The sequence below is a fragment of the Urocampus carinirostris genome, chromosome 6, assembly GCF_059441175.1.
Source record: "Urocampus carinirostris isolate Australia breed hairy pipefish chromosome 6, RoL_Ucar_1.0, whole genome shotgun sequence".
Taxonomy (NCBI): Eukaryota; Metazoa; Chordata; class Actinopteri; order Syngnathiformes; family Syngnathidae; genus Urocampus; species Urocampus carinirostris.
The window spans coordinates 27,609,534-27,667,890 of record NC_142354.1 but is presented as its reverse complement, the minus strand read 5'-3'; the positions used below and the strand labels follow the sequence as shown (position 1 = coordinate 27,667,890).

General features: G+C 40.4%; 4 protein-coding genes across 4 annotated transcripts in view; 1 reads left to right on the top strand and 3 right to left on the bottom strand.

The window, feature by feature from the left end:
- LOC148364458 (bile acid-CoA:amino acid N-acyltransferase-like) overlaps positions 1-13,503 on the bottom strand; it is a 14,188-nt gene extending 685 nt beyond the window's left edge. The window contains exons 1-10 of the mRNA XM_088337353.1: positions 13,392-13,503; positions 9,537-9,743; positions 7,700-7,799; positions 6,368-6,558; positions 4,934-5,106; positions 3,778-3,894; positions 969-1,054; positions 784-874; positions 635-715; positions 428-563 (exon numbers count right to left, since the gene is read on the bottom strand). Coding sequence (XP_088193479.1) covers positions 428-563; positions 635-715; positions 784-874; positions 969-1,054; positions 3,778-3,894; positions 4,934-5,106; positions 6,368-6,558; positions 7,700-7,799; positions 9,537-9,743; positions 13,392-13,503 — 1,294 coding nt within the window. The remainder of the gene's footprint in view (positions 1-427; positions 564-634; positions 716-783; positions 875-968; positions 1,055-3,777; positions 3,895-4,933; positions 5,107-6,367; positions 6,559-7,699; positions 7,800-9,536; positions 9,744-13,391) is intronic.
- A 7,093-nt stretch (positions 13,504-20,596) lies between these two features.
- On the bottom strand, positions 20,597-30,520 carry LOC148364457 (bile acid-CoA:amino acid N-acyltransferase-like). The gene is made up of 11 exons (XM_088337352.1): positions 30,409-30,520; positions 28,673-28,879; positions 27,185-27,284; positions 25,845-26,035; positions 24,720-24,892; positions 23,428-23,544; positions 22,219-22,304; positions 22,033-22,123; positions 21,884-21,964; positions 21,677-21,812; positions 20,597-20,697 (listed from the first exon to the last, which is right to left on the bottom strand). Exons 1-11 carry the CDS (start codon positions 30,518-30,520, stop codon positions 20,597-20,599), a joined length of 1,395 nt encoding a protein of 464 aa, XP_088193478.1.
- Positions 30,521-34,194: 3,674 nt separating this feature from the next.
- LOC148364456 (peroxisomal succinyl-coenzyme A thioesterase-like) lies at positions 34,195-46,791 on the bottom strand. The gene is made up of 11 exons (XM_088337205.1): positions 46,471-46,791; positions 45,506-45,712; positions 45,197-45,296; positions 43,317-43,507; positions 41,644-41,816; positions 39,003-39,119; positions 38,549-38,634; positions 37,416-37,509; positions 37,266-37,346; positions 34,663-34,798; positions 34,195-34,586 (listed from the first exon to the last, which is right to left on the bottom strand). Exons 1-11 carry the CDS (start codon positions 46,568-46,570, stop codon positions 34,486-34,488), a joined length of 1,386 nt encoding a protein of 461 aa, XP_088193331.1. The 5' UTR covers positions 46,571-46,791; the 3' UTR covers positions 34,195-34,485.
- Positions 46,792-50,551: 3,760 nt separating this feature from the next.
- Positions 50,552-54,703, top strand: sys1 (SYS1 golgi trafficking protein). The gene is made up of 4 exons (XM_088338547.1): positions 50,552-50,684; positions 51,983-52,232; positions 52,327-52,394; positions 54,208-54,703. Exons 2-4 carry the CDS (start codon positions 52,071-52,073, stop codon positions 54,446-54,448), a joined length of 471 nt encoding a protein of 156 aa, XP_088194673.1. The 5' UTR covers positions 50,552-50,684; positions 51,983-52,070; the 3' UTR covers positions 54,449-54,703.
- Positions 54,704-58,357: the final 3,654 nt, after the last annotated feature.

Below are 58,357 nucleotides of genomic sequence, written 5' to 3'. Positions count from 1 at the left end.
AGCCCATCACAGAGCAGGTGCATTAAAACAGAGACTTATTGTCTTACCGTTGCACTCTGTCATTGTTAGTCCTTTGAGGTCATCATTGGAACATTCAGGAGTCATCAGGAAACACCCGTAGTCAGATAGTTGAGATGAAATCTTTTTGCAATACTCACTTTTCAGTTTTTGATTGATGTAAATATCATTCAAATATTGAAAATTTAGTTCACCTGATTGCATCTCACAAGTTGTTGATTCTTAGAAAGTATTTTCAGTTTTTTTATCATTAAATTCGAAACCTGAAAAGTGGCAATACGACAAAAGGTTTTGTGGGGGGGGCAATTCTTTAGCTAGGCACTGTGAACCGTAGACCGTTTACAGAAATTTGTGACATTGCACACGAGGGTTCGATTGGAGAGATTCACATGATTGAACCAGATCTTACATATTTTTGATTTGGCTTTCCACAAATACTCTCTCATATGGGGTGTGTAAGGTTGATCAATAATGTGACCAGCGCCCGGGTATGACAAACGGGTGAGCAGATGTGATTTTCCAGCGGTTTTGAGTTCATCTTCAACCTAGACAGCACAGAATCTGAGTTGCATTAATTAGTGGAGCAAACTAAACAGCAAAGCTTATATGTTCGTACCATGTTTAGGTTCTCCATGCTGTGAACACATTGGTCATCTTCCCCACAGATGTACATCAATGGACACGCCAGGTTCTCAAACTACAAAGATGTCACACATCTTTTTCTGTTCTAGTCTTTGATACTCACCGATATGGTCTTCATCTCACCTTCAATTGCATTTCAGGGGAGAAGAGTTTGGGAAAAGATATCGCCTTAATACCATAATAGCCTGCCTCATCGCGAAAAATTGTATTGTCACTAAAGGGTGAAAAAAAGGTTCTTAGACAAACATATAAATAAAAAACAGTCCAAGATGCAACCAACTAAACACCCAACAATAATTTTCAAATACCTGTGCGATTTACTGGCCTTGGAAAATACGCCTGCAAGCTCCTTGTTGTTTCCAACTGGGCCATTGATGCAAACCAAACAGGACGGCTGCAGTTTTGGTTTAATACACAAAAAACATAGTTGACAACGTCCAAGGAAGAAGAAATTTAGAGGAGGCTTTCTATTTATCCGTTTGCATTAACGTGTGTTTTGTAATAAGTAGTTTACATGGCTGAATTCTATGCATTGTCCTTGATGTAACTAAGTCATTTTTGCATACATTCAAAGAAATTGAAGAAGGCCATGGGGGATTGGTGAGTTACGCCGGCTTTATAGTTTTCGGGTATCTTGTTTTAAACTACAAAAGTCAATTCCATTGAAGTTGGGAAAAAGTTTAAAATGTCAGTAAAATTAGAATAGAATGACTTGCAAACCTTTTCTAACCCATATTTAAATGAATACACCACAAAGACAAGATTATCCATGTTCAAACTCATAAACTTTATTTCCATAAGCAAATAATGATAAACTTAGAATTTTATAATTGCAACAAGTGCCAAAGTAGTTGGGAAAGGGGCTTCTTCACCATTGTGTTACATCACCTTTCCTTTTAATAACACTCAATAAACGTTTAGGAAGTGAGGAGACTAGTTGTTGAATCGTTGATAGTGGAATCCTTTCCCATTCTTGCTTTATGTACAGCTTCAGCTGTTCAACAGTCCGGGGTCTCCTTTGTCTTATTCTGCGCTTTATAATGCGCCACACATTTTCAATGGGAGACAGGTCAGGACTGCAGGCAGGCCAGTCAAGCACCCGCACCCTCTTACTACGAAGCCACGCTGTCGTGAGACGTGCAGTGTGTGGCTTGGCATTATCCTGCTGGAAGAAGCAAGGGCGCCCATGGTAAAGATTCTGTTTGGATGGCAACATACTTTGTTCCAAAACCTGAATGTACTTTTCTGCATTAATGGTGCCTTCACAGATGTGCAGGTTACCCATTCCTTGGCCACTCATGCACCCCCATACCATCACAGATGCTGGCTTTTGCACTTTGCGTGCATAACAGTCTGGGTGGTTCTGTTCTTCTTTGGACCGGAGGACACGACGTCCACAATTTCCAAACACAATTTGGAAAACTGACTCATCAGACCACAGAACACTTTTCCACTTTGTATCAGTCCATTTTAGATGGGCTCGGGCCCAGAGAACCCTGCGGCGTTTCTGGATGTTGTTGATGAATGGCTTACGCTTTGCAACATAAAGTTTTAACCCACACTTACGGATATAGCGTCGAACTGTATTGACTGACAGTGGTTTTCCAAAGTGTTCCTGAGCCCATGTGGTGATGTCCTTTACACATTGATGTCGGTTCTTAATGCAGTACCGCTTGAAGGCTCGGAGGTCACGGGCATTCAATAATGGTTTACGGCCATGCCGTTTACGCACAGTGATTTCTCCAGATTCCCTGAACCTTTTCACAATATTATGGACTGTAGATGATGATATCCCTAAATTCCTTGCAATTGTACTTTGAGGAATGTTGTTTTTAAACTGTTCAACAATTTGCTCACGCAGTTGTTCACAAAGAGGTGAACCTCGCCCCATCCTTGCATGTGAATGACTTAGCTTGTTCGGGTCTCCCTTTTTTATACCCAGTAACAACTCTCACCTGTTGCTAATTCATCTGTTCACCTGCAAATAGTTGGTTGATTTCCATTCATCCACTTTCTGAGTAGTTATTGACACCTGTCCCAACTATTTTGGCACGTGTTGCTGTCATCAAATTACAGAGTTGATGATTTTCTCCCAAAACAATAAAGTTTATGAGTGAAGACAATAAATATGTTGTCTTTGCTGTGCATTCATTTAAATATGGGTTGAAAAGAATTTGCAATTTACTTGGATCAATTTTTATTTGCAATTAACACACTTTCCCAACTTCATTGGAATTGAGTTTTGTATATCACAATGTTTCTTTGATGAGTATATTTTGAAATGGTCATCAGATCGTGGATCCCAAGAGTTTCAGCCTTCCAATGATATATGGCATAGCATATTTCAGTGACTGGTGACATCGTACGATAACGTATTTGTTTATCAAAAGTCCGGCTGCCCACCCGCAGGCCGTCAGAACTTAGGGTTAGTTAGGGTACCGCAAATCATTAAAACTCTAATGTTCCGTGTTTCTTTGCAAATAAGTCATGTTTAAATGTGGACACATGCGGCTTAAAGCCAGGTGCGGCTTATGTATGTACAAAATGTATTTACCTTTAAAAATGTCCTGTGTGCAGCACGGCGGCGCAGTGGTTAGCGCTTGTGCGGCACAGTTCATGTCATGGGAACCTGTCATGGGTTCAAATCCAGCTCCAGACTTTCTGTGCGGAGTTTGTATGTTCTCCCCGTGCTTGCGTGGGTTTCCTCCGGGCACTCCGGTTTCCTCCCACATTCCGAAAAACATGCATTTCAGGTGAATTGGCCGGTCCAAATTGTCCCTAGGTGTGAATGAGCGAATGAGTTGTCTGTCCCCGTGTGCCCTGCGATTGGCTGGCAACCAGTTCAGGGTGTCCCCTGCCCACTGCCCGAAGACGGATGGGATGGGCTCCAGTCCCCCCGCGACCCTAATGAGGATAAGCGGTACGGCTAATGAGATGAGATGAGATGAATGTCCTGTGTGCGGCTTATAGTCAGGTGCGCTCTATAATCTGAAGTTTACAGTACTTTAGACTTAAAGAAGACCTTTACCGATGATGGAGCATCTACCATGCCACATAAGGCAAGAGGGCATCATGTTAGATAGAATTCATGTTACTGTACTTATTTTTGTGACGTACATTTACATCAGACTGAAAGGCCAGTTGGAGGGCTAGGTAGACTCCATAAGAGATACTGATGATACCAATCCTGTCGCCATGGATCTGAGGGTGATCCCTGAGGATGTTGTATGCTTTCTGAAATGGAGATGAAAATATAGAATATGAACGATTAGATTGACGGTCAGATATTGGATGTATGGATAGATGAACAGCCTGACTGATGAATAGATGGATGGATGGCTGGATGGATGGATGAATGGATGAATAGACCGATGGACTATGTTAGGACAAATTGGTGGATTTGAATTCATACTGACAATGCACTCTTCACTAAGTCCACCATGGGCCAGGACCTAATTCAGACTGTTGAACAGCTGTATGCCAATGCCAACAGTGCAGTACTGATGGTACCATTGGAAAGTGCTTTCAAACTACAGTCGGTGTGAGACAAGGCTTCATTCTCTCTCCAACTTTATTCAACATCATCCTGAAGAGGATCACGACGGAAGCCTTGGACACAACGCCACTAAGCTCCGTTTTGCTGATGATATTTCTAGACTGGGAGGAGAAGAAGAGAAAGTCGGAGATCTGGTCAATCGCCAAACTCAAACATTTTGGAGTTGTCATATCAAAAGTGGGGTCAGAACTGGAAATCATGGCCAGGATAGTTTGAAATCATATTCACACCCCCCAGTCTTAATCCCATTTAGAGGGACAAGAACATAGCTGTGAAATCAAAGATTAGACTCATGCACACGTTTGTTACTTTCACCTTCCTGTACGCTTCAGAAAAATGAACTCATAAAGCAGGGCTGGAAAAGAAAATCCAGGCAATGGAAAAGAGATGCTACGGGTAACTTCGAGGCATCAGCCCATTTGACAAATGAAACGGTACGCAACACCATCAGAGGGCTCATTGCACCCTACGAAGAACTGTTGTCAACTGTGTGCAGGTGGAAACTTCAGTGGACAATCAGGACTGGCCAAGATAATTCTCCAGGGTACAGTCCAAGGTGGCAGGAGGAAAGGAAGACCGAAAAAGAACTGGGCTGACAACATCAAGGAATGGACTGGTGCAAACTTTGCCACGACCAAAAAAAATGTATTCTTATTCATTGACCTCTAACTGCCAAATATATACATTGATCAGTATGTTCCAAGGAGGTCATCTTGCCTTCATATATGGATCCAAAGCGCTAAAATCACGTTTCAGGCTCAGATCTTTGTGGCCCCTGTAGACCACACTAAAGCTTGCAATGCCCCTAGAAGCAAGTGAGGCTGCGCGCTGCTCCTTAAGTCCTCTGTTCATTCCCCATATTTCCAACGTGGCTGGGAACGTACCCCGGCCTGTTGAGCAAATGGGATAAAAATCTGAGAAATGACACTTACAAAATAAGTCTAAAATTCAAGTATGTTCCCAGAACTCTTTATATACTTAAATATATATATATATATATATATATATATATATATATATATATATATATATATATATATATATATATATATATATATATATATATATATATATATATATATATATATATATATATATATATATAGTTTTGTCCTCCCTGGCTTGTACTTGCTTCACCTCTCCCCTCCCGCTTCCCCTTCTCTTTTTCTACCTCTTTCTCTATCGCCATCTCTCTCCCTGTCATTCATACCCCTCTCTCTCCCGCTCTCATTTTTTTGAAGGTGGTTGTGATTCTGATATCTCTGTGGTTGTTTTGTATAAAGAATCTAAAAAACTCTATATGTATATAAACTTCCAAGTTTTTACTGTTGAAATTGAGCTTGGAAGAAGGTGATACTGGAAATTTTGGTTTCGATCTAAGCAAATACATTGAAATCATTGAATGATTTAACTCTTCACCCCTTGAGCTAGTTAAGAATTACACACACGAAACATTACGTCACTAAAAATTTTTTGGAATTAATAAATAACTGCATTGCAAATTCAAACAGTATAATAAATACATGTCTGTTACACATCCTTAAGAACAAAAGCAAGAGTCAAACCAAAAAAAGCAGCGACGTAACGAAAGTAGAAATACTGTATAAGAAAGTCACATAGAAAACTAAAATACCTTGCTTTGCACAATACAGTATCATGAAAATAAAGTGAGTTCTAAAAATAAATTGTGATTCTGTTGCAGCTCTTTGCCCTACGCAGGGTGAGCTTTATTTATACGTTGATGTAGACGTGTGGTATTGCCACAGCAGCAGACCACTTTACCATACAAAAGAAAGACAACTGACATTGCCTTTTTCTTGAGTTGCGATTGATGCTTGTTGCTGTATTTTTAGGTATTGGTAGGGATGTGTGCATTAGGCCCTCTCTCCTGCCTAGCTTGGAGGATGAAGCAGCAGGCCATGTAGGCAGTAGTGCTACAAGTGTGCTTCACAATCTCAGGCATTGGGTGAGAGAGAGAGGAGTTGTGCTATCTATTTAGAGAAGTGGCGCTATGAGGACATTGACGAAGGAACAAAGTAACAACCCTAGGACAACAGTATAAATCCAAACAATGTATTTACTTAGTATCGAAAATATCAATATATGGATGAGTACTACCGCCCTAACTAAAAACTTGGGAATTTAGCTCACCGGGTGGTAAGAATAGCGTTCCCACAACTCCGTTTTGGCGAATGTCAATACGTTGAACGCCCGGTGCCATGTACCAGCGCTCGGTAGTCGTAACTGCCAGCTCAGCACTTTCTCGCTCTCTTGGAGAAACGTGACCATCCAGCAAGGAAACGTCCACTGTGAGAGGAGTCTCGACGTTTTCCTTCAGAAACCTTTGCAAGAAACAATCACATCTTTTTCTACCAATCAATGGCAACAATGGTATTTATAGTCCAAAATGGAAGACTTTGGTGGAGGAATCGAGTGTGAAAGAAATTCCAGTACACGAGCAGTCCCAGGGGCTAATGTTCCTTTAGAGACCACTTGAGTCTACTCGACGTTCGTGACTGCTCACTGCCTGCATCAGCTCCTTTGAGTTTGTGCATGCAAACTTCAGGTTCAGAGAGGCCTTAACTTCCAGGAGTCATAGGGGGCACCACTTCATGTGGTGTGTCTTGGGCAAGTACGGCCCTGCGGTACAAGTCATTCTCCTGAATATTTTTTTTTTGGTAGGGGTTTGAGCCCACAGACGGAACAGAAAGTAGTACTGGTCTCCATGGTTACCAGTAGTAGGAGATGCTTCCTTAATCGGACTCAGATACAGCACATTTATCATCTGGTGGCCGTTGTTTTTTTTTTTAGGGTGGAAAGCGTCATCCTGCTTTTCAGAGACTTCAACATTGACAGTCAGCGGCATCTGATAATACTGATACTAGAAACTAAATCAGTGGGGGAAATCTATTTTGTTCCAAGATTTTGAGTTTCACTTTGTACAATACGCATTGCATCATTTTTTACTTTTGTACTTTTGTTGAAAAACAAACTTTGTGGCAATAACGTAACATCCTCTGCTCAAAGGCTCTCGCGTTTTGTGTAATTTTTGTATCTGTATAGACAAATTATTTACAGTATATATTTCAATTGATATTTAACTAAATCGCCGTCTTCTACCCCCTCCTCATCCACTCACTAACAAGTCACGTCATCCCAATTCCTACAGGCCAAAGAAGCAAGTCTCTGTGTCTCGGTCCTTACTATACCAAAAGCTATGATTTTTAAGTGAATGCAAACCAAATGCTCTCTCCTGCCACTAATAGGCAGTGTTGAGTTCGTATAGTTTAGTGAGTTGGTTCAGGTGCAAAACTGCATTCACTCATCTGTTGAATTAAACCAGGTAAGGTACGGAGAACATGTATGAGTTGACAAGTATGCGATTTCCGTCACTCTCCCTTGCAAACTTGCATGAGCGATTTAAGCATCCCTGAAACAAATTCAACTCGTATGAAGAGATACCAATGTATTTAGTTTACATGCCTTATTCCGCGCTTGTCCACAGCAGCGATTTGCATGGCCCAGAAGAGACCCATGGGCTCGCAACCCAAATATGAACCACCCACTGAATGATCCCTGCTCACTGCGGAAGGCACAAGAGAGAAGGAAAGACAAAGATGTTACAAGTATAATGGACAAATGTGTTCTCGAGTGTGGGCAAACTACACTTTTTTAAAATTCGGCTGTTAAACAATAATGGTAAAAATATGATCATGACATTGATACAGTAATTCCTCGTAGAATCCGCAAAGTAGAAAAATGTATTCATCAAATGTTCTATTATATATTGGAACCAAAGATCAAACCCCGTTTCCAGGCTCAAACATTTGTTTAAGAATGGGAATACGTGTGTCGTGTCCAGCATGATCGCTGTGGCGACCGCCTGGCCCCGCCCCCTGGGCACCGGCTGTAGTAGATCAGCTAATTTGCGTGTGTGCTACTTAAGGGTGGGTTGTGGGTATTGCGGGTGCTGGTTCATTTACATTTTCTGTTCTGTTTTGCTCTGTCCTGTTTTGTTTGAGTCGGAGGAGACCTGAGTTTGCACGTTTTGAGTAAAAGCTTGTTTTGTTAGTATTCCGAGTCTAAGTTCCTGTTTGCCTGTAAGCCTGTTTTTGTTTTGTTTTGTCCCTGAGAGTTGGACGACTTTTATTTTGCTAAATAAAAGTTCTGGTCGTCAACGTAAATGAGTTCTCCCTTCCCTTCCTCCTGCATCCGTTCTGGTCCGGTCTCTTGACAACGTGAAGGGAATGGTGTATATCCCCCCCTTCTCCTGCAAACATAGAAAAGTCCAGAAAATAATCTATACAACCATTAGAGACTGTTTCCCAAAAATATGCTTTTGAAGTGATTGGCTGGATTACCAACATCACGTACGCAGTGTCTCAGTCAGTGCTCATTTTGAACGTTTGTGAAATCGTTCATATAATCCACAAGCCTTTGAATTTCTCATTCAGATTTGGAAGAATACATTTTATGATCTTCAACATGAATACCATTTAATTAAATGTACCCAAAATACATACTTTCTGTGATATGTACATCTCAAAGTGTCACAGACCAGAAACGGACACAGGAGCCAATGGCACTCTTTTTTTTCTCAGTTTTTATTAACAAAGAGGGAGAGCAGGGCTTGCTTCCACGATCCGATGGTTGTCGGACAAGAGGAGCAGGAGATGCGGAAGGGGCGCTTCCGTGTCTAGCGAGGAGGGTTGAAAACAGGCGGGACTGGAGAGCATAGGCGGTGTCCATTTCGGAAACGAGGTCGGTAACAGGAGGCAGGCAGGTAACGGGGCAAAATAGATCGGATAACAGGCAGGCAGAACGGGGCAGAGTCAGGTCCGGATACAGGTTGGCAACGCGGATCATGCAGAGAAAAGCAGGGCAGGAACAGAGTCTGACGTAAGAGCTTACTGAGCTGGGGGCAACGGTTCGCATAACGATCTGACATCGACCTCGCGGAAGGAGTACATCAGCCAATCAGCGTTCCGGGCAGTTGGCGCCAATCAAGCAGTCGCAGGTGCTCTGAATCGGCAATTATGACACAAAGAATACCAATGTTTTTGAAACACTCTGCATAATAGAGTATTTAATAAATAAATAGACAAATCAATGAACAAAGAAATAAATGAATAAATACATGAATCAATAAATAAAGGCTTCTACTTTGCGGGTTTTGTCTGGTGCGTGACATTTTTCAAACGCAACCCCTGTGAAAAACGAGGGATTACTGTAATGGGATTCGTAAAAAGATCATAATAGAAACCAGTGCAAACGAATGCAATGTACAGTTAATTAACAATGCACATTCGGCGTGACTCACAGTCGACAGTGCCGTCTTCCCTTGCGTTGTAATGGCCAAACGCTTCCCACATATTACCATCCTCACTCTTCATTTTTGCACACAAAGTAACTGGATGGTGCGGGGACAGCAAGCTTGCTTTTACGTTGACCGGTTCGTCCATCATGCTGCGGGCTGGAGCAGCTGTCAGAACTGGAGCTGGACTGAAAACGGTCCTAAATGACATGCCTGATCGGGAAAAATATGTCACGTTAAAAGTTATTCCTCCCCACAATTATGCAAATACGTTGCATGATATTCCACCCGCCGGAAAGATCAAAAAATTTTGTCTCTAAGGTAACCCATCCGTCTTGTTTCTTGTGGAGCTGTGACGTCATTGAAGGAACACAACAATTTCAAAATGGTGAATCCTGGTAACACCACATGTGAGGCAGATGACTTCACAGCTCAAGAAGTCAAAGACAAGACAGGCTGTCTTCAAAATGCATTGTTTTGGAAAATAATTTACGCAAAAAACATTGACTGTTTCCATACATTTTGCACGTTTTAAAATTAGATAGATAGATAGATAGATAGATACTTTATTCATCCCCTAAGGGAAATTCACATTTCCAGCAGCATCCCTGAGCTGAGAACAATACAATAATAAAGCCAAAAGAATACAATATACAAATACCAGTGTGACGTGCAGAATACATATTGGAGTAAGATTCGGTAATATCCAATGTAGGTGGTGCGGTCTAATGTGGGCCTTTACTCTACCGGGTGGAGTTAAAGAGCCTCATGGCATGAGGAAGAAAAGATCTCTTCAGTCTGTCCGTAGCACAAGACAGTGACAGCAGTCTGTCGCTGAAACTGCTCTTCTGTCCGGAGATAATGCTGTGAAGCGGATGCGATGGATTGTCCATGATTGACCTTAGCTTTTTCAGTGTCTGTCTCTCAGCTACTGTTGTTAGGCTGTCCAGCTCTTTGCCCACAACAGAGCTCGCTTTCCTAGCCAGTTTATTGAGACGAGAGGCATCCTTGTTCTTGACGCTGCCTCCCCAACACGCTACCGCATAGAAGAGGGCGTTTGCCACTACTGTCTCATAGAATATTTTCAGGAGCTTTTTGCAGATGTTGAAGGAGGCCAGTCTTCTGAGGAAGTAAAGTTGGCTTTGCCCTTTCCTACATAGAGCTTCTGTGTTGGCAGTCCAGTCCAGTTTGTTGTCCAGCTGCACACCCAGGTATTTGTAGGTCTGGACAAATTCTACACATTCTCCCTTGATGGTTACAGGAACCGGGTGAGTTCTGGTTCTCCTGAAGTCCACCACCATCTCTCTGGTCTTGGTGGTGTTTAGGTGCAGGTGGTTTGCGTCGCTCCATCGGACAAAGTCCTGAATCAATTTCCTGTACTCCTCCTCCTGCCCATTTCTGATACATCCCACGATCGCAGTGTCATCGGCAAACTTTTGCACATGGCAGGACTCAGAGTTGTACTTAAAGTCCGATGTATATAGAATGAATAGGAACGGAGAGAGAACGGTCCCCTGCGGAGATCCTGTGCTGCTAAGCACAGTGTCCGATGTACAGCCCCCCTGTTTCACATACTGCGGTCTGCCTGTCAGGTAGTCAGTAATCCATTCTACAAGGTGTGTGCTAACTCCCATCTCTGTCACTTTCCTACTCAGTAGCAGAGGCTGTATGGTATTGAAGGCACTAGAGAAGTCCAAAAATCTAATCCTCACAGCCCCCTTCGCCCTATCCAGGTGAGAGAGGGATCGGTGTAACATGTATAATATAGCATCCTCCACTCCCACCTTCTCCTGGTAAGCAAATTGCAGTGGGTCGATGGCGTGACGGACCTGTAGCCTCAGGTGGTGCAGCAGCAGCCGCTCCATGGTCTTCATCACATGTGATGTCAGGGCGACTGGCCTGAAGTCATTGAGTTCCTCTGGTCTTGATTTCTTCGGGACTGGGATGATGCAGGATGTTTTCCACAGCTGAGGGACCCTCCCCTGTTCAAGGCTCAGGTTGAAGATGCGCTGTAGAGGGTCTCCCAGCTCAGACGCACAGGCTTTCAGCAGTCGGGGGGATATTCCATCCGGACCAGCTGCCTTGCTGGTTCGTAGCCTTCTCAGCTCTCCACATACCTGGGCTGCAGTTATTTTGAGTGGGGGGATGTCTTCCATGCCAGTGTCCAGAGGGGGTGGGGGAAGGACAGCAGCAGTACTCAGGGGTGAGGATGAGGCGGAGTGGTCAAATCTGTTGAAAAAGTTGTTCAACTGGTTGACTCGCCCCACATCTATATCCACAGCCGCACCCTGCTTGGTGCTGCAGCCAGTAATTGTTTTCATCCCTTCCCACACATCCTTCATGTTGTTGTTCTGCAGCTTTTTCTCCAACTTCCTCCTGTACTGCTCCTTCCCTTTCCGGAGCAATACCGCAAAAGAATAATTACTCTTTAAGTATTTTCTTGGCAAATGCCTAAACAAAAAAGCCATTAAGCCTTTCTCTTTATCCGCACAACACTTTTCAGCAACCTAAGTACGCTTGGAGCGCCATTTGCCAGACAAAAAATTTAAATAAAATGAACAGTGATTTATGTTGACGTGTGATTTGCGAATAAAATAAACCAAAAGAGCCGGATCCCCGTCAAAGGGTAGCCAGAACCCTTCAAAAGGCTCTCTGTCTCTCTCTCTCCCTCTCTCCTTCTCTCTTTCACCCTCTCTATTCCTCTCTCTTCCCCTCTCTATTTGTCTTAACTCATTCTCTTTCCCTTTTTCTCTCTCTCGCTTTTTCTTTCTCCCTCTCTTTCTCTCTGTCTCTCTCTCTCTCTCTCTCTCTTTCTCTCTCTCTCGATCTCTCTCTGTTTCTCTCTCTTTTTCTCTTCCTTTACCCCGTTACCTCCCTCCTCCTCTCTAATTCTCTCCCATTCCCTCTCTCTCGTTTTCTCTCCTCTCTTTCTCTTTCTCTCTTTCCCTCTCTCTGTTATTTCACTTGTGTTCTCCCTGGCTTGTACTTGCTTCACCTCTCCCCTCTCGCTTCCCCTTCTCTTTTTCTACCTCTTTCTCTCTCGCCATCTCTCTCCCTGTCATTCATACCCCTCTCTCTCCCGCTCTCATTTTTTTGAAGGTGGTTGTGATTCTGATATCTCTGTGGTTGTTTTGTATAAAGAGTCTAAAAACATTAAAGGGTATTAGGATATAGTAACATAATGCATTCAAAATAATTTATTTGGTCTGTAATGTTTCATTATATTTGGTAATATATCAATAAAAACAAAAATATCTGAAGAACCGTTTGGGAGCCGAAAGAATCGGCTCTTTTTAGTGAGCTGAGTTGAAAGAACAGGTTCTTCTTCTAAAAAACAACATTAAATATTTGGATTTGTGCCCTCTACTTAAAATTTTCTAAGTGTTTAAAAAACAATAAAAATCCAAAAAGATTTCATTCAGTCATAAAGTCATTCAGCTGTTGCGCAATAACCTTTTCAAGTAGTTTAGAAAGAAACGGTAGGTTTTATACAGGTCTAAAATTACATAGACTTTCAAGGACAAGGTTGGCGTTGCTTAAGCGTATCTTTGAGATAAATCGTGTTAACACTCTCATAGCAAATCTCTTTTGTCTTTTCATGAAAGAAGAACATTAAATAATGAGCTGAACAGGTAGAGCCATATGGGAAAACCTTTTGTGTAAGCACTGCTACTGTGTTACACAGGTATTTGGGTTATTTTTATCTGCAGCAGTAAATGGTTAATGTGCAAAACGCCACCGCATGTTACTAAAGTACCCTGAATGCAGCAATGCTAATGGTAAACTCAGAGAAAATCAACTCTACAACTTTTTTAACGAAAGATATCAAGACCATCATTTCGACAGTATGTTTTTTCTTACCAATTTTACTATGCAACCAGCTGTTTTTTCTTTGCAAGCCAACATGTGAAGTCAGCTGGTTTCCAATGAAATGCCGATTTGTTGCCATCCTCACCCAAGTTCCGGTCATCATTCTGGAAATTAACCGGTGACAAATCAAGCAAAAAAATTATTTGGAATGGCTCACCAAGCTTGGATTTGCAGGTTACTTGATGTGACTTTTAGGTTTGCTTTAGAGATTAGTGAAATTTCCCTTAAGATCCGATCCATTGTCTTGACGTCAGTAAAGAAGGTGTAATTCCAGTTTACAGGCTTGGAAATGTCAGTCACAGTTGGGTTTAAAGAGGTTAGATATTTTGTCATTAAAATAAAATTATCAAAGGTTCGCAGCTTGTGCAAAATGCTGCAGCGAAGGTTTTGACTAGGACAAAAAAGTTTGATCACATTCCTCCAATTTTGGCTAACCTGCACTGGGCTCTGTGTCAGTTCGAGATGTGATTATTAAGGTTATGTTGCTAACATACAGAAGTTTGTATGAACTGGCATCCTCTTATCATTCTGTTCCGCTCGGAAAATGCTGGTCTACTAGTGACTCAAAGAGCCAAGAAGAAGTCTGCAAGTTCAAGAGCATTCTCCATCCAGCCCCCTTGCTGCGGAATGCTCTGACCTCAGACATACATTCTGCAACCAAAGAAGATGTCTTTTAATCTAGGCCTAAAACAAACACCTACTCTATGTTGACGTTGACCTCATACTCTTGTTTACTTGTCCTTCGGGGAAAAGGCTGAGCCTGGATAGAATAGAATAGAATAGAATAGAATAGAATAGAATAGAATAGAATAGAATAGAATAGAATAGAATAGAATAGAATGGAATAGAATAGAATAGAATTTGACCACTTTTTGTACTGCAAGGCATGGTCTATCATTAGTTGAAATGTTGGATTCTTATCAAATGTCATGACTATTTTTGGTTCTGTTGTTGTCAGCTTTGAAAAAGATTTGTTTAAAAAAGGAAAGGAGAGCCATACTACTTTATTTTTTAATAAGAAATGAATACCACTGTGTCTTTTATTTCAAATTCAATTTCTCATGTTTTTGTAATATTAAGCTTTGGGTGTTACAAATTCCATGTTTCAGCAGAACTAAAGTTTGTTTCCATGTGAAAAGCTTAAACATTACATATCAGTTGTTGTTAATTTTTCAATAAATAATGACTTTGGCTCGTGACTTTACTTCTCTTAATTTTCACCCTCTCTGAATTTTAGTTTGACACCTTTCATCCAGAACCTGCTGCATTTCTCAAAATTTTGGGGCAGAAAGCTGTCAAAAGGACATTTTCTTATTACCCCATAATTAATGTTCATGACTGTGTATTGTCTGTTCATGGCCTTGCAACCTCGACTGCAGCCTGGTCATCCTGAAAGGGGGATTACTTAACTTTCCTAATGCTGAGGTTGTTGAGTTTATCCTTCCCCTTATTTAGGTTTCGGATGAGGGAATATTAAAATGGTGGTCTCTGCAGTCCCTTGAGACTTTTAATTATTAAGGGCTATAGCGAGGATGGTCAAACTACAGACCTGGTCTAAATCAGGCCTGCTAACAGATCTAATCGTGCCAACAAGACAAAGCTGAAAGACGCACAAGGGAACAATAGCCGCATCGTCAAACAATGACTGGCAGTCTCATCTATGTCCAGAGGGTGTCGCCAAAGTTAAGCACCACTCCCAAAGAGTTTTTTTCTTTTATTTGCTGACTACAATGACCTAATCGCTCTGGAGTAATATGCTCAAACTTTTTTGTCTTAGTCAAAAGTCTAGCTGCTGCATTCTGAACCAGCTGTAAACTTTTGATGCTAGACATTGGGAGACCAGAGAGCAATACATTACAGTAACCATTTTAAACATTTACAAACGATGAAAATTCAAGCACTTTTCAATCCTTGAAAACATAATATTACAATTCAAGCATTTTCATGGATATCAAGCACCCGTATGAACCCTGTAGTTAATGGCCAATTATTTGAGCTGTAGGAATATAGTTGAACCCCTGGGATACAGCGACCCCATTTTGCGCCATTTTCACTTTCCAGTGTGTAAGAGGTTTTTCAGCCCCTCCTTACATTTTTCCCAAAATACGATGCCAAAAAGAAATTGTTTTCCATGTTATTAAAATTCAATTTAACAGTGTCGACGCATACTCGTCTATTGTTCAACATCACATCAAATTTTGGTATAAGTAAAAAACGCATAAATTATAACCTCTGCCTCTAATTAGGACAGCATCGAACGAATCTTCGCAATATTACGGAGGTGGTAAAAAACTTTTCTAGTAATATTTTTCACGTGAGACTGAAACAACAGATTAGGATCAAATATAACACTTAGATTTTCGGCCGAGTCACTATGGGTGATATTACATTTGTCTAGGTTCAGGGTAGTGTTTGAAAACAACTCATGACAGTGAGCTGGACCAATAAAGGGTGCAATTGGGGGGTTTGGTCACCTAATGACTCCTAACACAGTAGTTGGGTCTAAAATGGCGGCACCCTGTTTGGCTGCGGCTGCATCGGCTCGCTACCGTTTAACTGTACGGGTCAAGTGTATCGACATTTCGTTCTGTGTGCATGTTTACAAAGAATGACAATAAAAGTAAATTCTATTCTATTCCATTCTTCTATTTAACTGCTGTGCAGCGACCTTTTCAAGTAATTTTGCGAAAAAAGGCAGATTTGACACTGGCCTATAATTACCTAGGTTTTCTGGGTCAAGGTTAGGTCACTTAAGCGTGGCTTTAATGACGGCAGATTTGAAGGCTACAGGAACAATACCCGAGGATAGCGTTAAAATCATAATATTTAGCACCGATGGTCCTAAGATCCCAAACAGATCCTTCACCAGTGAAAGTGGAAACGGATGAAGCAGGCAAGTAGTTTGTTTGGCCCTACTGACCATCTGTGTTCGACTATCAAGGGACAAATCACTGAAACTGGAGAATGTTTCCGCACAACCGCCAACACAGTCCTTACCTAACACCTCCACATCTCTGAGATAGGAGGAGGTTACAGAGCGTTCTTTTAAAATGTCATTCCTGATCAGTTGAATCTTTTAATTGAAAAAATCCATAATGTCATTAGCAGAATAAGTAGAACTATTTGGGGTAAGTTTCGCCATTGTGTCAAACAAAAATTTCAGATTATTCTTATGTTTAACAATAATTTTAGAGTAAAACGATGCTTTAGCTGAGGCAAGAGCTACTTTATATTTCAGCAAGCTGTCACTCAATTTAAGTCAAGTCATTTTATTTGTATAGCCCTAAATCACGAAGAGTCTCAAAGGGCTTCACAGATTATTACACTATATTACACAGACTATACCAGCAGATAGCACTGTTGGACTCATCATTGCAGGACATTTACCAAAAACTATACACATATTTCAGCAGGAATTTCAATAAAACAAAAGTTATTATTACACCCGTTACATGCACCCCCTGAAATTCTACTAAATATGGGAGTGCTACACTAAACAGAAAATAATCACATGCCAAAAAGGCAAATACTGATTAAAAAAGGACACGAAAACTGGTACAGTATTACAAGGAACAAACTGAAGTGCATGTCAGTTCTAAAACTCTCCCAAAAAGGAGTGTGGAAAGAAAGGAGGCGATCAAACTCCTAACTAAGCACAGACTCAAAGATGCCTGTTACATCTATCTAAATATAAAACATTGTTCCTGTAGTTGAAAGTGCTCACAAAGGCACAATTCTTGTTTCTTGCTCAAGCTTTGTTACTCAAACTGAAAGTGCATCTCTAAAGAACCTAAACAAGGAACTAGCAGATATTGCAGACACAGAGTTGTCACCTACAAACTGGTCATTCATCTGACAAATAAAACGACTGGGAGGCCTGATGGAATGCCCATAAGATCATAACGGCTAGGTTGAGTACAAATAACCTGAGCTTGAGGGTCTGGGACAGTCAAGTCTAAACAGTCAGTATCAGGGCAGACAGTGTCCGGGTGGTCAGTGTTCAATGGGGTCTCGTCTGGGAGTACATTGTCTGGTGGGCCCATACCCAAAGGGATCATGTTTTCAGAGCACCGTGGTGGGCTTTCCGTATTGTCACTTGCAGTATGATCAACATCTTGTTCGGGATGTGCTGACTTCCTTGACTGGATGTATCGACTGAGAGAGTCAGACTGGACATCAGGTCTGCTGTCTAGTGAGTTATCCTCCAACTCTGAATGAACTTGCTCTTCACCTGACTGTATCACCCAGTTTACTGTACGGACATCACTGCCTTCGACTGCGTCAGGTAAATCAGGACATACATCACTTCCGTGCATAGCAGTATCACACCCTAAGTGTTCAGATTCGCTGGCCAGATCTCCCTCACAGGCCAAAAAGCTCACAGAGAGCAGCAAATTCCTGTGAACTACCATTTTCGTTCAAGTTTTCTGCAACCTTGTTTGAGTGACCTGGTTTCTTCAGTAAACCAAGGTGTATGCTTCTTAGGTCAAAATTTATGCCTTAGGGGCGCCACAGATCCAGATCATTAACCAAAGCAGTATCAAAGTTGTTTGTAAGTGAGTCAACGGACCCAGTGTACAAAGGGAAGGCTGCAGTTACCATAGGTAATAGTTCTTTTAACTACAACACTATTAAAAAATGACTACAGAAATAGTACAGAAATGTTACACAAATACATTGGATATATATAATGTATATATATATATATATATATATATATATATATATATATATATATATATATATATATATATATATATATATATATATATATATATATATATACACCATCCGACGTCTTAGGGGGGGGGAGCGGTGTGCCATCAACACTGTGTATAGTGCCGATGGGGCGCTGCTGACCTCGACCCGGGACGTTGTGAATCGATGGGCGGAGTACTTCAAAGACCTCCTCAATCCCACCGGCACGTCTTCCTCTCCTCTGGGGAAGCAGAGCCTGAGGACTCTGGGTTGGGCTCTCGCATCACTGGGGTTGAAGTCACAGAGGTTGTCAAAAACCTCCGCGGTGTCAGAGCCCCGGGGGTTGATGAGATCCGCCCGGACTTCATTTAGGCTCTTGATGTTGTGGGCGTGTCATGGTTGACGCGCCTCTGCAACATCGCGTGTACATCGGGGACAGTGCCTCTGGACTGGCAGACTGGGGTGGTAGTTCCCGTCTTTAAGAAAGGGGACCGGAGAGTGTGTTCCAACTACAGGGGAATCACACTTCTCAGCCTCCCTGGTAAGGTCTATTCAGGGGTTCTGGAGAGGAGGGTCCGCCAGGAAGTCGAATCTCGGATTCAGGAGGAACAGTGTGGTTTTCGTCCTGGCCTTGGAACTCTGGACCAGCTATATACACTCTTCAGGGTCTTTGAGGGTGCATGGGAGTTTGCCTGTCCGGTCTACATGTGTTTTGTGGACTTGGAGAAGGCATTCGACCGTGTTCCTCGGGAGGGCCTGTGGAGGGTGTTTCGGGAGTATGGGGTACCGCACAGTCTTATCTGGGCTGTGCGGTCCCTGTATGCCCGGTGCCAGAGTCTGGTCCGCATTGCGGGCAGTAAGTCGGATTTGTTCCCAGTGAGGGTTGGGCTCTGCCAGGGCTGCCCTTTGTCACTGATTCTGTTCATAACTTTTATGGACAGAATTTCTAGGCGCAGCCTTGGCGGGGATGGAGTGCGGTTTCGGGGCCTCAGCATTGCGTCACTGCTTTTTGCAGATGACGTGGTGCTGTTGGCTTCCTCAGGCCGTGATCTTCAGCTCTCGCTGGAGCGATTTTCAGCCGATTGTGAAGCGGCCGGGATGGGGATCAGCACCTCCAAGTCCGAGGCCATGGTTCTCAGTCGGAAAAAGGTGGTATGCTCCCTCCGGGTCGGGGAGGAAGTCTTGCCCCAAGTGGAGGAGTTCAAGTATCTTGGGGTCTTGTTCACGAGTGAGGGTAGGATGGAACGGGAGATCGACAGACGGGTCGGTGCAGCGTCTGCCGTCATTCGGACCCTGTACCGGTCTGTCGTGGTGAAGAGGGAGCTGAGACGAAAGGCAAAGCTCTCGATCTACCGGTCGATCTACGTTCCTACCCTCACCTATGGTAATGAACTTTGGGTCATGACCGAAAGAACTCGATCCCGGACTCAAGTGGCCGGAATGAGTTTCCTCCGCAGGGTTGCTGGGTTCTCCCTTAAGGGGCCGGTCACACAGACATTTGCGGCTGAATGACGGCTAAAATTTTGGGATTTTTTTTTGCCCGTGTTTGCCCGCAATGGAAAATGCGCAAAAATTGCCAACCCGCTTTTGACCTGTGGTAGGGCCGGAAAAAAGACGCCGGCGACTGTTCCGCTTCCTCTCATCGCGTAATTTGCGTGTCATTTCCGGGTTTATACCACGTGTATAAAAACTGCCGAGCCTGCGTTGTGCCCAAATCCGACTCCTACGCAACACCCACACCGCCTTACCCCCTTGCGTGACTTTTCTTCCATGTTAAAAAACGCATTTTGTAATATACGATCGCACTTTATTGTTTAAATAAACGCGTTATATAGACTAGGATCTCCCAATTGTTATAATTAGCTCGCTTTATAGTTTTAATAAGCGTTTTATATAGAATACAATATATATATATATATATATATATATATATATATATATATATATATATATATATATATATATATATATATATATATATTCAGGCCACCCAAGGACACTGTACAGACAATGAAAAAATACCCTTTAGCCCATTTTTTAACCCAGTGCTGCCCCGATTTCAAATAATTTCCCAGCCCTGCACTACACAATATAGCAGCAGCTAGTGCTCAAATAATACACACTGACCCTTTAAAATGCAATATATGCACTAACCGGCTGCAATATTGATAACCGACTGCGTTAAATAATGTCAAGTGAAAAATCCGTCATAAATTCTGGTTGAAAAAGAAAAAAAAACAGTGAATTGGATTGATATGTTTATTGTGATTATAATCTCTCACGAAATAACGAAATCCCACAGTCAGTAACAATTGAAGCAAAAGAGTTGGCACATAAATGTTTAGAAACAATAAAAAATGTCATTCAAAAAATGATTTGATTATTTTTTTTCCCCTTCATTTTTCATCACAGTGTGAAAGATTAGTTCATTAGTTTGAACAGCTCCCCCTTGAGGTGAATCTTCAACGTTTATGTCAAGGTCAAATCCAAAATATCAGTCACACTCTTAGATTTGTGTTCAAAAATGTAAGAATTTTCCTCCAAGAATCTTCCTGGGCAGCAGCGTGGGCGGCAAGGTGACTGCCGGAAATTATGAACACTAAAGAGGAAACACAAAATGACAAGATTCAGTCGTCTGCAGTGCCTTGCGAAAATATTGACCCCTACCCCAACACCTCCCCGCCAAAAAACATTTTGATGTATATTGCCAGATTTCAGGCTTCAAACTTATGGATAAAAAGCTCAAAGTATTTTCGACAAATCAATCAAATCAATCAATATAGAATTACTACAAAAATACTACGACAGTTTACTATATTACGAAATACTACTGCAAAATTCCCATCTCATCTCATTAGCTGCATGAGATGAGACGAGACTGCATAATTATTTATTACAAAAATACTCCAAAAAGACAACTACAGTAATATTACAAAAATACTTCCTTGGGCTGAAAGTTTAGAGGCACAGCCAGGTATTGGTATGTTTTATGCTCTTTTCATTTTGATATTATTGCTCGCACAGTGCTCCGAGAGATATGTGAATGTTGCAACAACTTATTTTATCCCATTCCTGCTTTGAACTTTTCCACAACATTTTCCCGGGCCTTTCTAGTGTGGTCTTTGGTTTTCATAATGCTGTCTGTTCTCCTCTGAGCCCATCACAGAGCAGGTGCATTAAAACAGAGACTTATTGTCTTACCGTTGCACTCTGTCATTGTTAGTCCTTTGAGGTCATCATTGGAACATTCAGGAGTCATCAGGAAACACCCGTAGTCAGATAGTTGAGATGAAATCTTTTTGCAATACCCACTTTTCAGTTTTTGATTGATGTAAATATCATTCAAATATTGAAAATTTAGTTCACCTGATTGCATCTCACAAGTTGTTGATTCTTAGAAAGTATTTTCAGTTTTTTATCATTAAATTCGAAACCTGAAAAGCAATACGACAAAAGGTTTTGTGGGGGGGGGCAATTCTTTAGCTAGGCACTGTGAACCGTAGACCGTTTACAGAAATTTGTGACATTGCACACGAGAGTTCGATTGGAGAGATTCACATGATTGAACCAGATCTTACATATTTTTGATTTGGCTTTCCACAAATACTCTCTTATATGGGGTGTGTAAGGTAGCTCAATAATGTGACCAGCGCCCGGGTATGACAAACGGGTGAGCAGATGGGATTTTCCAGCGGTTTTGAGTTCATCTTCAACCTAGACAGCACAGAATCTGAGTTGCATTAATTAGTGGAGCAAACTAAACAGCAAAGCTTATATGTTCGTACCATGTTTAGGTTCTCCATGCTGTGAACACATTGGTCATCTTCCCCACAGATGTACATCAACGGACACGCCAGGTTCTCAAACTACAAAGATGTCACACATCTTTTTCTGTTCTAGTCTTTGATACTCACCAATATGGTCTTCATCTCACCTTCAATTGCATTTCAGGGGAGTAGAGTTTGGGAAAAGATATCGCCTTAATACCATAATAGCCTGCCTCATCGCGAAAAATTGTATTGTCACTAAAGGGTGAAAAAAAGGTTCTTAGACAAACATATAAATAAAAAAACAGTCCAAGATGCAACCAACTAAACACCCAACAGTAATTTTCAAATACCTGTGCAATTTATTGGCCTTGGAAAATACGCCTGCAAGCTCCTTGTTGTTTCCAACTGGGCCATTGATGCAAACCAAACAGGACGGCTGCAGTTTTGGTATAATACACAAAAAATATAGTTGACAACGTCCAAGGAAGAAGAAATTTCAAGGAGGATTTCTATTTATCCGTTTGCATTAACGTGTGTTTTGTAATAAGTAGTTTACATGGCTGAATTCTATGCATTGTCCTTGATGTAACTAAGTCATTTTTGCATACATTCGAAGAAATTGAAGAAGGCCATGGGGGATTGGTGAGTTACGCCGGCTTTATAGTTTTCGGGTATCTTGTTTTAAACTATATCGCAATGTTTCTTTGATGAGTATATTTTGAAATGGTCATCAGATCGTGGATCCCAAGAGTTTCAGCCTTCCAATGATATATGGCATGGCATATTTCAGTGACTGGTGACATCGTACGATAACGTATTTGTTTATCAAAAGTCCGGCTGCCCACCCGCAGGCCGTCAGAACTTAGGGTTAGTTAGGGTACCGCAAATCATTAAAACTCTAATGTTCCGTGTTTCTTTGCAAATAACTCATGTTTAAATGTGGACACATGTGGCTTAAAGCCAGGTGCGGCTTATGTATGTACAAAATGTTTTTACCTTTAAAAATGTCCTGTGTGCAGTACGGCGGGGCAGTGGTTAGCGCTTGTGCGGCACAGTTCATGTCATGGGAACCTGTCATGGGTTCAAATCCAGCTCCAGACTTTCTGTGCTTAGTTTGTATGTTCTCCCCGTGCTTGCGTGGGTTTCCTCCGGGCACTCCGGTTTCCTCCCACATTCCAAAAAACATGCATTTCAGGTGAATTGGCCGGTCCAAATTGTCCCTAGGTGTGAATGAGCGAATGAGTTGTCTGTCCCCGTGTGCCCTGCGATTGGCTGGCAACCAGTTCAGGGTGTCCCCTGCCCACTGCCCGAAGACGGATGGGATGGGCTCCAGTCCCCCCGCGACCCTAATGAGGATAAGCGGTACGGCTAATGAGATGAGATGAGATGAATGTCCTGTGTGCGGCTTATAGTCAGGTGCGCTCTATAATCTGAATTTTACAGTACTTTAGACTTAAAGAAGACCTTTACCGATGATGGAGCATCTACCATGCCACATAAGGCAAGAGAGCATCATGTTAGATGGAATTCATGTTACTTTACTTATTTTTGTGACGTACATTTACATCAGACTGAAAGGCCAGTTGGAGGGCTAGGTAGACTCCATAAGAGATACTGATGATACCAATCCTGTCGCCATGGATCTGAGGGTGATCCCTGAGGATGTTGTATGCTTTCTGAAATGGAGATGAAAATATAAAATATGAACGATTAGATTGACGGTCAGATATTGGATTTATGGATAGATGAACAGCCTGACTGATGAATAGATGGATGGATGGCTGGATGGATGGATAAATGGATGAAAAGATTGATGGACTATGTTAGGTCAAATTGGTGGATTTGAATTCATACTGACATTGCACTCTTCTCTAAGTCCACTATGGGCCAGGACCTAATTCAGACTGTTGAACAGCTGTATGCCAATGCCAACAGTGCAGTACTGATGGTACATTTGAGAGTGCTTTCAAACTACAGTGTAGTGAGACAAGGCTTCATTCTCTCTCTAACTTTATTCAACATCATCCTGAAGAGGATCACGACGGAAGCCTTGGACCAACACTAAAGTACAGTCAGCATTAGGGGACACAACGCCACTAAGCTCCGTTTTGCTGATGATATTTCTAGACTGGGAGGAGAAGAAGAGAAAATCGGAGGTCTGGTCAATCGCCAAACTCAAACATTTTGGAGTTGTCATATCAAAAGTGGGGTCAGAACCGGAAATCATGGCCAGGATAGTTTGAAATCATATTCAGACCCCCCAGTCTTAATCCCATTTAGAGGGACAAGAACATAGCTGTTAAATCAAAGATTAAACTCATGCACATGTTTGTTACTTTCACCTTCCTGTACGCTTTAGAAAAATGAACTCATAAAGCAGGGCTGGAAAAGAAAATCCAGGCAATGGAAAAGAGATGCTACGGGAAACTTCGAGGCATCAGCCCATTTGACAAATGAAACGGTACGCAACACCATCAGAGGGCTCATTGATCCCTACGAAGAACTGTTGTGAACTGTGTGCAGGTGGAAACTTCAGTGGACCATCAGGACTGGCCATTATAATTCTCTAGGGCACAGTCCAAGGTGGCAGGAGGAAAGGAAGACCGAAAAAGAACTGGGCTGACAACATCAAGGAATGTACTGGTGCAAACTTTGCCACGACCAAAAAGCAGGCCAGGAACAGTCAGCAGTGAAGAAAGCTGTCCAGAGTTGCATCCTTATTGGTGCCCTGATGACCCAGGCGGTTAAGGATTCTGTACACTGTGAACTCTTCACTATTTTATTCTTATTCATTGACCTCTAACTGCCAAATATATACATTGATCAGTATGTTCCAAGGAGGTCATCTTGCCTTCATATATGGATCCAAAGCGCTAAAATCACGTTCCAGGGTCAGATCTTTGTGGCCCCTGTAGACCACACTAAAGCTTGCAATGCCCCTGGAAGCAAGTAAGGCTGCGCGCTGCTCCTTAAGTCCTCTGTTCATTCCCCATATTTCCAACGTGGCTGGGAACGTACCCCGGCCTGTTGAGCAAATGAGATAAAAATCTGAGAAACGACACTTACAAAATAAGTCTAAAATATAAGTATGTTCCCAGAACTCTTTATATTCTCTATATATATATATATATATAAACTTCCAAGTGTTCACTGTTGAAATTGAGCTTGGAGGAAGGTGATACTGGAAATTTTGGTTTTGATCTAAGCAAATACATTGAAATCATTGAATGATTTAACTCTTCACCCCTTGAGCTAGTTAAGAATTACACACACGAAACATTACGTCACTAAAAATGTTTCGTAATTAATAAATAACTACATTGCAAATTCAAACAGTATAATAAATACATGTCTGTTACACATCCTTAAGAACAAAAGCAAGAGTCAAACCAAAAAAAGCAGGAACGTAACGAAAGTAGAAGTACTGTATAAGAAAGTCGCGTAGAGAACTAAAATACCTTGCTTTGCACAATACAGTATCATGAAAATAAAGTGAGTTTTAAAAATAAATTGTGATTCTGTTGCAGCTCTTTGCCCTACGCAGGGTGAGCTTTATTTATAAGTTGATGTAGACGTGTGGTATTGCCACAGCAGCAGACCACTTTACCATACAAAAGAAAGACAACTGACATTGCCTTTTTCTTGAGTCGCGCTTGATGCTTGTTGCTGTATTTTTAGGTATTGGTAGGGATTTGTGCATTAGGCCCTCTCTCCTGCCTAGCTTGGAGGATGAAGCAGCAGGCCATGTAGGCAGTAGTGCTACAAGTGTGCTTCACAATCTCAGGCATTGGGTGAGAGAGAGAGGAGCTGTGCTATCTATTTAGAGAAGTGGCGCTAGGAGGACATTGACGAAGGAACAAAGTAACAACCCTAGGACAACAGTATAAATCCAAACAATGTATTTACTTAGTATCGAAAATATCAATATATGGATGAGTACTACCGCCCTAACTAAAAACTTAGGAATTTAGCTCACCGGGTGGTAAGAATAGCGTTCCCACAACTCCGCTTTGGCGAATGTCAATACGTTGAACGCCCGGTGCCATGTACCAGCGCTCGGTAGTCGTAACTGCCAGCTCAGCACTTTCTCGCTCTCTTGGAGAAACGTGACCATCCAGCAAGGAAACGTCCACGGAGAGAGGAGTATCGACGTTTTCCTTCTGTAACCTTTGCAAGAAACAATCACATCTTTTTCTACCAATCCTTGGCAACAATGGTATTTATAGTCCAAAATGGAAGACTTTGGTGGAGGAATCGAGTGTGAAAGAAATTCCAGTACACGAGCAGTCCCAGAGGCTAATGGTCCTTTAGAGACCACTTGAGTCTACCCGACGTTCGTGACTGCTCGCTGCCTGCATCAGCTCCTTTGAGTTTGTGCATGCAAACTTCAGGTTCAGGTAGGCCTTAACTTCCAGGAGTCATAGGGGGCACCACTTCATGTGGTGTGTCTTGGGCAAGTACGGCCCTGCGGTACAAGTCATTCTCCTGAATCTTTTTTTTTTTGGTAGGGGTTTGAGCCCACAGACGGAACAGAAAGTAGTACTGGTCTCCATGGTCACCAGTAGTAGGAGATGCTTCCTTATCTGACTCAGATACAGCACATTTATCATCTGGTGGCCGTTGTTTTTTTTTTAGGGTGGAAAGCGTCATCCTGCTTTTCAGAGATGAGCCGAACTTCAACATTGACAGTCAGCAGCATCTGATAATACTGTTACTAGAAACTAAATCAGTGGGGGAAAACTATTTTGTTCCAAGATTTTTTAGTTTCACTTTGTACAATACGCATTGCATCATTTTTTACTTTTGTACTTTTGTTGAAAAACAAACTTTGTGGCAATAACGTAACATCCTTTGCTCAAAGGCTCTCGCGTTTTGTGTAATTTTTGTATCTGTATAGACAAATTATTTACAGTATATATTTAAATTGATATTTAACTAAATCGCCGTCTTCTACCCCTCCGCATCCACTCACTAACAAGTCACGTCATCCCAATTCCTACAGGCCAAAGAAGCAAGTCTCTGTGTCTCGGTCCTTACTATACCAAAAGCTATTATTTTTAACTGAATGCAAACCAAATGCTCTCTCCGGCCACTAAAAGGCAGTGTTGAGTTCGTATAGTTTAGTGAGTTGGTTCAGGTGCAAAACTGCATTCACTCATCTGTTGAATTAAACCAGGTAAGGTACGGAGAACATGTATGAGTTGACAAGTATGCGATTTCCGTCACTCTCCCTTGCAAACTTGCATGAGCGATTAAAGCATCCCTGAAACAAATTCAACTCGTATGAAGAGATACCAATGTATTTAGTTTACATGCCTTATTCCACGCTTGTCCACAGCAGCGATTTGCATGGCCCAGAAGAGACCCATGGGCTCGCAACCCAAATATGAACCACCCACCGAATGATCCCTGCTCACTGCGGAAGGCACAAGAGAGAAGGAAAGACAAAGATGTTACAAGTATAATGGACAAATGTGTTCTCGAGTGTGGGCAAACTCCACTTTTTAAAAATTCGGCTGAGGTCCTAAGATTACCCACAATGCATTTGCTGGCGGCCATTTTGGAAGTCCACAAAGCTTTTCACTTCATTGATATTGTTCAGCGAACCAGTTAGATTCTACATTGTAATGCCGAATACGTGCGTTATTGTTGGCTGTTGTAGCTGTTGGGAAAAGGGTGGGAAGGGCTTCTTTAGACTTCCGAAGTGTGTTTACAATCAGGGGATTGAAGCTCAGGAGAAAAGTGAACGGCGAAGACGAATGTGGCCGGCAGCTATCAACCAGTCGAATTTGCCAAAGCTTGACTGTGTTCGTGTTTGTTCTGACCACTTTCTGACTGGTAAATTGAATTATTTATGATGTAGAAATACATTTTAAAAAGGTTATGGGACATGTGTACTTCATGTACATCTGTCGACACCATTCAAGTATGGCTAGGTTAAATACTGTAGGTGTTGCTACTTGAGTAACATTTCTGAAAAAATATTCTTAAAAGATCTAGATGTTGAACAAGTATATACCAAGAATACATAGTAAATGTGCATTTCATCCACTTTTATGAGATATTTCTTCTCTCTCAGTGGATAACATTATTAAATAACTACTTCACCATACACATGTATCAAACAAACATGAAGTATGCGCTGTTTGCAATTGTATTTATTTTCAATCTTTGTTTGGATGAAAGGCTCATAATTAACGCCTTTAATTTACAATGCCTGTGGGGGGGGGGGGGTAACTATTTTTAGCACAAAGCGCGGAGCCCCCTATTATATATTGGAACCAAAGATCAAACCAAATTTGTTTAAGAATGGGAATACGTAAAGGGAATGGTGTATATTCCCCCTTCTCCTAAAAACAAAGAAAGGTCCAGAAAAGCATCTATACAGCACTAGAGGCTGTTTCCCAAAACATGCTTCTAAATGATTGGCAGGAGCTGGATTACCAATTTCACGTACGCAGTGTCTCAGTCAGTGCTCATATTTGTGAAATGGTTCATATCATCCACAAGCCTTTGAATTTCTCATTCAGATATTTTTGAAACACTCTGTATAATAGAGTATTTAATAAATAAATAGATAAACAAATGATCAAATAAATAAATGAATATGTACATTAATAAATATATCAATAAATAAAGGCTTCTACTTTGCGGGTTTTGTCTGGCGCGTGACATTTTTCAAACGCAACCCCTGTGAAAAACGAGGTATTACTGTAATGGGATTTGTAAAAAGATCATAATAGAAACCAGTGCAAACGAATGCAATGTACAGTTAATTAACAATGTACATTCGGCGTGACTCACAGTCGACAGTGCCGTCTTCCCTTGCGTTGTAATGGCCAAACGCTTCCCACATATTACCATCCTCACTCTTCATTGTTGCACACAAAGTAACTGGATGGTGCGGGGACAGAAAGCTTGCTTTTACGTTGACCGGTTCGTCCATCATGCTGCGGGCTGGAGCAGCTGTCAGAACTGGAGCTGGACTGAAAACGGTCCTAAATGACATGCCTGATCGGGAAAAATATGTCACGTTAAAAGTTATTCCTCCCCACAATTATGCAAATACGTTACACGATATTCCACGCGCCGGAGGGATCAAGAAATTTTGTCTCTAAGGTAACCCATCTGTCTTGTTTCTTGTGGAGCTGTGACGTCATTGAAGGAACACAACAATTTTAAAATGGTGAATCCTGTTAACACCACATGTGAGGCAGATGACTTCACAGCTCAAGAAGTCAAAGACAAGACAGGCTGTCTTCAAAATGCATTGTTTTGGAAAATAATTTACGCAAAAAACATTGACGGTTTCCATACATTTTGCACGTTTTAGAATTTGGGAATACCGCAAAAGAATAATTACTCTTTAAGTATTTTCTTGCCAAATGCCTAAACAAAAAAGCCATTAAGCCTTTCTCTTTATCTGTACAACAATTTTCAGCAACCGAAGTTCACTTGGAGCGCCATTTGCCAGACAAAAAAAGAAAATAAAATGAACAGTGATTCATAGTGACGTGTGATTTGCGAATGAAATAAACCAAAAGAGCCGCTTCCATCTTTTTTTCACTCATTCTCTTTATCTCTCTCTTTTGCTTTTTCTCTCCTCTCTTTCTCTTTCTCTCTTTCCCTCTCTCTGTTATTTTGCTCTTGTTCTCCCTGGCTTGTACTTGCTTCACCTCTCTCCTCTCGCTTCACCTTCTTTTTTTCTACTTCTTTCTCTCTCGCCATCTCTCTCCCTGTCATTCATACCCTCCCACTCTCATTTTTTTGAAGGTGGTTGTGATTCTGATATCCACGTGTTTGTTTGGTAGGAAGAGTCTAAAAAACTCAACTATGTTGAAACAATAAAGGGTATTAGGATATAAAAACATAACAACTTCAAAATTATTTATATGGTCTGTAATGTTTCATTATTTTTGCTAACATATCAATAAAAACAAAAATATCTGAAAAACCGTTTGGGAGCCGAAAGAATCGGCTCTTTTTAGTGAGCTGAGCTGAAAGAACAGGTTCTTCTTCTAAAAAACAACATTAAATATTAGCATTTGTGCCCTTTAGTGAAAATTTTACTTTTTTAAGTGTTTAAAAAACGATAAATAACTCAAAAAGATTTCATTCAGTCATAAAGTCATTCAGCTGTAGTTTAGAAAGAAACGGTAGGTTTTATACAGGTCTAAAATTACATAGACTTTCCAGAACAAGGTTGGCGTTGTTTAAGCGTATCTTTGAGATATATCGTGTAGAACTCTCATAGCAAATCTCTTTTTAGTCTTTTCATGAAAGAAGAACATTTAATAATGAGCTGAACAGGTAGAGCCATATGAGAAAACCTTTCGTTTAAGCACTGCTACTGTGTCACACAGGTATTTGGGTTATTTTTATCTGCAGCGGTAAATGGTTAATGTGCAAAACGCCACGGCATGTTACTAAAGTACCCTGAATGCAGCAATGCTAATGGTAAACTCAGAGAAAATCAACTCTACAACTATTTTAACGAAAGATACCAAGACCATCATTTCGACAGTATGTTTTTTTCTTACCAATTTTACTATGCAACCAGCTGTTTTTTCTTTGCAAGCCAACATGTGAAGTCAGCTGGTTTCCAATGAAATGCCGATTTGTTGCCATCCTCACCCAAGTTCCGGTCATCATTCTGGAAATTAACCGGTGATGAATCAACCAAAAAATTTCTTTGGAAAGGCTCACCAAGCTTGGATTTGCAGGTTACTTGATGTGACTTTTAAGTTTGCTTTAGAGATTAGTGAAATTTCCCTTAAGATCCGATCCATTGTCTTGACGTCAGTTAAGAAGGTGTAATTCCAGTTTACAGGCTTGGAAATGTCAGTCACAGTTGGGTTTAAACAGGTTAGATATATTGTCATAAAAATACAATTATCAAAAATTCACAGCTTGTGCACAATGCTGCAGCGAGGCTTTTGACTAGGACAAAAACATTTGATCACATTCCTCCAATTTTGGCTAACCTGCACTGGGCTCTGTGTCAGTTCAAGATGTGATTATTAAGGTTATGTTGCTAACATAAAGAAGTTTTTATGAACTGGCATCCTCTTATCATTTTGTTCCGATCGGAAATTGCTGGTCTACTAGTGATTCAAAGAGCCAAGAAGTAGTCTGCAGGTTCAAGAGCATTCTCCATCGGGCTCATTGCTGCGGAATACTCTGCCCTCAGACATACATTCTGCAAGCAAAGAAGATGTCTTTTGATCTAGGCTCAAAACAAAAACCTACTCTATGTTGACGTTGACCTTATAATCTTGTTTACTTGTCCTTAGGGGAGAAGGCTGAGAATAGAATAGAATAGAATAGAATAGAATAGAATAGAATAGAATAGAATAGAGTTAGACCAATGTACAGAGTAAACCAGAGCGTAGCAAACTGAGCTTTAATATATCTGTTTCTGATGGGCGGCAGTAGCTCAGGAGGTAGAGGGCTCGTCTTGGGATCAAGGGATCCCAGTTCGAATCCCGGCTCGCCCGTGTTACATGTCGAAGTGTCCTTGGGTAAGACACTGAACCCCTAATACCCCCAATAAGCAGGTTAGCGCCTTAGATGGCTGCAAGGCCGCTATTGGGAAATGTGGAGCACATTGTAAAGCGCTTTGGGAAGTCATTGACTTGAAAAGCGCTATATAAATGCAAATCATTTCATTTCAAATCATTTCATTTCATTTCATTTCATTTCATTTCATTTCATGATGCACTTTTTGTACTGCAAGGCATGGTCTATCAATAGTTGAAATGTTGGATTCTTCTCAAATGACATTACTAACTTTGGTTCTGTTGTTGTCTGCTTTGAAAAATATTTATTTGAAAAAGGAACTTGAAATGATAAGGGGAGAGACATACTACTTTATTTATTTTAATAAGAAATGAATACCACTGTGTCTTTTATTTCAAATTTAATTTATCATGTTTTTGTAATATTAGATAGATAGATAGATAGATAGATAGATAGATAGATAGATAGATAGATAGATAGATAGATAGATAGATAGATAGATAGATAGATAGATAGATAGATAGATAGATAGATAGATAGATAGATAGAGAGAGAGAGAGAGAGAGAGAGAGAGATAGATAGATAGATAGATAGATAGATAGATAGATAGATAGATAGATAGATAGATAGATAGATAGATAGATAGATAGATAGATAGATAGATAGATAGATAGATAGATAGATAGATAGTTACTGTATTCATCCCCATAGGGAAATTCACACTTCCAGCAGTCTACCCCGTTGTTTATTAACAGATTAACATGATGCCCTAGGGGTGCTTGTAGCGGAGTGGATGACGTCACGCAAGTCCAAAAGTTCGTCATCCCTGCGGCAGATGGAAATCTTTTCTTTGTGAAAATCCAGGGATACAACACCTCGTGTTAGCAAGTCCCAAAGAGTTTTTTTCTTTTATTTTCGGACTACAATTGACCGAATCGCTCTGGCCTCCACTCACAAAGTAACAGCATGGATAAATGAATGAATTAATGACTCCTCTTTACTGACATTATACGTGTCATAGGTGAAGTACTGGACTTGGTGAGATACGGGCTCAACTCTGCTTGTAGTTGTGAGTGTTATCATGTAGCCGCAACAGTTGTTTTTGCTTCATTTCCAGACACCGGTTATGTTGCTTCCCAGACCCCAGAACAATCCACAGAGCACCCGGTGGTCTCGATACTTCCTTCTTGATATATCGATGTCGGTAACTGATGGCTACAAGCTCCGGTTGTGTGTAGTAGTGTAACGCCAATGTATGTGTGGATAGAGTCCCAAGGCAAACTTTCAGTGGTACACGAAAAGCACTAAATGGGAGAGTGAAGAGCTTCTGCTTCAATGCGCCACGCTATCTCTCATCTCTCATCTCATTAGCTGTACCGCTTATCCTCATTAGGGTCGCGGGGGTTCTGGAGCCCATGCCAGCTGTCTTTGGGCAGTGGGCAGGGGACACCCTGAACTGGTTGCCAGCCAATCGCAGGGCATACGGGGACAGACAACTCACTCGCTCATTCACACCTAGGGACAATTTGGACTGGCCAATTCACCTGACATGCATCTTTTTGGAATGTGGAAGGAAACCGGAGTGCCCGGAGAAAACCCACGCAAGCATGGGGAGAACACACAAACTCCGCACAGGAAGTTTGGAGTTGGATTTGAACCCATGCAGGAGGCTCCCATGACATGAACTGTGCCGCTCATGCGCTAACCACTGCGCCGCCGTGCTACCGCACCACGCCATATTGGATCAATTTTAATAAGTATTTTGAAATAAACAGGAAAGTCAAAATACAACATTCCTCTTCCATTTGGATTTGTAAATAAAAGTTTTATTTGTGAATAAACATATTAATTTGTATATTTAATATTTCCAAAGCTGTTGTATGAAATGCTCCCTTTACAAACATATAGGCAATTAAACATGACTTGTACTGGTAAATGCAAACAAGATAAAAGGGATTGTGCTGTGTTATCATTTTTTTTCATGTATTGCTGAGGGATCAGTTTTAAGACTATATCTGCATATTCAAAAATAAATACAAGTTAAGTCAAGTCATGTTCATTTGCAACGCCCTTAATCAAAAGGAGTCTCAAAGGGTTGCACAGACCACAGATTATTTCAAACTGCAGACCATTATTACACCATCCCCTCATCTAAAACCTACACGAAGGCAAGGAAAAACTCAAAAACTTCAACATGCGGAAAATAAAGAAACTTTGATACACCAATCAACCATTTTCCCCCCAATCCGGCCCAGCATCCACGCATCTTTTTTTTCAAACTAATAACACTCCTGGGCTAAACAAATACATATGACTTGATTAGAGTTCAATTAGAAATATCAGTTAACAAAGTTGACTAGAATCGAAACCAGGTCAAAGTTGTGGTGACCATTTTAGTAGATTTGCTACATGCACAGGCAGGCGTTTCCTTTGAAGTGTTGAAGGCAAAAGACAATTCTGATGACTTGCCGCATGTTCTTGGAAAAAATAGAGCTGGAGAGAAGCAATGCAGTTGAGGACATTACAAAGTTTCAAATAAAGAAAAAAATCAGAGTGCAATTGATGGAGACGCGTCTCCCAAGAAATGCAAAAAAGAAGGTTTCTCTTACAGGAGAAAGGCGCAGATTTTGCAAAACGTAAAAATGAACTTACATTACAAGATAAAAGAGAGGATCTTAATGAACAAGAAACTTTTTTCAAAACAGTATGATTTTGAAGGCTGTTTGATAAGATAAAGCTGACATATCGAAAGACATTTGCAGTGGGAAAATACAGAAATAAAGGATACCGTAAATACCACATTCAAAAATAAGAGCATTTATAAAAACTAAATGAGTAAAGTTATCATCGAAGCAATGTTGTGATGATTAAATAATTAACTTAATATAGCTCATGTTATGACAACATACCCAGTGACCTATTTTAATAATCTAACATTGTACAGAGAACATTTCAAGCTAAATGCATTGTCAATGTGTTATAACCAAATGCTTGGAAACAAATCTTCAAAGCTACTTCTTGTTTTTTTTCAGACAAAATGTGAACTATTTCAACAGCACCAAGCGTTTGATTTCAACAACAAAATTCACACGTCGGGCTCACGCCCTCAGGTGTTTGTCTAAAAATGTCAGGATTTTCTTCCAAGAATCTTCCTGCGCAAAGGCATGGGGTGCGGTCCGACCCCCCCACAAAGCGAGTACTGCAAAATCACAGCAGAAGGAAGTCAGGTGTTTTTAACTTGATACAGAATTGTAAAAGTCGTTTGTACATCTTACTTTTTTCCGGTCTTTTTCTCCACAAAGACTTTCTTGTGTGTGGCGTGTATGGGGGTTCAATCAGGTGGCCGGTGCCCGGGTATGACAAACGGGTAAACAAGTGCGATTTACCGGCTGATTTCAGGACATCTTCGATCTAATCGGAACAAAAACTCGGTTGCATTGATTTGAATCGTGTGGCTGAGAACACAGTAGACCCCTGGAATACGGTGTCCCGCCTTAGGACATTTTCACTTTAAGGTATGGAATACGATGTTTTTTTTAGCCCCTCTTTATGGAAATTTTCCTTACTGTAATAGACTTCCAACTAATATTTTTGTGTGCCCAAAAACTTCAAACAAACATGTCATCTTTGTTTGTGGCTATGACAAGTTAAGTCTCTAAATGCGGGTCTACTTTTGGGCGATATCGTATAAAAAGCTGGTCTACTATTGATTTGTGTCATGCCATTGGCTCAATTACATCCCACAATGTAATTCTTTTCATTCAAGTTTATGTTTGCTTTGCAAAGACTTGGATTTGGAGTTGGGGATACAATACTGTATTTTTTGTACTGTATTTACTCGCTCACAGGCTTGCAGCAATGCGAAAGAGAGAGGCAAAAGCTTCAAATGTATGGCTAATTCGAGTGACGGTTGATAATGCTTTGTTAAGCTCCCTCCCAATTTCTTTTGCACTTCTAATGCATTTTTATACTTCCAGTTTTCCCTTCTAACCGTAACCCTTCATAGAGGGTTAGGTTTAGCTTTAAGTGTTAGGGTTACTGATAGAGTTTAGAGTTATGGTTAGGGTTCACGGTTAGGGGTTAGTATTAGCGTTAGTTGAACTTAACTCGAAACCTTATATGATAAAATTATCTTTCTTGTCATTCGATAACAACCTATTAAACATTGTTTATGACAAGATTAGACTAGATTCAGGTTCATTTATTCGTCTCCATAGGGAAGTTTAATTTCAAAGAGTTAACCGAAAGATAACACTGGACTTTACATACAAAAAAGACCAGAATACCAAACAGAGTGTTGTGAAAACTTCTTGATTTCTGTGTTTCGTGCATATTTATCGCTCACAAAGGTTTCTGTCATGATTGCTGATTAGGGGCACCTGCAAATGCCCCGTTGGCACCAACAGCCCTGATCGCTGGTTGGTTCCCTGAGTCTTTTTAAACCCCAGGCTTCCAAGAGGAAGTTGTCAGACTGTCCTGCGAACCTACGCTTTTTCTAGGCAAGTTCTGTACCTTCCGTCAATCTCCTGCCCTCTTTTCCCCTGCCTGTTAACTGTTGCCGACCTGTTTCTGGACCCGTTTCTGCCCTGTTCTTCCGTCCCAGCAACCGACCTCTTTTGCCCTGTTTCCTGCCTGATACTTGTTGCCGACCTTTTTTCTGGACTCGTTGCCGCCCTTGCTCCCCCGTCCCGGCTATCGACCAGCTTTCCTGTCGCCCACGACAATCTTCGCACGACACGGAAGTACCACTTCCGTGTTCCTGCCATCAGTTACCCGTGTCCGACGATCATCGGATCGTGGAAGCAAGCAAAGCACTGCTCTCTTTTTCAATAAAACCGAGTAAAACGAACGCTGTTGGGTCCTGTCTCCGTTTCTGGCTTGTGACAGTTTCAGGTCATCAAATAAATTTTTCTGAACCTAATAGCGAGATGGACAATTTTTGGCAGCGATAAAGGAAATCAAACGTTCACGACAATTGGTAATCACAATGCTGTTAAGGAATTTCGGGCTTACTTTTATTTGCAAAATTCAGATCTGCTGTATTGGATGGTTTGTCTAGCATAAAGTTTCTGTTTTCGCTTACACCAACGCATCTCAATTGGATTTAAATCCAGACTTTGACTTGGACACTACAGAACCTTATTTTTGTTACTTTGAGCCTTTCAGAGGGCGACATGCTGGTGTGTTTTGTATCCTTGTCCCGCTGCATCATCCAAATCGCTTGAGTTTGAGGGCACGAACTGATGGCCTGACCTTTTTCCATCCGGATTTTCTGGTAAACACCAAAATTCAATATTCCGTCAACCACAGCAAGTTGTCCGGGTACTGAAGCACTGTACATGACAGTGGAACAATGAGGCAAGACTAATAAGATGGATCAGAAGGGGCTGTTGCTCAGAAAGGTAATGCACTCTGTGAACTCTGTGATGTATTATAAACAGTTTACGATATTTGATATAATATTCCTCTGTATCAGGCTTTTCCAAAGGCGGGCCCATCTAAATCTTATTGCTTTGTATCTGTGCCCTGACGTTAATGGGATGAAATATTGGTGTAGTGCGTGAGTGATATCTTGGAATATTGCCAGTTGAATGATAGAGCTGTTCTATAAGTCTAAGAGGTTGGTAGGCAGATTAGTGTAGCTGCTGTGTATGTGATCAGACTTGACACTCCAGGATGAACAGGCTTAATAGAGAAAAATAAGTTAAAAGGAATGTACTTACGATTCAGTGTTTTGTGATTTTGATGTTTTTATCTGGAGTATCAGGGTTTCGGAAAGCCTTAGCTATACAGCAATTTCACTTTGCGATTCCCCGTGTCAGAAGGAATAAATGTTGTATCCTTGGGGGTCTACTTTACTAAAAAGACAGGAATATACCAGGTTTGAATTCTCAGTACTTGGAGAATTTTGATCGTCTTCCCCCAAAATGTACATCAATGGACATGTCAGGTTCTCCAACTGCAAGGAAAAAAGGCATTTTAAAATGTTTGAGAAATGTTATACTTACCGCAATGGTCTTTAGATCACCTTCACTTGAGTTCCAGGGGAGTAATTGGTAGGTGCAGACACAGCCTTAAAACTCAGATAACCCTCTTCATCCCGTGGCCAGAATCTCTGGTCACTACAACAGTTCATCAATGAGAATGTTTGAAAATGTTTTTTCCACTGATCATCAAATACAAGGTTAAAATATGTTCAAAATATATAAGTTTGATAACCAATTATCCAAACAGAAGGCTGACGGGAAAAAGCCGAAGCTTATCTTGGTCCTGTCTCCTTAACAATCTAAACACTTTTCACATCATCAAATCATCTCATCTCATCTCATTAGCCGTACCGCTTATCCTCATTAGGGTCGCGGGGGGGCTGGAGCCCATCCCAGCCATCTTCGGGCAGTGGGCAGGGGACACCCTGAACTGGTTGCCAGCCAATTGCAGGGCCAAATCATCTAATCAAATCATCATAACAAGGTATGTTTTGTAATGTGTATCACATCTCATCATCACACAAAATACTCACACACAAAATTAGACTAAACTAATTCAATGATTGGATACTGTGTGTTTTTTGTTTTATTTTGTTTCTTCTCATGTATTTTCTTTTCATTAACTCTTTCTCTCTCCTAGCCTTGCCATCTGTTCCTCATTTTGGATCATGTTTGACCAGGTTTCCAATGTCCAGTTATGATAAACATAATCCTTTCAAATTATCCCAGGAATAGAGGCAATAAACACTTAGGTACCTCAGTTTCGGGCAAGTTATTTGTTATTTGTAAAGTCTTTTGGTAAAATATATTCTATCCATTGCAATGACTGCACAATTTAGGAATTTTACTTTGACAACAGTGAATACTTCATGTTAGAAGCAGAAAATAGCAAAGCGAGGAGGGGATTGGAGCCTTTGTATCTTTATATCTGTTCACTCTGTGATGGACCATTCATTCATTCATTATCTGCACCGCTTATCCTCAGTAGGGTCGTGGGGGTGCTGGTATCCATCCCAGCTGTCTTCGGGCAGTGGGCAGGGGACACCCTGACCTGGTTGCCAGCCACTCGCAGGTGATGGAACATAGTTTATGATATTTGATGCAATATTCCTCTGTATCAAACTGTAACAATTTCTCTTGATAGCTTTCTCAGACAAATGAGTTTTTCAAATACCTTTCTGAAGCTTTCGGCTTGCAAAACGTTTCCGTGACAGCCACACAGCTTCCTGCTGGCCCGTTGACTGCAACCAAACAAGATGGCTGCAAAGGTGAGTCAAGTCAGTTCATTTGTAGTTGTGTAGCCCTTAATCACAAGAATTCTCAAAGGGCTGTACAGGCTGCAGACTATTACACTATCCCGATCTAAAACCTAAATGGGGGCAAGGAAAAACTCAAAAATTCCGCATGACGAAGGATGACCAGTTTGCAATGGAGTGAGGTTTAAAATAAGAAAAAAACTTTTTCAACAAGCAAGTTGGCCACTGTTTCATTACAATGAATATTTCCAAAGCGATCCAATATATATTTACTTTTATGAATAATATAGGCAAAATTAGACAGGTTTTTTTGTAATGCCTTGACGCCAAAAAAAAGCTGAAAAACAGTTGTTCTATAAATGTGCAACCTACTTTTACATCGGAGCGTGTGGACAATCGAAGGCCGATGTAGGCTCCATAGGAGAGACTGATGATACCGATTCGATCGCCACAGATCTGAGGATGATCTCGAAGAAGATCGAATGCTTTCTAAAAACAATGTCAGAATTTAAAAATAGTAAACAGGTGGAAAATGGTGTTAGAAAAAATCCACCTAATAACTAAAATCTAGCGTTTTTGTGGACCAGTCCTGATCCCATATTGCTAGTACAATACCTATAAACCAGGGGTTACTGATTGTGATTGGTAAACGTGTGATTGTAGTTTGATACGTATCTCTAAAACAGGAGTGAGAAAACTTTTCAAAACGTAGCAAAAGGACAAAGAGGAAAAAATGATTGATAGATTTGATTTTTTTTGTGTCTTCCAATTCATTCTTCAACCTGATATGTTGGCAATAAATGAGAGAAAAATGTAGACCTGTCAAATTGTTCTCATTTGCAATAATGAATCAATATACATATCCATGCTGTATTTCATTTTATGTGTTCATTGTGTGATTTCATCAAATTTGTTTTGAAACACTCAGAAATAAAGCTAGGTAATATATTATGCTCCCTTTTTAGCACTACATATGATTATAGGCATTTAAAAGAACTCAAATTCAATATAGCAAGCTCGGAAGGGTTTTTCTTCTTGTGAGAGATTTGATAAATTCCTTGCTAAATAAATAGAGTAATAAATAAATCATAGAAAATGAAAAATACAGGAAAACAAAGCCACCTATTTAAATGTTGGCCTTAAGTGCAGTACACAACATTAATAGACAAAAAATATATATTTTTATCGGGTAAATACATGATGGAACACTCAGAAGAATACTGGTACCAATTCAACCTTTTTCTATTAGTAGTACTGTTTTTTTAACATTTTAAATCAATTGCATATAAAAGTAAGGTAAAAATAGGTTCCGTCAACTACTAAACATAAATACAAATATTGATATCAATACCGAGCGAGTACTTGAATGGGATCGATACTATTGTCTTGGGATACTTTCTTCCTATTTTAACTAGCACTATAGTAATGTTGTTAGGGGGTCATAAGAGTATACATACATTCCATCCATCCATTATCTGCACCACTTATCCTCAGTAGGGTCACGGGGGTGCTGGAGCCCATCCCAGCTATCTTGGAGCAGTGGGCAGGGGACACCCCGAACTGGTTACCAGCCAGTCACAGGGCACACAAAGACAGACAACTGACCCGCTCATTCACACCTAGGGACAATTTGGACCGGCCAATTCACCTGAAATGCATGTCTTTGGAATGTGGGAGGAAACCGGAGTGCCCGGAGGAAACCCACGCAAGCACGGGGAGAACATACAAACTCCGCACAGAAAGTCTGGAGCTGGATTTGAACCCACGACAGGTTCCCATGACATGAACTGTGCCGCACAAGCGCTAATGTAAATATTGATATTTATATTTTAGATAGTCGTGGGAACCTCCTGCGTGGGTTCAAATCCAGCTCCCGGCCTTACTGTGAGGAGTTTGTATGTTCTCCCCGTGCTTGCGTGGGTTTCCTCCGGGCACTCCGGTTTCCTCCCACATTCCAAAGACATGCATTTCAGGTGAATTGGCCGGTCCAAATTGTCCCTAGGTGTGACTGAGCAAGTTAGTTGTCTGTCCCCGTGTGCCCTGCGATTGGCTGGCAACCAGTTCAGGATGTCCCCTGCCCACTGCCCGTTGATTGCTGGGATGGGCTCCAGCACCCCCGCGACCCTACTGAGGATAAGCGGTGCAGCTGATGAGATGAGATGAGATATTTTAGATACTGGCCAAGTTTACATTGTAGTTATTTAATAACAGTTCAAACATTTTAGTGCCTAAAATATATGTGTTGTGTTTATCGTAATTATAAACTGACTCAAGATGATCGTGGCATTTCCAAGCAAAAAGTATTGGTATGCTCTAATTACTCGATAGGCAAATTCCAAGTATAGTTGCCCAGCATAGAAAGAATTTAGGACAAATTGACGAATTGATCAAAGACACAGATTATGTGGATTTCACCTGCCAGTTAGAAAACATATTTCATATAGAATCACAAAACTCATTTGCTATTAGCTATTTTCAGAACTGCTCCAAGGGCTACTTAGGTGTCCTTAAGGGGGCTGCGCGCAGGCACCACGTTGTTGGAATAGAACACCTTGATTGTCATTGCACAGAGAGTCAAAAAATTCAAAGATGCCCCATATATTGCACATATATAATGGTATTTAACATAACATAGAATTCAAAAGTAGCACAATTACCAATATGCCAAACATACATATCTAAATTTACACAACACAAGACAGAAACCAATATGAAAACCCAGTAGGCTGCAACTGAGAGTTTTTTTTTTACAGTGCAAATACGGATTTCCTGTTCTGACGTGCAGATGACACCCAGTGCAAAGTATGTCAGTTCAAGTGCAGATTTGAGTTAGGTATTGTGACACCCTCAAGGGAGAAGCTGTCTCTGAGTCTATTTGCTCTGAACCCCCTGGCTATAACCATTGTACAGTGGTAAGGAGGATGAGTCCCTCTACACACCCACATTCATTATTTTTTTTATATTTTACACACTTAGAACACATCCTGTCACCCCCCCAAAAACCCCAACTTGCCTTCATATATACATCCGCAGCCTCAATACCAAGTTCAACAGTCAGATCTTTGTGCTCCATATAGGCAAAAGTACAGCTGGCATAGCCCCTGGATGCAAGCAGGGCCGAGCGGTACTCAAATAGCCCTCCTCCCATTCCCCACAAATCCACCAGGGCTGGGAACGGGCCCGGACCTGGAGAAAAAGGGAAAAAAAAATCTGAGAAACCACCCTTAAAATACTGAGATACAAATGAAGCTTCACGAAACACTTCTGGTATTTTTGACTCCGATAAATGTGGTAAATGTGGTCTTTTAGTCCAGTGTTTCTTAAACGGTGGGTCGGCACCCAAAAGTGGATCGCGGAACCGTTTTCAGTGGGTCGCGGGCCTTTGCCTTAGCAAAATAATGCTTAGAAAAAAAATATATGTATTCACTTACGCTCCTTAATAGTAGATGACAATAAAGCTCTGCCTAATCTCTACTTCCTGTTCAGTCAGCCCACGCCATCACGATTGTGTTTAAAAGGCACGGCATTTAATTTTATTTTGATTGTGTTAGTTTTATTTCCTTCTGCTACTAGAAGGTACAGCAAAAAAAATTTGTACTTTTAGCTTTTAACGAGTATATACATCTTTATTATGAAATGAAATGATCTGCATTTATCTGGCGCTTTTTAAGTCTATGACTTCCCAAAGCACTTTACAATGTGCTCCACATTTCTCAATAGCGGCCTTGAAGACATGTAAGGCGCTAACCTGCTTATTGGGGGTATTAGGGGTTCAGTGTCTTACCCAAGGACACTTCGACATGTAACACGGACGAGCCGGTATTCGAACTGGGATCCCTTGATCCCAAGACGAAGTTCTGGTCCTGACAGTTTATTTTATTTTTATTTTATTTGGATGGCAGTTTTTCATTTTTGGTGGAATGCTGGGACCTGAAGTCAGATCAGTTGAGAACCATTGTTTTGGTATATAATTTTCCTAACCCTCTGCAAAAAATAAATGGTTATATTTTAAAGAGACATTATTTAGCGCCTTCAGGTGGTAAAAAACATCATTCATTAAAGAAAAACGATGTCGACTTAAATGAAAGAAAAATCACATAAACTATCATGTAAACATAAATGTATTTTAAATAATTGTAGTTCACGATAGTTGTATCTTTTTTTTACAAAGATGGAGCCTAACCTAGGGAGAGCTGATACAATTGACTGCCATCTTGCTGGTAGGGGTACCCAGGGGAAACAAAAACAATAAACTTGTAAAAAGGTGGGCTAAAATATGAGAATAAATATGGTGCAGTTTGGTCTTTTTGAGTCTTTATAGTTTTTATTATTCCCTGTGCCTTGTAGCACTCGTTTTCGGTTGCATTTTATAATACTGCAACATCAGGTGGTCAAATATTACACAGTGTCCCTTTAAAGTAAATTAAAAGGCCTTTTTTTTTAAATATATGAATATGTTAAAAACTAACTCTGCTTTAAAGTGCACAATCCTTTCATTCGATTTAATTGAAAAAGTGGATTATTTTCTTGATTTGGGTCGCAGCTTGTCATTGATGGGTTTTCGAGCCAGACTGATTAACTGATCTAAAGGACAAAAATATTAAAAGTGCTTCAAAAAGCTTCATGAAGCTTCATTTTCTCATCACTTATCAAAAGTGTCTGATTTGGGATCGAAATTGTGCTCACCGGGTGGTAAGAATAGCGTTCCCACGACTCCATTTTGGCGAACGTCTATTCGTTGAACGCCCGGTGCCATGTACCAGCGCTCGGTAGTTGCAACCGCCAGCTCAGCACTTTCTCGCTCTTTCGGAGAAACGTGACCCTCCAGCAAGGAAACGTCCACCGTGAGAGGAATCTCCACGTTCATTTGACGAAACCTTTTTATGAAGATAAAAAATGTTGTTGTTGTGCCCCTTGATGGCAAAAATTTGCGTTGAAAACAAATGGGGAATGCAACTTGGAGTCCTACATGGCAGGTTGCAATGTCTTTTTTCTTGGAACATAAACAGAAATTCACTTAAAAGTAGTGCATTTAGAACAAAGTAAAGCTATTTATCAGGTGTCTTTTTCTTTTCAACCAAAAGACCTTTGCTAAATCGTGAATATACTTATTTTTGCATAATGGCAGTGAACTCAACTCACTCAAAAACAAACAGACACTCATACCCAAAAAAGGTGAGGCTAAGGCCCAAGGGGACATTTTCCTTCAAATTTGACATACTGTAGCTCAACAACAACAATTACACCTCAATGTTGCAATGCATTTTTTGTGTGGAAGTGTGCATGTGTTTTGTTCAATAAAGCGTTCAAAAAAAAAACCTCGGGAATACTTTTTTATGTTCTTGGAATATTGATTTTAAGAACATGTACACTCACAAAAAAGGTCCGGTGCTTTGCAGAGGTATTTCGGGCTTCAAACTTTCAGCTAAAGAACTGAAAATATTTTCACTTGATAGGATTTAAAAAAATGAAATCTAAGTTAAACCAGACTGCACTGTATAAACACAAGGAAATGACCGTTGAATAATTATAAAAAAGTCAAGTGTCAGAAGCTTGGCCTGACCGGAAGGTAGTAGTTGACATTTTAAGCCTGACCAGCCAAAATTTGGAATTGGGTAGTGCTTCGGCTCAGGCTTAACATTTTACCTCCAGGCTGAAAGTGGCAAACAAAACCTTTTCCTGCTTGTGAAAGGCTTGCTTGGTTTTAAGTTGTCCAAGATTTTGCTAAGAAATCAACACAACAGCATTGTTTCTTTGTTTAACGGCTGTTAGCTCAATTGCTCGAGTGGATTACCGCCCCTAGCCACTAAGTCAGGCTGAGTTTGTAAAACCGGAGACATTTCTAAATGCCCGCTACCATTACTTCAGATGCCAACTTGAAATCTGATTGGATCTCCAGGACTGATTTCACGGGTCAGGGCCTGCAAATCTCATTCTGCGGGCCTCCAGGTAGATTTCTGAGCCCAGCAACACACAATAGCTGAAATGTAATAGGTTAAATGCTTGAATATGAAAGCACAAAATTAGAAGCCTCGCAACCAGGGAGAAGCAATGAAGGGAAGCTGCCAGAACATTTGGAATTATTTAATTAGTATTGATGGACAATATATAATTAAAACAACATATTCATGTATTTTTGGGACCAGCAGAGAAGGACGTGCAGGCCCTAACGGCCCACCGTTGAGTTTAAATGAATGAGGATTACAAATAAGGTTTTCGAAGAAGCGTTCTGGTTGTAAATTGAGCCGGAAAATTGAGCTGCCAGAGAGTGTAATTTTTACTTACTGTCAATGTGACCCTAGTGTCAAAGAAGCCAGGGTTTATAAGGAAAGTTTTACTATTAGTACCAGCTGTAATTACATTTGACCAAATAAAAATTTGGCTGTGAGAATATGCTTTAAAAAAAAACACAAATTACTGTGCAAACCTTCTTAATTAAGGACATTTACTATGTCATAGTGGTGATTAGATAAACACTGAATTGTTAAATATAATGAGATGAGGTTTTTGGTTCCACAAGACGCTTCATTAGATCACTTCAAATGAAATATTTTTTGTCCACGCACCTTAAATTCTCCCTTGCCCCAGGTCCTGGCTCCATGCCCCAGAAGAGACCCATTGGCTCACATCCCAAATATGAACCACCCACTGAATGATCCCTTGAAACTGTTGTGGAAAGAAGAAAAAAAGATAAGACACCAAAATCACAAAGAACTGCGTAAAATCAAAAATATTGTCGTTTCAGCCAATACAATTATGTGATGCATATTGAATAATAGATTCAGTGCGAATGATTCGGTTAGAAATATACAAAATTTCAATCAAACGTAACCGTCACACTGTCAAAATAATGTTCCGTGTTACGCATAACTCACGGTTGACCGTGCCATCTGCTCTTGTGTTATAATGGCCAAAAGCCTCCCATGGGTCACCGTCCTCGCTGCGCATTTGTGCACAAAAAGTAACTGGATGGTGCGGAGGCATGAAGTCTGCTTTTATGCTGATCGTGTCGTCCAACTGGGCCCGGGCCGGAGTGACTGTCAGCAAAGGGGCCGCTTTGACACTGGCTGTATACGGCCTTTCTGGTGGGGACAATTGGAGAAAACTCATTCAGGTCCGACGTGGAGGAATTCATTTACTGTAGAACCTGAATGAATGGTTGTGAGTGGGTACCTCAAAGATCATTCTTTGAACCCCCTAGTATTGAGATTTAATGACAAGTACAAAAGTTAAAAACTGATTTACCTAGGTAAATTAACAAATACTTTATTTTAAATGTGATGTTTTCCCCTCTTTTTTAAATAAATAGATACAGACAGTTAGACAGAGAGAAATCTAGACAGACAGACAGACAGACAGGCAGGCAGGCAGGCAGGCAGGCAGGCAGGCAGGCAGGCAGGCAGGCAGACAGACAGACAGACAGACAGATAGATAGATAGATAGATAGATAGATAGATAGATAGATAGATAGATAGATAGATAGATAGATAGATAGATAGATAGATAGATAGATAGATAGATAGATAGATAGATAGATAGATAGATAGATAGATAGATAGATAGATAGATAGATAGATAGATAGATAGATAGATAGATAGATAGATAGATAGATAGATAGATAGATAGATAGATAGATAGATAGATAGATAGATAAATAGATAGATAGATAGATGGATAGATAGATAGTATGCAAATAAATATGTAGCTAGGTATGAATATAATATGATATACCTGAGGCTTGTATTTAAATGTAAAGTATGAATATCAAACACGGAATCCCTTGGGCACGTGACACCCAATGTAAAGATTTGTGCAGTGTACTATCTACTATTTTCTTACCTACAGCATTATGTAACCAGCACGGCAGGCCAACAAGTCGGGTCAGCTGCTTTCCTATGAGATGCCGATTTACTGCCACTCTCACTCGAGTTCCAAACATTATGCTAAGTATGTCCTGGAAATTGACATCAGTGTTCAAACAAGAAAAAATAAGCCTTCAAGCTATAAAAATGCCCTCTACTGCCTTATAAAGATCAACTGAAAAAACAATCGTATCCTAGAATTGACTGACTTCACAAGCTTCGCAGCTTAGAATGAACCTTGTCCCTTTACTCTTTGCAGTAAGGACAAAAAAGATAATGAAGAGGTAAGCTTGCAGGTTTCCACTTGTAATATATTACTAATTTGACACGGTATTCCTTTAACTTACCGGATATGTTAGTGATGATTACGACACAACCCACACTGGTTTTATCCTGTTTGCAAACCAAACCCTAAAAGTCATTGGAAAATGCACAAAGACATACCTTACGTCTTGGTCCAAAAACCTCGAGTATGTTTTCATCAGGGGGATTCGGCTTAACTATAGATAATTATGCTTATGAGGTCACAAAAAACCTGCTCTGACGTGTCAGAATATTCTAGTGGGGAAACCGGTATCTCTTTGTTGATGAGTTTACAGAAGAACTCAAACACACCCTTAAACAAAAAATGGAAGCAGAATACCATGTAAACAAATGACTTTTTTTTTAATTGTTGCATAAAATGATACAGTATATTGGTAGACATAATTTGGCAAGTACTAGTTGGTTTTGCTGTGAGGGTCCAATACCACGTTTATTTAAGACTGATACTACCTGGCCTGCTCTGGCCTGGTCTGTTGGAATCGTCAAGCAGAATCTTCTGTCAGAAAGAGTTTCAATTCACACCTCCGGCAAAACTTGGCCCATGTCTTGAGGAAGGCGGGGGATATTGTGTCCGAGTGGACCATGTTCTGTGCCTCCATTGTCAAGGTGGCTGATCGGAGGTGTGACCGTAAGGTAGTCTGTGCCTGCCGTGACGGTAACCCTCAGACCCGCTGTTGGTCACCGGCAATAAGGGATGCAGTCAAGCTGAGTAAGGAGTCTTATAATGGCCTCCTTGCCTGTGCGACTCTGGAAAACAGATGTCAGGTATCGGTTGGCTAAGAAGACTTTGTCTTGGGAGGAGTTTGGCGGGGCAATGGAAGGTGACTTCCGGCGTCTTAGGGGGGACACCATGTGCCCTCAACACTGTGTATATTGGAGATGGGGTGCTGCTCACCTCAACCAGGGTTGTTTTGAGTGGTGGGCGGAATATTTCGAAGACCTTCACAATCCTACCAACATGTCTTCTTCTGAGGAAGCAGAACCTGGGGACTCTGAGGTGGGCTCTCATATCTCTGGGTTTTAAGTCATCAATGTGCCAGGGTGGCAATATCCACCCAGAGTTCATTAAGACTCTGGATGTTGTGGGCATGTCATGGTTGACACGCTTCTGCAACATCATGTGGACATCTGATACAGTACCTCTGGACTGGCAGACTAGGATGGTGGTCCTCCCTTTTCAAGAAAGTGGGCTGCAAAGAGTGTTCCAACTCCACCAGAATAACACTTGTAAAGTCTATTCGGGGTACTTGAAAGGAGGGTCTGTCAGGAAGTCGAATCTCAGATTTAAGAGGAGCAGCATGGTTTTTGTCCGGGCCGTGCTTCACACTATGCAAGGTCCTCGAGGGTGCATGGGAGTTTGCCTACCCGGTCTACCTGTGTTTTGTGGATTTGGAGAAGGCATTCGACCGTGTTCCTTGGGATGCCGTGTGGACTGTGTTCCTGGTGTATGGTGTACCGCACAGGCTTACCTGGGCTGTGCGGTCCTTGTATTTCTGGTGTCAGACTTTGATCCGCATTGCCGGCAGTAAGTCGTAATACTGTATATGGCACACAGAGACAGACAACTCACTCGCTTGGTCACACCCAGAGACCATTTGGACTGTCCAATTAAACTGACATTCATGTTTTTGGAATGTGGGAGGAAACCGGAGTGCCTGGATGAAACCCATGCAAGCACGGAAAGAACATGCAAACTCGAACCTTGAACTACCGCACAGAGAGGTTTTGCCCTGCACCTAGCCGCCGGGCCTAAAGATAGCTGGGATGGGCTGCAGCCCGTGACCCTACTAAGGATAAGCGGAGCAGATAATGGACAGATGGACCTATTTATATTGTAATATATATCGTTGTTGTTTTAAAGATGATATTGATGACAATAATCATTATTATTATCAGTATAACTCCCATATTTTAAGTATAACGTTTAGTCAGATTTATTTTAATATACTTTACTAGTATTTCATGTCTGGTCAGTACATTGACATTCCTGCATAAATAACATTGAGATAAAACCCATTTTACTTAATTGTTCTTAACTAATTCATGAAGACAAACAGCATAAAGTATTTTCAAAATAATTGTTGTATAATATTATATTTGAGTTACTAATACAGGAGAGTGATGAACAACAAGAGTATGAGTATCATCTGGAGGGACGAATGCATGACCAACTTAGGTGCCCAGGTGCCTAACTTGTTTGGGTGTTAGGGCAATTGGGTTGGCCATGGTCCAAAAATGTTTATGTGTTTTTTTTTTTTGCTATTTTATTTTCTTTGTTATTTTATGTGTTTGTCTTGCTGTCGGTCACCCCTCTTGAGGGATATGACCAAGGTAGATAGATAGACTAATACAGCAAAAGAATATTCCCACAAAAACTATCCTCAGGTACTCAATATTTAACAAAATAGTTTTACCCCAGTGGCTTAGGATCAAGTATCAGTATTGTCAAACGCCGCTGCCCATCAATGCCGAGGTCCGGCTCATCATGGCGACCGGATGATGAAGGTGCTGTATCTGAGTCAGATCGGGAGGCTTCTCCTACTACCAGAAACCATGGAAACCAATACTATCTGATTCATGTGCGGGGGGCTCTGACAATTATTATTATTATTATTATTATCATTATTATTATTATTATTATTATTATTATCAAGTATTGATATATAGTGGCACATCGGAACCTGAAATGTAAAAAAGAAAATCAAATGTCACGGGTAAAGATGAAAAAAGAAACCTGAAAACAAATTGATTTCTTCTCCAGCCATTGCTGTTGAGTGATAACTTAATATCCGACATAAATATGCATATTATTCACAGATCTTTGTACTTTGTTATTCATGATGTCATTTATTTATTTGGTTGTGTATTTTTTCACAGCTAAATGTTATTCGGATCAGGGGTGGGTCAAACTTTCACCTAGTACTTGTCCATGATAATCATTTATTTGAAATGAAATGAAAATGAAATGAAATGAAATGAAATGAAAATGAAATGAAATGAAATGAAATGAAATTTATTTAGTTTCATTTTTAAAACACTAAAGAAGTAAACTGAGACGGTGAAATTTATTACAGTACAGCATACCTGTCAACCTCCAGGGCTCCATGCCATTACAAACTGTATATATATATATATATACCCCAGTGATTTAAGATCAAGTATCAGTTAGCGCATGTGCAGCACAGTTAATGTCTTGGGTACCTCCTGCGTGGGTTCAAATCCAGCTCGAGACTTCCTGTGCGGAGTTTGCATGTTCTCCCCGTGCTTGCGTGGGTTTCCTCCGGGCACTCCGGTTTCCTCCCACATTCCAAAAACATGCATTTCAGGTGAATTGGCCGGTCCAAATTGTCCCTAGGTGTGAATGAGCAAGTGAGTTGTCCGTCCCCGTGTGCCCTGCGATTGGCTGGCAACCAGTTTAGGGTGTCCCCTGCCCATTGCCCGATGATTGCTGGGATGGGCTCCAGCACCCCCGCGACCCTACTGAGGATAAGCGGTGTAGCTAATGAGATGAGATATATATATATATATATATATATATATATATATATATATATATATATACATTTATTTATTTTAATTTTTTTCAAAGCGTCGTTAAAAGATTATTTTGAGTCAAAACGTTGCAGTTTATTACAGTATGTATATTTCTGTTATTGTTTTATTCTGAAAATGTATTGTCACAGCCCCAAAGTTTTGCTTCCGGTTCAATAACGTTTCCGGTTCAGCGTGATGACTTCACTTGTGTGTTATGGACTTGTCTGGTTGGAACGTAGGCCCGTGTTGGATCTTCCTAATCTTGTAAAGAGATTTTAGAACCAACAGCGTCGTTTCTTTCGGTCATAAATTTTATTCCGACTTAATGAACAGGTTGGTTCTGTTTCCTTTTTTTTCTGCATTATTTGATTAGGAGATTCCGGGTTTTTAAATCGAATAGCCTCGGTAACTTATTGTTGTAGAGCTAAATAAACCAGTGCCGAGAGGTTGTTTTACTGAAAGGCATTTAATCGAAATATATATTCTTTTGTTGCTTTGTATACATGTGTTCATTTATTACAGTCTTGTATTTAATGTGTTTTTGTTGTTCGTTCGCCCAGAATGCATTGTTATCGGCATGAGATAGCTCTCTTCTTTTTTGCCCATTTATTTTGGTTCGGTTTATTTTGCATTTGTATTTGTTGTTGATTCCGAACGGATTTAAGATCTATGAGAAACAATTAATCTCGTCTCATCTCATTAGCTGCACTGCTTATCCTCAGTAGGGTCGCTGGGGTGCTGGAGCCCATCCCAGCAATCATCAGGCAGTGGGCAGGGGACACCCTGAACTGGTTGCCAGCCAATCACAGGGCACACTGGGACAGACAACTCGCTCGCTCTTTCACATGTTGCCTAAACTGCCAAACACTCAACGTGATTCTGATTCTGAACGTCTATTGCCATTTTCAAAAAGACCAACAAAACTTCCTTTGGATCATCTATCCACAAAATGAACATCCAGAATAAATATGCACAATCCATAAAAAAATGTCTGAGTGTTTTTTAATTTAGAAAACTGCAGCTACCGCATGGAAACATGTGTAATAAGTTTTTGCATGCAAACATGGATTTCATAATTCGTAGCTAACAAATAGATCAAATGCATTGTTTTGAATCGTAAATGAAATGTTTAGATGTTGCTTTTTTTAATGTACATTTGTCGTTGAAAGGTAAACATGGATTTTTTTCAAGGCCAATAAATCACCTGGGCGTCCTTTGGACGTTGGATATGGGCTAAATCGGCCCAGGTTCGTTTAACATGGTGTAATCCCAAAGAATAGACATCTGAAATTATATTATGTTTTGCCCATTAAACCTAGACCAAACTTAGTCCCTAAATTGTCATTGTCTTTATTATGTCTGCTTTTGTCCTAATCTTTTTAACAGTCTGAAAAGTGTTGTTTTTTGTTGAAGAATAGAAATATTGTCATTGATTACAAGGTAGTGTAACTTTTTCCAAGATGCGGCACTCCAAGATATACAATTGATTAAAAAATAAGACAAAAATAAAAACACAAAATAATTTGGAGATAGATAGGTCATGTTTAGATGGTAGTGATCGTAGACTGTCTTAAATTGTTTGTACTGTACACCAGATAGTAGTGCAATTGGTTTCTCTCCTCGTTTTGTAGCAACTGCAATCAAAACACCATGGATGGCACGTTGGCCAACAGCCGGGCCAGCTGAAAGCTTCCTTTGGAGTTGCACGTTAAGTCCAAGATGGGCAGCCACTTCCGGAGCTACATCTGGGACCCGGTTCTCATCGTTTTTCAAATTGTGTTGATGCAGTGCATCTACTACAGCTTTCTCGGCTTGTGGTTAGCCGGCGTGGACAGTCTGGTGCCAACACATGGCTCATTGGATCAAATTTTCAGCTATGAAGTGAGTTGAGATTTATAGTACCTGGTGATACTTTGGTTATTTTGATGTGCTTGCACGACTGATGGCGATACTTTTTTTTGTATTCCTCTCCCAGATCCTTGGTTTTGCATCAATACTGGGCAGGCTCTCAATGATGGCGTTCGTTTTGAACTCTCTTACCTGGTGAGGCTTTGTAATAATTATACTCTTTGTATGTGTTGAATTCCACTGAAATGACTGGTTTTCAAATAGCCTGTCATTTCGAGAATGGAAATGTATGAAGTGATCCCTTCAAATAAATTTTACATGTTTGAATTGCTTTGAAAGCGTGGTTACATTACACTATGACTTCCTGAATTCAAGCCCTATTCTTATCAAAATGACAATGCGTTCAACACAACCTAAGGAACTTTAGATTATTTGTTGGTAATATGACCGCGCTGCCAAAAGTAGTGGCAGGATAAAATGTTTAAGTTCTCAAAGTTCTCATGTTTTTGAATTTTGGTACTTCTTTATTGATTGACAATTACCCAAATTATTGTAAGAGAAGCAATAAAAGACAAAATATGGATCAACTAAGTGGGAAGTCATTTAAATGCTTGTCACTAAAATACATTTGATTGTGCATTTTACTCTCTGAAGAGGAAACACGAGAACATTTCCCAAAGAACCAACAAGATCTGAAGGCAGTAACATTAAAGGGCCGGGGAAGCATTAGATTTGGTTAGATATTTGTTTCATACATAACGGAATAGTATTTATTTGGTAAAAAAAACAAGAATATTGATGTGAATCACAATCAAAAATACATGAACTATCCATATAAAAATGATTTTCTAAACACTCAGATGTCGAGAATTTCGTATTTATTTTACATAACATGAGGCTAACCTAGAGGGAGCTGACATGATTGCCCGTCATTTTGCTTCCTAGGGAACCAAAACCTGCTAAAAGGCTCAGTGGGCAAAGAAATGAGAAGTAACTTCGAGCCTCCGTAGTTTGAATATTCCTTGTTCATTTCGATTTTGTATGGAATGGTGCTCTGCTAAATTTAAAAGAAAGTATTTCAAAAACAATCTAACATTTGTTTTCTGTTGCATGATGCAGTGACATCTAGTGGTCAAATTATGCACGTTAAATCAAAGCTGGAATTCAGCGATTAAAACAAAACAACACTAAATGTCACTGTATTGTTTAGTGCAACTGAAAACAAGTGCTAAAGGGCACAAAGAAGAATACCAATTTCTGACTCTCAGTGACTAAACGACACAATTTTTATTCTCACTTTTTACCAAACGTATTGCTTTTGCTTACCTGTAGCAGCAAGACGGCGGACAATTATGTCAGCTCACATTACGTAAAATAAATACATATTTCTCGACCTACAAATATTTTGAAAAATATACGTTTATGCATGATAGTTCATGTATTTTTGCCTATCTTTCAAATGAATGGTGTTTTTAACCACTAGGGGTGCCAAATAATGCACAATGTTCCTTTAATGCACATTTCACAATGACACCTGTGGGCAAACTTTTCGGTTGGCGGGTCACATCTGTTTAAAACATTTGGCAAAAGGGCCGGGAGGAAAAAGCTGATTTATGATTTTTTTTTTGTTATTTTTTGCTTTGAGATTGAACGATTGTCGCACAAATACAGTTGTAAATACTGTATGCATTTCCTTTTCTATTCTCCGTATCTCCTGGTATGTAAGGCACATCGAGTTATACGACACACTTTTTCAGGAAAATTTGGTAGTTTTCTGTGCGCTTTACAGTCTGGAAGATAGAGAACTTTTAAAAAAAAAATTCTACATATTATCATAATGTTTTTAACATTTTTCGCTTGGTGGGCCAGATGAAAAGGCCTGATGGGCCGCCGGTGGCCCGCAGACGTTGTTTGCCAACCCCATCAATAGGACAATGGGGTCCTTTGTTTATGCAGGAAGCAAAACTTATTTTGCGTGTGAAAAAGTAACAATTGCTTATTGCTGCAGCGCTCTGGGCTTGTGGTTCTTCATCCGGCGAGGGAAGCAGTGCTTGGACTTCACGGTCACCGTGCATTTCTTCCATCTGATCATCTGCTGCATCTACAATTCTCGCTTCCCGTCCACGCTCTCTTGGTGGCTGGTCAACCTGGCCTGCATGGCCTTGATGGCCGTGATCGGGGAGTACTTGTGCATGCGGACAGAGCTCAGGGCCATCCCGGTCAATTCCGGACCCAAGTCCAACCTGTGAATGGTTTTCCCGACACACCGCCGAACGGGAACAGTTTGCGACACCTTGGGAGAACTCCTCTTTCTTCCCCCCCGCTTAAACGAAGCGAACGTGGCACATACGTCGGACTGATCTCTGTGTATCTTCTCTACATTTGACGGTCTATTTATTTCTTTTTTTGCATTATACTGTGGACAGTTTTCTCAGTGCAACCGTTGAGAAGCATTATAGGGGATGCTGTCGGCATCTTCTATGTAAACTTGATGTGAACTGCTACATTTTAGTTCTTGCTTTTTTTGATCTCAGAGGGAAAAAATCCAACACATTGCAGTAAACTTTTATTTTAATTTCAAAAAATGTGAGAAGCTTTTATCATGCCTTATAGCTGTAAATAAACCAAGATTTACTGCCATGAAAAATGTCCACTTTGAGATCCATAATGCCAGATATTACCAAGTCATATTGAGTGAACATATGAATATTTTCTCTTTTTCTGAGAATTTACAAAAAATACTCCTAAGTTCATGACATTTAAAATTTTCTGAGAAAAACTCACAATTCTCGATTGTATTAAATGTTTTGTTTTGTAGACCTTGGGAATTTAATAGTAAACTCACAAATTTGGGATTTTATGAATTGCTGCATGTGTTTGATAAAAATGAAATGTTACACAAGGACAGTGTATTATTATCATGTCCTGGTGGTGGAGAAACTGAATTTATTAAAAAAACTGATTCAAATTAAAAAAATGATAACTATCCTATAAATATCGTAGGTCCTCAGAGGTTTTGAAATTAGCATTTATTGCACACAACATGAGCGTTACCTAGGGTAGCTGACATATTTCTACGCCATCTTGTTGCTGCAGGTACCCCAAAACTTCAAATGGATTTTACCCCAAAAAAGGCTGTGCAAAAAAAAAGATAATATGACGGGTCTATTTGTGTCTCTAGTTTTTTTTTTTCTTCTCTCTGCTTAATAGCACTCATACACAAGATAGCCCCATCTAGTGGACAAATATTACACAGTGTCCCTTTAAAAAACTTACAGATTTGTACGTTTTGTCGGATGAAATTGAACAAATTCAAAACTTCAGAAAAATGTTCCTTTGGTTTTTATACATTACTAAATTTGCAAGACAAAAAAAAATTTTAGAAAACATTTTAAATTTGCATGAGTTCAAATTTTTCTAAAGACAAATTACAAGGAATAAAATTGATTTAAAAAAAGTTTTGAGCAGTCCCTCCATGTTTAAACAAAAATGACAAGATCCTCAATGATAAGAGCATTTTGAATTTTTTTTACTGCAAAACTGAGATTATCTTTTGAAAATTTGTGAGTTTCTTTCCCCACAAAGGTGTATATTTACTTCTTTAATATGTGAAACATTTTCTCAAACATTTGCCATTTTTTAAAGTCGTGTATTTTGTCACTTTATTTCTCCCAAATATGTGAGTTCTCTCCAATTATGACCCTTCCTTCGAAAGAAAATAGCCTAATTACAGGGTTTGTACGAAAGCTTAAAATCCTTGAAAATGCTGGCATTTTAATTATGTTTTCAAGGATTAAAGTGCTTGAATTTTAGGTAAATAGCTTGTAAATGCTTGAAAATGGTGCCTTGTTTCTCAACAAGTCAGCTTGAAAATGACGCAGACACGAGTCTCGAGTGACTTCGCTTTCCCATTGCATTTCTTCTTCCCTCGTGATTAACGGCAGCTGGCATTAGTTTGTTCAGCACTGTGCTATGAAGTACCATCGCAGGAAAGTTGCACGCTACACCTAAACACCTAAGGTAGTGTTTCCCAGTGGTGAATTGTAACATCAAGAACGTCCTGCAACTGGAAATGGAAGCAATGCACCCAACATCTATATGGCGAGAAATGTGTCTCAAAAACAAATATGTGATTTACTCAAGATCTAAAAATCATATTTTTAGGTTAAATGCAGACGCAAGGTTAAAAATTGCACATGTAATTCGAATATATGTTATATGTGTATATTCGTCTGCATAATACAGGATTCACACTGGATTTTCTCTTTTAATGGTACTGGATCAATTGGAGGATTGTCTTTAAAATTCCCTAAAAAGTGCTTGAATTTGGCCGTGAAAAACGTGTATGAACCCTTGAAATAGCTGCCATAATATCGAGTTCATTTTTTTCTTTCTTACCTAAAGTGTTGAGTATTTTACACAGCAAGCCTTTGTTCCCTTGTTCACTCGGCATGTCAAATGATGTCAACATATCCGCCTTTTGGGAGATCTTTGACACTGCTCTACAAAAAAGCTGTCAGTCTTCGAGGAGCTTCAAAATGGAAACATCCATTTATGCTAGGCACTGCTAGTTCAGGAACACATTTAGCATTTTCAGTCTGCCTTTAACGGTTTCATGCTAAAGCTTTACTCTATAGACGCTGCCCTACTTACGAATGAGTTGGTTCATGAGTTGAATTTGTTTGTAAGTTGCTTCAGTGCTATATTTTGTATGTTTAAGGTTTATATAAATATGTTTAAGGCTTGTATAAATAACCTGTATTGCTTTGTCCTTAAAAATAAAAATTTCATAAAATAATATGCTCTATAAAGATAAATAAAGTTGAGTTTAACTTACTTTTGGAAGATAAGCTTTAAGAGGTCCTCCGTGGTTGAAAAAGGCAGAAAAAAGGCGATCCAACCATTCTCTCAACCCAACAAGCTTCCTTATTCCACTTTTGTTTCCAAAGAAACAGCTCGCATCTTCTTTACACTTCACACCAACCATATCAAATGGATGCTCGAGATATTAAACAGTAAAAATGTCAAAGTTCTTAGCGCGCTGGAGATAGTATAGACATAGACAGTATAGAATGTTTACACACGAAGGAAGCTGATTTTTTTACTTCTGGGTGGATGCTAGGTGACCTCTTACAGCGCCACACACTGGTAGTGGCGGAAAGAAGCACTACAGTAATGACCTCTACTCAGATAAAGCTGCACACAATACAAAATCTAATTTCCAGCAATGTAATTGACATCCCGAAAAAATGTTCATATCGACCGTTTTTTCGTAAGTCGAATGGTCGTAAGTAGGGGAGCGTCTGTATTTTCGTTTAAAATTGAACTGTAATTTTGTCCATAGTGGTATGAGAATAAAATTGTAAGAAGGTATTTTGAAACGAGTGTCTTGCTGCTTTGAAATTCAGGATACTGATTTTTTTGTGGTTTGTCTTAAGATACTATATTCAACAATTCGAGAAAAATATCTTCACAATAGACTTTGTATTTATCGGGCAAATATACAGTATTCCAATTGTCAGAAGGACCAGAACAGAACAGGAAACCCCAGAGTGTTCGTTATAGTTCTTTATTTAGGGAAGCGTACAGGGCTAGCGGGAGACGCGATGGCTGTCGGACGTCAGCAGCAGAGCCGGGAAGGTAGCTTCGGAACACGTAGCCAAATGGCATGCGGAAGTCTAGCAGGTCAAGTTTACCGGGACTGGAGAGAAGATCGTAGCGTGGGACGGAAGCAGGTCGGATCGGAGGCAGGCAGAATCAGGTAAACAGATCAAGATGGACCAGGTAATCAGGAGGGTCATACAGTGTATAAACGTAATCCTGATGAGGAGGTCTGGGCGTAGCGTGCTTAAGAAGGGAAAATTAGCCAATCAGAGGGCGTCCACGTGATTGCTCCAGGTGACTCGAGTTAGCAATCACGACACTAATAGCCATTTAACACTGACGCTCTTCACATTTGCTTTGTTTACATGGAAAAAAGATACTTGATCTTATCAATTTTTGGATTCAAATTTTAAATAATATTAATACAAATATCACAATGGACCAATAAAGCTTCTTGAAGCACATGCAATATTTTTGTAGCTGTATTTAGTTGCGCAACCGAAAATGAGTTCTACAAAATCAGGAGGAAGAGTACAAACTACTTCTTTACCCAT

Excerpts from the sequence above, each read along its gene's own strand:
- sys1 (XM_088338547.1), top strand. The coding sequence starts at position 52,071 with ATGGGCAGCCACTTCCGGAGCTACATCTGGGACCCGGTTCTCATCGTT. Across the intron at positions 52,233-52,326 it reads ATCAAATTTTCAGCTATGAA|ATCCTTGGTTTTGCATCAAT; the intron begins GTGAGTTGAGAT and ends TTCCTCTCCCAG. Across the intron at positions 52,395-54,207 it reads GTTTTGAACTCTCTTACCTG|CGCTCTGGGCTTGTGGTTCT; the intron begins GTGAGGCTTTGT and ends TTATTGCTGCAG.
- LOC148364457 (XM_088337352.1), bottom strand. The coding sequence starts at position 30,520 with ATGATGACCGGAACTTGGGTGAGGATGGCAACAAATCGGCATTTCATT. Across the intron at positions 24,893-25,844 it reads AACGCTATTCTTACCACCCG|GCCGGGGTACGTTCCCAGCC; the intron begins GTGAGCTAAATT and ends TTTGCTCAACAG. Across the intron at positions 21,813-21,883 it reads GCATGGAGAACCTAAACATG|GTTGAAGATGAACTCAAAAC; the intron begins GTACGAACATAT and ends TGTGCTGTCTAG.
- LOC148364456 (XM_088337205.1), bottom strand. The coding sequence starts at position 46,570 with ATGTTTGGAACTCGAGTGAGAGTGGCAGTAAATCGGCATCTCATAGGA. Across the intron at positions 45,713-46,470 it reads CTGGTTACATAATGCTGTAG|AAAGGCCGTATACAGCCAGT; the intron begins GTAAGAAAATAG and ends TGTCCCCACCAG. Across the intron at positions 34,799-37,265 it reads GTACTGAGAATTCAAACCTG|ATCGAAGATGTCCTGAAATC; the intron begins GTATATTCCTGT and ends TGTTCCGATTAG.